Genomic DNA, 72089 nt, shown 5'->3' on the forward strand with positions numbered 1-72089 from the left:
GAGATTCTTTGACTATCACTTCCTTACAGTGTTCATAGATGAGAAGGAAGCTGAATTTTATGCTTTTTAGCAGGGAGACTTGGATGAAAAGTTATTTATGAGAAAATTCAACCAGCTTTCCAATTTTGTGACTTACTTACATAAGAAAGATGATAGCAAATGGAGAGCTAAGCGATTGACGGAGAAGATGTAACCTAAGTACAGAAGGCATATTGCCTTGTTAGGAGAGGCTATATATGAGGAAACTTGTAATCAACTTTGAATAGCTACGAGGCAAGGTCCATAGGTAGATGTTAAGAAGAGAAGAGAAAGCTATGGGTAATTTTCCACTCCATTAGGCCCAAGGATATCAAAGAGAGGTAGTTTTGGTGCCAGTGGTTCTGGATCCTCAGGTAGGGGGATGTTGGTAGAGGATCACAGTCTCAAGGAGTGATTGGCTAGGGAAGAAAGTTTAGTAGGGCTAGAGATTCTAGAACTCTATAGCAGTTGAGTCAGACCGATACTACCCTTATGTTTTGTATGAGTACTACACTCTCACTTATGTGCCTGATTTATGGGCAAAGTCATCCTGGAAGGTGTTAGGCATGCTACATTTATGGTGGCATGGACCATTTTATGAAGGATTTCCCTAGGAATCAAGGGGAAGCTTCTAAGCAGTGGCTGGCAATGCCAGGTTGAGTCTATACTATTTCCTAAGAGAAGGCTCAAATAATACTGAATCTGATCATAGCTACAATTTCTATCTACTACTAAAGAGTTGAGGCTCTAATTGTCTCGAGATCTACTCATTCATTTGTGTCACATGATTGTGTATAAAAGCTAACTTTACCTGTACATGTGCTACCTTATGTTGTGAAAGTGTCTACACCTTCTAGATTACTAGATAAGACTAATAAGGTATGTAGAAAGGTTGAGTTGTGCTTTGAGGGTCAAACTTTTGTGATAGATTTGATACTGATTTTGATGTAAGGATTAGATGTGGTCATTAGGATGGACTGGTTGGTAGGGAATAATGCTACCTTGAATTGTGCCAAAAAGATGGTGTTACTACCGATTCATATGATGCCAACTGTTATTTCTATAGTGATTGTCAATCAACCAAGATTGTTATCAGTAGTGTAAGTTGAAAGGTTGGTTTTTGAAGGTTATTATGCCTATGTAGTTTTCTTTGTGGTAGAAGGTGGTAGTAGTAGTAGTAGTAATGTTGATAAGATTCAAGTTATGAATGAGCTTCCAAAAGTATTTACGGATGAAGTATCAGGTTTGCCACTAGAATGAGAAGTAGAATTTTCTATTGATTTAGTACCTGGTACTGAGCCTATTTTAAAAGCTCCATATAAAATAGCTCCTTCATAATTGGTAGAGCTTAAGAGACAGCTTGAGGAGTTACTGGAGAAGGGTGTTTGGGTTCACAAATGCACTTACAGTTTTCATGAACTACATGAACTATATATTTTGTCCCTTCTTGGATTAGTTTATTATCATGTTCCTAAATGACATACTAATATACTCTAAGAACGAGAAAGAGCATGTGAGGCATTTGAGCACCATGCTAAGAATTTTGAGAGATAACTACTTGTATGCCAAGTTGAGTAAATGTAAGTTTTGGCTACAGGAGGTGAGATTTCTCAAACATGTGGTGTCAACTGAGGGTATTTCGGTGGATTCTCACAAGGTGGATGTAGTGTTGTAATGGAAATGATCGAGTTCAATAACTGAGGTGAGGAGGTTTTTAGGCTTGGTTGGCTATTATAGAAGGTTCATTCAAGGATTCTCGCATAGTGTAATTCCTTTAACTCAATTAACGAGGAAGGATCAGCCTTTCTATCGAACAAAAGGGTTAAGGTAACCATATAGTTTATTATGTTTATTAATTATTATAACTATGTAAAAGTAAATATGAAATAGTAAATTTATTATTTTATGAGTTTTATGCATGATTTGATATTGTAAATGGTTTTAGCATAAACAATGGTTTGTGAAATGAAGTTTGAAAGGTTATTGATTTTGATTGATATATATGTTATGTATAAAATTGTATATTATGGAAATATGAGGGAAAGCAGTGAAAATTGTGAAAAGGGCATGATCATAAAGAGTAGGAGTTCACTTAGGATATGTGGGGATATGTATGTGTGGGGATATGTGAGTGGAAAATCCATATGGTCAAGCTGGCACTATGGGACACCCGATGCAGCATTATACACACTGTTACCATGGGTAATCCGATACATCATATTATGGGACTGTTACCATAGGACATTCGATTAGTATGGAAACTCCTTAATGCCCGTTAGGATACGGTTAGGAGTCAATGATGCCTTTATCACAACTGTGTGAAGAGGAAAACTACGGTCCGTATGTAGGTTAGATTATCTTTGTCCAGGTGTTTCTACCACCGAAAGTGTGCTTAAGTCAATAAGTGATTGATCTAATAGAGCTTATGATTTAATGTCGAGGAGCTTTGGAGAAACGGTCGATAGATGATCATGCTAAAGTGTAAAAGTGTGTGAAAATGATTTTATGTGAAAGTAATGATTTAAGCTATAATGTAATACACGTATATGCCATATTATAACTTTTGTTACTTTGGCATGGTTATTTGTGATAATAAGAATTTGATGAGCTGTATTGATTACTAAAATTTTTACCTCACTCGTGGTTATTCATATTTTTATGTTCTAGCATTAATGGGTCAAAGGGGAAGGATATAGGCTGAGTTATCAACATTTCTCACCTAAGCCTTTTGTAAGAATTGGTGTAATGAATCTGTAAATTGTTAGATAAGAATGTCTATAAGTTGCCTTAAGATTCAAACATGCATATAGTGTGTAGAATGTTATGTTTTGTTGGTTTTAAGCTCCCTAGCCCTTTGTATATGTGTGAATGGTGAAATGAATAAATGAACTAGAGACTGAATGTGCATATGTGTGGGTATGGGGTATTTGAAGTGTATATGAAAATTATTGGCCTTATATGAGATTGAGAATGAAAAATGAGATTTTGCTTAAAGTGTGATATGTGCGGTTTACAGGCTAAATGTGTGCATGTCTGTTATATTATACATATGTATGGTCAATCAGGTGTGTATTGTTTGTTTGGACATGGTTAAGGCCTAAAAAGTGGCTAGTGATGTTTGGCTTTGAATTATGATACTAGACTGGAAAATTTTAACTTAAAATGGTTAAAATGTACTAGGATTTCCAACTTTTGATAGAAATATTAGATTGAAATGAAACTAGTACCATTAGTTAGATTTCGAAACAAGCTTTGTATGGGCGCTTGAACCACCCTAATCGGACATCGAATGTGAAAATGGTGCACATTTGAAGTTCGCACCAAAAATTTGCATTGTGATAGCAAAATCAGGTATGTGCACTATGGCGCACAGCATAGAGTGTCATGCTATGATCTATGTGCCACATGCCGTAATGCATGTGGCACAAGTTGTGGTGCACGGTCCTAAATTTAACTTAATTTGATTGTAATACACATGTTCTATTGGTCTTTGATGCACTTAGACTTGTTGCTTCTGCTATGAGTAATATTTTATGATTTGAGTAATTTGTAAAATGACTTTTAGAAATCTTTTCTTAGGATCCTAGCTTTTTTAAAGTTTTCAAAGTAAATGATTTAAAATTGATTAGGATTGATTGTAGTAGAGCGTATGGTAATATCAATAAGGGCATTACACATGTCCTCTAAATTCTGTATCATGTGCTTTGTTTGTCTATTGGTCTGTAGGTGATAAGAGGTATTAAACCTCAATTCAGTACCTATTGCCTTCTACAAGGCTCCTTAAAAACTCGAAATAAATCAAGGATCTCTATCTAACACTTTGTCCTTGGGTACATTATGCAGTCTTACCACCTCTCTTACTTATACTTTTTTATGCTTTTTCACATTATAAATAGTCTTAACTGATAAGAAGCACATTGACTTTGTCAATTGATCTATAATAACCTACACAAACTTATATCCTACTTAAGTCCTCGGTAGACCAAACACGAACTCTATCAATATGCTGTCCCATTTCCATTGGAGAATCTCTAGAGGTTATAGCCTACCAATCGATCTCTTGTGTTCAATTTTCACTTTCTAACACGTGAGACATCAGCACACAAACTCAGTAACATCCCTATTTATACCTTGCCACCACTAATGCCTCTTCATGTCTTGGTGCATTTTAGTTACATCGTATATCTACTTCGGTGAGCTTCTTCCAATAACCTCTTTCTAATCCCTTCTTCTATAGGAACATAGATTCAGTTTTTGTACAAGACGAACCCGTCATCACTGAACTAAAATAACGTAGTGCGATCTTCATCTATGTCCTCTCGAATGCTTGACAAAAACTTGTCTTTTAATTGAGCTTCTTGTATTTCTTTCTAAAATTCATTGGAAATCACCATAGAGTAAACTACATTCAAAGTATAATTTAATGCCTTAAGCTGCACTTCTAGCAAGGACAACAACAATTGGTGTCTTTAAACCATTAATCCAACCACATGTAGCAATTTTTGACTTAAAGCATCTACTACCAAATTAGCCTTTCTTGGGTAGTACTTAAACTCCAAGCTAATATCTTTCAGGAATTCCAACTATTACCTTTATCTCCTATTAAGCTCTTTTTGATCCACAAGATATTTTAGGCTCTTGTGATCACTACACACATTAAACTCTACTCTATAGATAATGTTGCCAAATCTTGAGAGCAAATACTATATCTACTAACTTTAGGTCATTTGTCGGATAGCTCTCCTTGTGAGGTCATAACTGTCTAGATGTATATGCCATCACTCATTCTTCTTGCATTATCATGCACCCCAGACCTTTTAAAGAAGCATCTGCATAAACCTTATAGGGCAACTGTGGATCAAAAATAATTAATACTAGTGTCGAGGTTAGTTTTCTTTTAGCTTTACAAAAGCAGCTTCTATAACATCCTGAATTTCTTAATCATGTGATTAGTGGTTAATTGAGGGTAAAGTTTTAATTAGTGTGGGATTAGAGATTTAAATGATTACTTGATGATTTGACTTATTGGGATGTTGTATGAACATATACAGATGGAAGGAGTACATTTTGGGTCCAAGCAAGTGCGCTTGCTGAGAATAAATCTCATTGTGCCACGAGTTGCAGCTTGTGCTACATATGCCATGGTGCATAGACAAGAAAATGACTTCTTAAGTCGTGAACTTTCAAAAATTTTAAAGGAGAAAAATTTAAAACACACAAGAAGAGAGAAGAAAAAGTGAAGGGTCTACCAAGGCAAGCTATTTCAGAGCCATGAAAGGTGCTTCTAATTGATAACTTATCAAGTAAGCTACATATAACTCTTACCTTCCATTCTATACAAATTTTTTCTAAAAATAAGTTATAAGAAAATTGAATCGGTAGAATTTGAGGGGTTTGATTCTTATCCAATAGTAATAAAAAAGTTCTTGGGAATTAAATTAGAGCTTTACAACTAATTTAAAGCTGAATGGTAGAGCTTTGAGCCCATGGTGATACATTATGGTGTATGAACCTCTTCTCTAGCAACTCTTCGAGTTGCTTCTTAAGCTCTCCTCCCAATTCTAAAAAGGCCATCCTATATGGAGCTTTTGATATAGGTTCAGTATCAAGCACCAAATCAATGGAGAACTCTACATCTCACTCCAGTGGCAAACCTAATATCTCATTTGCAAATACTTTTGAAAACTTATTCACAACTTGAATTTCATTAACACTACTACTTCTGTTGCCTTTTACTGCAAAGAAAATTGCATAGGCCTGACTGCCCTTAGACACCAACCTTTCAGCTTGCACTACCAACAACAATCTTGGTTAATTAGTAGTTAGTGTGGTAATCACAATAAACATCATATGAACTGGTAGTAACACCAGCTTTCTAACGCAATCTAAGGTAGCATTATTCCCTACTAACCAGTCCATCCTAATGATCGCATCTAGTCCTTACATAGGAATCAGGATCAAATCTATCATAAAAGTTCTGCCCTTAAAACACAACTCAACTCCCTTACATACCTTACAGGTCTTATCCAGTAATCTAGAGGGCATAGAAACCCTAACAATATAAGGTGACTCATGCACAAGAAAATGTAGCTTTTCCATACAATCAAGTGACACAAACGAATGAGTAGCTCCTGAGTCAAATAGAGCCTTAACTATTTACTCGTGGATGGAGATTGTACCTGTAATTAGATTAGGTTCTATTTTAGTCTTCTCTTAAGAAATAGTGTACACTCGACTTGGCACTATCGGTCGTTGCTCAAAAACTCCCCCTCAGTTCTTAAGACAATCCTTCACAAAATAGCCTATGCCATAACAAATGTGGCATGTCCAACACCTTTTAAGATAGTTCTATTCATAAATCATGCATACTGGGTGAGCATGCAATGCTCACATGAGATATAAGGGTAGTAACAATCTAACTTGAATGCTGTGGAGCTCTAAAGTCTCTAGCCCTACTAAACCTCTTGCCCTGACCAATCACTCCTCGAGACTATGATCCCTTATTGAAAATGCTCTTGCCTGAAGATCTAGAACTATTGGAACCAAAACTGCCTTTCTTGAATACTCATCTAGTTAAGACTAATGGAGTAGAAAACCTTCTATAATTGTCTCTTCTCTTCTCAACATTTGCCTCTCGACCCCATGTCATAATTATCATCCTTTTTGTAAGTCACAAACTTGGAAAGCTAGTTGAACTTCCTCATAAATGACTTCTTATCTATGTCTCCTTGCTAGAAAGCATATAATATAGCTTCTTTTTCATCTCAAAATGCTACAGTGAAGTGGTAGTCAACTAATCTCTCTCTAAATTGCTCCCAACTGAGCCGACTACTACCAAAAAGTCTAACCAAATGCCACCAATGCTTAGCATTTTCAATCAACTATGTCATGGCTAACACTACTTTTTGCTCAAAAGAACATGGAGTAACCTCGAAGATTGTCTCCATTCTCTCAGACCAATTCTCCACATCTTCCTCTCATACTGCCATTAAAGGACAATGGATTCATCCACAACAAAGTCCTCCAAACCTGATCTATAGGAATCTCTTGATCTTCCTTATCAGTCATTGGCTTACCCTGAAGCATGGGAGGTCACTAACCTGCTCATTTATATCTCAAGCTTTCCCTCTCTCTTTAGCCTCAGGCCTTACCTCTTGCTCTAGCCTCAACTCCTCGTGATCCCTATTACAGTTCAGGACATCACGACTAGCTTGACTTCATTGAATGTCCAACATTACTTTTAGTATGTGTGCCATTATAGGGTCATTACCCTGAGGTTAGTCCGATGGCACCTCCAGATCTTGCACATCTTGGGCATTTTAAGCTTATATGTGCTGTAGAACTCTACCATGTCCTCTCATAGTTGCTGTAGAATAACTATAGTTTCATATACCTTTTTCCCCTCCTTTAGAGCAAAGGTAGAAAAAGTTAGTAAACAGTGGTCAGAGGCCGAAAAAGAGTAATGAACGTATAAAAGTTTCCAACTAATAAGATGCAATGTACAAATAGATCCAAACCAAAGAAGACTGATATCAAACTGTAAGGTCCTTACTCAATCCAGACTTTACCATCCCTAATCACACAATTAACAATGCAAGAACAATAATATATATTAGAGTAATAGGCCTTTACTTGTTTTTAAATCGCAGGATCCTAACTTTTTAAAACACATATTCAAATAAAAGGACTAACAGCACTAGTATAAAAATGACTTTTCACAATAGTTAAAGAGGTGATGTTGTTCCAGGAGATATAGAAAATCCTATCTTTCTACATCAATTATACACCTAATGTAAAAACTAAAATTTTTACATCAGTTATAAAGCCAATGTTGAAAATTATATATAAAAAATTTAAAAAAATTTACCTAGAACTTTTTTCATCGGTTGGTAGTCCAACTGATGTTAAAACTCGAGATTTTATATTAGTTATTACCATAACCAATGTAAACAATATTATATTCTACAATGGTTGTTGTAATAACCGATGTAAAAAGTATTTAATTTTTATACTATATTTATTTTATTTATTTTACCCATTCCTGTGCATAAAAAATTGTCAAAGCCAAATCAAACAGCTTCAATTCATTTACAATTGTCTATCAAGTATTTATCAACTATGCTAAAAAACTAACAATTGTCTCAATTGTCAACTATCAAAATTAAAAGTTGTCTAAAACTAACAAAAAACCTTACAAATTCTCCACAAAATAGGTTGCCTAATGTATGCGGATGTCTTCAATTTTAGCTTCAAGAAATGCATCTAAATTGTCAAACATCTAAATTTTGATTCACAAAATAGGCGTATTAATCAATATCAAATAACATAATAAAATAAAACTTTTAAAAATATATTTACCTCTTTTGTAAATTCAGTCTTGCCCAATGTGATGATGTTGAGCATGTGTCTCATGATATATAGACCGCACAAGTTCATCCTCACCGATTGTATATGATTTTGTATAAGAACAAATTATAAGAAATTAGTAAGAAATCTTAATAATTGAACATATTAATAAAGTATAGCATTACCTTTGGCTCGATCCACGTGAGATCCTTAAGCTCATGTCTATGCTTTTGTAAGATTACATTTTGATATAATCTCATTACCTTATGATGAAGATCACCAAGTTAGTAAATAATATATTTAGAAAAAATTAAATTAAATAGTTTAGCAAAAGTATTCTTACAAGTCTGTCGTTTCTTCATTTCTTTCCCAAGTTTGTAATGGAGGGAGCATAAAAAGACGATAGTGTTGCTCTTCATTGAAAGAACAAATAACTACTATTCCTTACTAAATATGATATGAGTTAAAGTAAATCCATATTGAAGAAAAAACTATTAATTATAAATTGATCCTTATGAGTGCACATATGGAGCCATAAAAACGTCCTTTTTGACTTCACATATTCTCTGTTGGAGGTTCTTGGCCCTTAACTTTAGAGTATTACCTTTCTTTGTCATGTAATGAGGGCAAAGGAATCCAAACTTATCACCTTTGCCTAATGTAATGTACAAATGATGAAGGCACCTATAACAATGCAATTATATTAGTTTACTAAACTTGATGACTAAGTTTACTTATAATAATGCAATTATATTAAGGAATGTGTGGTGTGGTAAGCTGATTATTTGACAGAAATCAAACCAAATCTTCCCGTTAAGTAAAAAGTCTAGAGTGCACCATTTTATCATCCGAAAATCAAACTAAAAAGCTATCATGACAGTACCTTCAGACTAAATTCTAGAGTGCACCATTTTATCATTCGACTTCCAATCAAAAAGATTCCAAAGCCTACATGTCACTTTTAAAGAGTACTATTAGCATACCAAAATTTGAAAAGATCCAACGAACAGATTGAATTTTGTTCATGTTGCAACATCATCACTGTTCTGTCATGACAGCAAAAGTGCTGTCATGACAGCTCCTTCGGACCAAATTTTAGAGTGCACCGTTTTTCCATCCGATATTTGATTGATGTGATTTTAAAGCCCACATGAAGCTTACAAAAGGTTTTACTTGTGACCTAAATTTTAGAGAAATCCAACGGTCGGATTAAGATTTGGACACCCGAATGCAAAAGTGCAGTTTTTAGTAAAAACCATTTTCAAAATTATCCAAATCTCATCCTAATGGTCACAAACCTGTGAGTACACTTTTGACATGTCAAATAGGACTAAAAATACTTTATAGAATATTTAAATGATAGAAAAAACCTTTTATACCAAAATTTGACCACCTAGGTGCCATTTCCTAAAATGGACCCTAAATCTTCAAAATGCACAAATCACACAAGAGTGGCTAAAAACTATTCCAAATATTATATACACATATGAATAGACATGCTAAACATTTTCACTTGGCTTAGAGATCTCTGTGGGGCCCACATACCCACTCTCTCTATCCAAGGTGTATGTTTGCCCATAGCATACCATTTGCAATGCAACCACTTTGCATTTGCTTGTGGAATCACATATATACCAAAATAAATATTTTCTTGTAGTGAAAACTTGGTCTACTAAATAAATCTATCAAAACCACACACTATAACCAAGTTTCCTAATCACAAGTCCACAAGTAGATAAAAATTCATATAAAGCCATACAATCTACACATATTCACATGCACATATATAATCACATCCTATTAGCACCCTAATTCTAAATACATTACAATGTACTTGCTTAAAAGAAAGGGGTCGCAGTTTTTTACAAATCACAAGAAAACCCCTAGCTTAGCTCCTTTCCCCATCCACCAATGGATCCTTCGCTTAGACTTGTAAATATTATAAAGAAAGGGATGAGACAACCACAGTCTCACAGTAACAGAGAAATCAATATTCCTTATTACACGGAAAGCCATGGTCAAGTAAATAAGTAATAGATTTAAAATAATATATAATTAACTAATTAAAATGCTTGAATGCATGAGATAGGCCGATATAGCCTTTCCTGACCAATAGAATGCCCCTTGAAACTCTTTAACTTGTAGGTAAACCTTATACCCACTATACCTCCACAGGCACAACATATAAACAAAGGCATGATTTGATCCACCAAATTGCCTGTGCCCCTTCAACATGAATCCTGAGCAATCAAAGCTAACTCCCTCCTAGAGCTAGCCCAACTTACTCTCCATGTGAGGGCTACCTTGGCTTAGGCACTCAAACTCACACTTCATATGTTAGATTCCCTCTCCCACTGAGAGATGTTGAACAATTAATCCACTAACCACTTTAGTGTATTGAGCCCACAATACGAAAGGAAACACTGAGTACTAACAGTGAGCCATAGAATATCACAAGACCACATCTCCCCAATGGTAAACTCCCACCAAGATCATGCCTCCTATCCTTTTTCTACCTTTCCTGAGTATTGATCACTTCAACAATCAAGGTAGTATAAAACTCATAATTCATCCCTTAAGCGGTTCCTTAGCCTATTTAAGGTACCAAATCTAGTTGCACTTCCCTAAGTGCAACTCCTTATTTTTTATGATCACAATGCATGCTAATAATCTTATTTTCATAACTAAAATCATTATTAAATAGATAGTAAACATAGTTGAAATATCCCATAAACCCTTTTAAAACACATTTTATTTGCATTCAATTATTTAAAACATGTAATGCATGCTAGATAATATTATCTACTCAAAAATAGCTAAACAAAGCAATAAGAAATATAAATTCCCTTACTACCTCAACCCTTTAGTACCAAAAGGGTTCCTCTTGTATAAAATAGGACTTGACTTGTTCCTTAACTTCCTAACAAATTCCACCAACAATTTCTTACAACATATTAGTGATCTACATCACTTATCATGACAAATAGCATTAATGAAAAATATAACTCATACCACATAACTTGGGTCAATGAGTCATAATCCATCTTAATAGTCTATATATTAAACCAACCATTGACATAGTATCACTTAACCACTAAAACCATTTATTAGCCATCACTAGGCTAATTTCAAATTCATATAATTTTTAATCAATCGAAAACCTTCACTTAGTGTCACCAACTTTTACCATTAGCCTTTGTAATGAAAACCAAACCTTAATTTAAATCTTATTCGGCTCAAATAGCAAAATCATAACTAAATCAATAGATTTAAATTATTGAGGAGCAAAACCCAACCTCTCAGGGTTCAATTTATGGCCAAAACACTTATTTTTATCTAACTATCCACTCAAAACATTAGATTACTATATAAAAAAACAAAACATCCTCCCTAGGATCCAAAGAAATCAAAGTTTACAAGAATAAAGCCTTTAGGATCAAAATTCAGAAATTCACTCTTCCAAAAATTGAAGAAAATCAAGAGGAAAGGAAGAGGATTGAAGTAGGGAGTTTACCTATTGTGTAGCCGAGCTCGCAACAGTCATAAAGCCTCCTAGATCTAAGCCTAACTCCCTCTCTTTCTCCTCTCTTCTTCCTCTCTCTCTCTCTCTCTCTCTCGTGCGTTTGTTTCTTTCCTTGTTCTATTTTCTATTTCGTTTCTGCGTTCATTTTCCTCTTTAAAATGCTGATCTAACACTTTTGGAAAAATTATAAGAAAGGGCCCAACAATTTTTTATTATAGCACAAAAGCTCGGGTCAACTTTGGTAAATTTTTCCATAGTTAAAAATCAAATAAAACTAAACTTTTGCTAAGAAAAATTCAAACTCGGGACTTCTATCAAATTATTCTAAATTTTAATTTAATTATAGATATTTTATTTTATTTTTAAAATAAATTCAAGTCTTGAAATTTCAGGATGTTACAGAGAGGGATGGGGTAGGCAGGCGGTGGGAGGGAGGAGGGGGAGGAAATGAGAGAAAGGGAGGGGGTCGAACCAGAGCAAATGAAGGGGAAGCAGACTACACAAGTTTGTGTAGGAGGAAAAAGGAGGGTAATTTAAAAAATTTTCTACATCAGGTAAAGGTCATTTGGTCTAAAAAATGAACTTTTTATACCGGGTGTGTCCACTTGGTGTAAAAAATTTACTTTTTACAATGGGTGGACCTCTACCTGGTGTAGAAAATCAACTTTCAACATTGGGTGAGTCCACCCAATGTAAAAAGTTTGTTTTTTACACTAGGTGAACCTCCATCCAGTATAAAAACTATCAAATACTTCAACACAATTACAAGAATGCCATCGCCTTAACTTTTTACACCATTTTCCTTCCAACTGATGTAAAAAGTACCCCTTAAATTTCATATTTTGTACTAGTAATAGCCAAATAAAGGAAGTTATCTAATTACCTCAAGCCTTCTACAACCAGAAAGGCTACCACAATAGCTCATTATAAGCTTCCTTTCTCAATTCATACGCTCGATATGCCAACCTAAACACAAAAAAACATGATTTAGTCAGTTGGTCCAATTTCACCAAAAATATAAAATTACTACTTATGGCTATATTTAGCTATCTATTCTTTTTTCATTTATCTATTATAAGTCTATCACTACTCGATTACTAGTTTACATCACCTCAACAAGTCTCATTTTACTTAAACACAATTTTCACCTTAAAATCTCAATAAATTAGGGCCAAATTGAGCCTACAGGTTTAAAGCTCTATTGTTTAACTCTAAACCAGTCGCAAAGCTCTAATTTAACTCTCGATAACTTTTGTATTATTATTAGGCAAGAATCAAACCCCTAAAATTTCACTACTTTAATTTTTTTATAACTCATATTTAGAGAAATTTAGGTAGAATGGAAGGTACGAGTTATATGTAGCTTACACTCTAAGTTACTAATCAAAAGCACCTTTTACAACTCAAAAATAGCATACCCTAGCAGATCTCAACTTCCCCTCCTCTCTTTTCATATGTTTTTAGATTTCTCTCTCTGAAATTCACAACTTGTGGGTCATTTTCTGGTCCATGCACTACGACATATATAGCATAAGTTGTATGGGACAGTGAGAATAATTCTCACCAAGCATACTTGGTTCAACATGAAACACAATCCTTCCACCTGTATCTATTCAGTTAACATCCCAATGAGTTAAATCATCACATAATCGTTAAAATCTTTAATCCCACACTAATTACCACTTTACCCTTAATTGATAGCTAAACACTGGATTAAGAAATTCAAAATGTTATAAAATTTTACCATTAAAACATGAAAAATAAAGTACATATGCTTTTCTTTAATTATCAAATTTTAGTTTTTATACTTTAATGCATATTTGTAGCAATATTTAGGCCCATTATGACCGAGCCAAGTTGCTAAAATTTAAGGGCCTTTAAGTTCTTGAAAGAAGAGAGAGTTAGGGGAAATAAGGTGTCACTAAAAGAGTTAGTGGTGGTAATGACATGATAATGTGACAGTGTAAGAGAGTTAGTAGATGATAAGTGTCATCTCATGGAATGCTTAGGTAATGATGAGGATGAATTAAGTTCCTTTATTTAAAGGCTTAACTTCAGCAATTGAAGCTCATTTTGAGCTCTTTAAAATCAAAAGAAAGAAAGAACAAAAGAGAAAGATAAGAAAGAAAAAAAGGAGGGAGCCTTGTCTTAAATGAAGAGTAAGAGCTTGTGCTAGCTTAGATCAATGTAGGGACTTATACTTTACTTATTATATGATTATTTACTTAAGTACATTAGCATGTTTTTGTGAATATTCCCTACTTATATGCTGGACAAAACTAACCAAAACTCTTCTCCATATTTATGGTTGCATGTAGCTATAAAGTGAAGGTTTGAAGTTTGCTACTTGCTAGTTTGCTTGTTAAATGGTTGTTTTCATGATTGCATGTTGATTTTCTTTGGTAAATTTTCTATATAATCTATAAACTTATCATAATATCACTCCCTAAATCTCTACTAACATGCTAGCTCTAAGTTCAAGCAAAGGTAAAGACAAGGTAGCTAAAGCTTGAGCATGTGTAGGAAGATTTTTATGATATTCTTGTTGGTTAGACTTGCATATTAATTTTGAAATGATTTTAGAATGTTGTATATGCATATCTTATCTAGCGTTTGATGTGTCTGTATAAAATCCCCCATTTTGTTTGGACTTTAACAATCCATACTCATATTACAATACAATATCAAAGATAATATTAGAGATACAACCCTTAATTTTTATTTTTTAAATACAAGATTCCAAAGTCATAGAAAATACGTTCAAATAAAAGGACTAACAAAAGCATAGACTTAAATTCACTTTCAAGAAAAATGAACAAACAATTTATCTGAAAAAGAAGCCATATACTACAACTCACACCACATGTGCTATAGCATGTGGCACAGAGCAATGTGCCTTGGTTTTGCATCATCTGCTATGGTTTGCATGCCATGCACTGTGGCACATGGCGTAGTCAAAATTTTAAAAGAAAATAGTTAAAATGCACTTGGGTATCCAATTTTTAATAAAAATATTAGATTGAAATGAAACTAATGTCATTAGTTAGATTTCAAAACAAGCTTCGTATGGGCGCTTGAACCATTCCAATCAGACATCAGATGTGGAAATTGCGTGATGTATACACCTGCATGTTATGGCACACAACACAGAGTGAATGACTGGGGCCTTTGTGCCACATGCCACGGCACATATAAGATGAGTCATGGCACACGGTGCCAAATTTTACTTTGTTTTTTTAGGTTTGTATATGTTTTCTTAGCCTTTAGTGTGTGTATGTATATATGCTTCTGCTGTGTGTGGGGTTTTATAACCCAATTGATTTATAAAATGATTTTTTGAAATCTTTTATTAGGATCCCAAGATTTCCAAAGTTTTCAAAGTAAATGGTTAGAAATTTTATAGTAGAGGACATGGTAATGTCGATGATGGCATTACAAGGGGTAAGGGAAAGGAAGGAACAACTGAAGAGTGAATAGTATAATATCTTAAATTTCTAATCCTGTGTTAATGACTAATTAATAGATAAATTAGTGATATAATATGGGATTAGGGTTCTTAATAGTGAAATATTATATTGACTCATTGGGATATTATGTAAATAGATATGAGTAGAAGAGTAAAATCCTGAAGTAGAGCATGTGAGCATAGTGAGGATTTTTTTCACTGTACCACGTGTCATGGCGGGGGATAGATTCACCACGGCACATGGTGCAGAACTTTGACTAATACGAACGTGTCTAGCTTATGAAGAACACAAGAAAAATAAGGAGAAGAAGGTCTGGCGTGGAGGAGAACCTAGGCTGTGTTAAGGTAAGCAAAATCAAGAATAAGGATGGTGTTTCCAAATTGTTACTTATCAGGTAAGTCTCATACTACCTTAACCTCCAATTCTACCCTATTTTTTCTCAATTTTAACTTGTGAGAAATTGAGTTCAAAAGTTTTAAGGAGTTGAATTGTTACCCTATAGTAATAGAAAAATTCTTTACAACTAAACTAGTACATTGTGACTGGTTTGAGTTGGAACAAGAAAGCTTTAAAGTTATAGCAAGATTTTCCCCAGTTTATAGAGAGAGTGGCGAGAGAAATTTGGCTAGAAAAGGTTAAAGTTTGAAATAAGAGGTAGTCAATGGTAATACATGTAATTGAGTGTAAATTATGGAATTGATAGCAATTACATCCTTAATTACAATAATTGGCACTTTTTGTCAATAGTAAAATTGACTTTGAATCTCAATTTTATGTATATTCTAGTCTGTGAGGAGTAGATAAGTGAAAAGAGTTTTAAGTAAGGAAGTTACACAGGTAAACCTTTCTATCGAACAGAAAGGTTAAAGTAACCATATAGTTTATAGTATTTATTAACTATTATAACTATGTAGAAGTAAATACAAAATGGTGAATTTATTGTTTTAAGAGTTTTGTGCATGATTTGATATTGAGAATGATTTTAACATAAACATTAGTTTGTGAAATGAAATTTAAAAAGTCATTGATTTCAATGAATACATATATATGTATGTATGATATGAAAGTATATGTTATGAAAATGTGGAAAGAGTATGATCATACGGGCTAGGAGTTCACCCAGGATATGTAGGGATATGTATGTGTGGAGATATGAGTGAAAAATTCATATGGTTAGGATGGTACCATGGGACATCTGATGCAATATTATAAGAGTAATTACCATAGGTAATCCAGTATAGCATACTATTAGACTATTACCATGGGATATTCAGGAAGTCTGGCAACTCCTTAGTGTTGTTAAGGTGCGGTTAGGAGTTAACGATTCCTCTATCACAAGTGTGTAAAGAGGGAAAATCATAGTTTATAAGTGGGTTAGATTACCTTTGGCCAGGTGTTTTAACCATAGAAAGTGTGCTTGGGTCAACAAGCAGTTGATCCAAGAGAGCCTATCGTTTTATGACGGGGAGCATTGAAAGTTTGATAGATAGATGATCATGTTAGAGTGTATTTGTACGGCATTACTTTAAAAAGATAAATTTATTTCATATTTTGATATATATATATATATATATACATATCTGATATTACCTTAGTTTTGATACTTTACTATGGTTATTCGTGGCAATAGTTATTAAGTGAACTATATTGGTTATTGAGATTTTTATCTCACTTATGGTTATTTACATTTTTGAGGTACAAGCATTAATGGGTCAAAGGGAAAGGACATAGGCTGAGTTGGCATCTCTCACCTAAGTCTTTGTAAGAATTGATGTAATGATTTTGTAGATTGTTAGCTAAAAATGTGTATAAGTTGTTATAGGATTCAGTATATGTGCATAAAGTTGTATTTGTGGTATGTTTGATGATTTTGAATTTTTTAACCCTTCTATATATGTGAATGGTGAAATGAATGAATGGGCTAGTGGATGAATATATATGTGTGTGAATATGAGATGTTTGAAGAGTATGTGTGATGAATGGCCATGTATGAGATTAAGAAATAAAATTGTGGTTTTGGCCCAAAGTAGGATACATGTGATTTATATGCTAAATATGTGTATATATGTTATATTGTGCATATGTATGGTCAATCAGGTGTGTGTTGTCTATTTGGATGTGGTCAGGCCCAAAAAGTGGCTAATGACGTTTAGTTTTTAATTAAGACACTTGAGTGGCAAGATTTTGGCAAAAAATGATCAAAATGAACTTGGATGTCCAATTTTTTATAAAAATATTGGATTAAAATGAAACCAGTGTCATTAGTTAGATTTCAAAACAAGTTTCATGTAGGTGCTTGAATAAACCTAATTAGACATCAAATCTGAAAATGATGCACGTCTGAATTTCACCTTGAAAATCTGCAAAATGATAACAAATTCAAGTGTGTGTGCCGTAGTGCATGTACCCACATGCCACGACACAGCATAGAGCAAACTGTTTGTGGTCTCTATGCCACATGTCGTGGTACATATGGCATGAGCTGCAACGTACGGTGCCAAATTTAACTTTGTTTGTTTGTATTCTATATGTTTTTTTGTCTTTGATGTACATGGAATTGTTGCTTTTATTGTGCATAACATTTTATGATTTAAGTAATTTATAAATGTTTTTCTGGAAATCTTTCATTGGGATCCTAAGGTTTTCAAAGTTTAAAAGTAAATGATTCTAAATTGATTAGGATTGATTGTAGTGGAGCACATGGTAATGTCGGTGAGGACATTACAAATAGCTTTGTTTGTATAGCTCTTCCGCTTTCCTATTTTAGGTTTGTAATAAATATGATATGTTGTTATGCCAACTTAGGATCATTACATTATTTTTCTATCACTTGTATGAAACTCTGTGTAATGTGTCATATCTTGACCTAAAATTATGATACTTGTGGTTAACTAAGTGTCAATGGCCAAGATATTGGTATAAATATTTATTGTGTTAACTAAGAGCTGGAATGATCAAAATGAGATGTATGTTGAATTTTATCCACCCTTTTGTATTGTTGAGAATTGGGGATTTGGTGGTTATTTTGGGTATGAATGGTTATTTGTGTGATATGATTAACCATGTATGTTGTATATCATCTATTTGAGTTGGCCAAAGTGGTTCCGAAACTAATGGCACTAAGTTGTGGATTTTGGACACCACTGAGTGTGTTTTAAAATGAAAATAAATCATTTTGGATTCAAGTGTCTATCTTTTTAATGGTTGAGAATTTGGGTGTGAGATTGGTGTGATTAGTTAGAGGGCTTGAAGAGCTTCGTGTAGACACTTGAACCATTCAAATGAAACGTCGAATGGCAAGACAGCATGCTTCAGAAATTTGAAGTGCTATCATGATGGCAGTTTGCTATCATGACAATAGGCTCATGCTATAGTGCATAGCAGTCGTGCTGCAATGCAATGCATGCTGAGGGATTCGTCTTACTAAGCCATCCACTGCAACAGGTATGGCCAGCAGCACAGCAAACGTGCTAGATTCTGGAGAAATTCCAGTTTTCCTCTACCTATTTTCAAGTGTTGTTTCCTTCTCATGCTTCTGTTATTCTATTTGATTTAATTTAAAACATAATTTGAGCTCAAACAGCTTTTTGAAAAAGGGTTTTTTAGGATCTCAAAGTTTTAAACTAATTACTTTTAAATTCTTAGGTTGTGATATCTTTTACGTATGATTTTAATTAATCTTAGTTATCACAACGATGTGTTAAAGTGTTGCCCTAGTAATGTTAAGGCAGATATTACAATGTACACCTAATTAGCACATTAGATCACATATTTCACATCATATACATAATTTAACCTTCAATACCACATTATACACTTGTTGTCTTATATGAGGCTCAACGCATAATACAACATCTTGAATTTTTTAATCTTATAATTAGTTGTTAATCGAGGGTAAAGTAGTAATTAGTATGAGATTAGAGATTTGGATGTTTACTTGATGATTTGACTCGTTGGGATTGTTGGATAAGGTGGCACAGTTGAAAATTAAAATTTTGAAATCCCTATCCTCCTATGGACCAAATGAACACATTTAAATTAATGTGGATAGAAGAGTTACCTTTAATTCTTCAAACTTGACGCGTGTTCTCTTCAAGAGTTTTGATCTCAAGAGCTGACAATGTAGATCTGCTCCCTCTACCGGTATCCACATGAACAATTCTCTAACTTGAACAATGTGCTAGAGCTTCCAACATTCGTTCTTTGAACATTAGTTTTCCTTTCTCTAGGATGTTTCGTGGCTCTCTAAGTGTTTGGCCATCAGAAGTTTTCTAATTCTCTCTCTTTGCACATCCCCTTATATCTATTATATATAGATTAGGGTTTTTTGCCATCCTCTTGAAGAGCCAACCGAAATTTAGATTAAATTTATCTCATAAAGAAAATCTATAATATCATATCTAATTTGAATTTATCGTACAATTTCAAAATATAAAACTAATATGATATTCTTTCATATCATGTTAGCTATTAAATTTAATCTCTCATATAAAATTAAATTTAAAACTAATAGATTATAATATAATATATATATATATATCACATATACATATTATATTATATATATAAGAATATATATATTATATTTAATTTTATATATCATATACATATACATACATACATATACATAGTAGATATATACACACACACATATATGAATATATATATATATATATATTTCAAATATATATACATAAAATTCTATTTTGAATTTTATGTTTCATATAAATATATATAAATATTTATCATAAATATTTAAATATATATATATATATATATAAATACATTCACCCTATATTACATTCATTGAATCTAGACATACTCCAGATTCAATGAACTTGGATATTATAGCTCGAGTTGGGCTGTTCTTGTACGCACCCTATAGGCCCATATGAAGTTGGCAGTAGGCTAATTATACTAATAGCCCGCAAGTCACAAGTGGCTTTTAACAAGACATTACAACTACTCAATTCATATAGGGATCGATAATCCGATGTAACTTATCATGCAACCGTATCACATCTCTTTTATCACACAATATTTCAATTAAATATGAGATATGGAATTGTCATTCTACTTTACCTAACCATTACTTTCTCGATCTCTAAGTAGACTGGCTATAACAATAAAAAAACCATTTTCCATTATAGTATGGCCATACATTTTCTCAGTCTTACTCATCGAAGGGCCCAGTAATATCTCTCACTTAATGTGAGGGACAAATTCCATCTAGACCACTCATATTCCTCTGCATGAATATCACTAAACTCAATCATAACCTTTATGATCACCCAGTCAAGATGGCTTTTGACTAGGTCAAATTTTAGTAATCATCATGTAGGAATCCATGATGATCTCATGCCAAAAGACTTAGTGATATGGTTATATATGAGATAAGCTTATGATTTATTTCATGTAGCTTTCTCATAGTGGGTCGGTTTATTACTTTATGCTCTTTCAAGTGCCTATGACTTTGATTTGTATCTCTACAATTAATCAAAGTCATACTAGTCTTGTTTCATCTATGATCCCTTATAGATGACCGATCAAGGACATTTAAGGCAATCACTATAGTTTGTCCAAGGATATAGTTATCATTGTGGACATGCAATTGATATGATAACAAAACAAAAATTTATTAAATAACAATGTGCATAATATAATGATTGCCCATAAGTGATAGGGATTGTCACTTACCCTCAAAATTAAACTAAAGCTAACCCTAATGCAATATAGGGCCAACTCTAGGTGATCTCCCAAGGAATGGTTTTAAGCTTAATTTAAAGTTATCTAGTGAAATAAATCACCCAAAGCTTGAAGTTGATTAACTAATTGCCAACCTAATTATCTAGTGAATTAAACTAGAAAAATAATCCTAATTGTGAATGAAGTAGCTTCTCTATTCAAGTAGGAACCTTAGGGTATTGCTAATGGAAGATTCCTAGCCCTTTAATTAATTGTGACAACTCACTTAACTCTCCTTCCTTAGTTGAAAAATGCAATTACTTAAGACAACTATCTCAAGCATCCTAGCTTCAATAATTCAATTCCCTAAGTGCTATTACAAACCCCTTAGGTAACCTTACTAGCTTAGTTCTAAAATTAACTAAGTGTTTAGTTAAAATTTATTCCTAAATACCACTGCCCAAAGTTGTACTTAAGCTCAAAACTATGAAAACTCAAGCAACTCATTAAGTATTCACCACACAATTACATGCTAGGCTAATACAAGACATTCTCCAAGTGAAGTCACATATTACCATGTAAAAACACTAAGAGACTGAAATTCCAGCAGCATTATGAACTTGAAATTCAACTAAACAATCTTGTTTCAACATTACAAATTCCAAACAACCATGAAACTAAAGTCAAATTGAACCACAACCAACAATAGTCATGGCATTCTAATGAAATTGAAACAAGATAAAGAAATAGTTAAGCTTAGCCAAGTGAAGACTTCAAGACTCCTTATCCATCAACTCTCCCCTAGGATTCCATGAAGAATCTAGGTAGAAAATATAAAGAAAATCTTGCTTCCTCTATGAACACTGTGTGGTCGAGAGGTATGCTCTATAATCTTGATGAATTGAGCTTTAATCCTTCCTCTAGATGCTTAGGGAGAGTTTGGCCATGATAGGAGAAGATAATGGTGGAATATTTGAGTGGAGTTTGTGAAGAAATGGTAGAATAATAGGGGCTGGACATGCTGGAGTGTAATGAGAAGGAGAAAATGAAGAACACCAAGAACAAGAGAGAGAAAATGTGGAAGATGAGTGAATGGGTGAATGAATCTCATAATTAGGTGAATGGACATGCTCCTCAGTATTTCCCATTAGATGAAGTCTAAATTAAAAAAAATAACAAAAGAAAATAAATGAAAAATGGGAGCCTTGTCACACTTATAAAGTGGCACCCCCTTATTGGCTTGTAGATGATTCTAATGTGTGTACAATTAATCCCATGTGTGATCTACAATTTTAGCTGTTCTAAACCACCAAATAGGAGCCCTTACACTTCCAAACCATCAACCTTTGACCCTATAGACTTTTGACGCCATTTGTCCAATTGATGCACAAGTCATATGCCACCTATGTCATATAAATCATATAATTTAATTAAATAACATTTGACATTATAAAATATAATTAAAGTCTAGAATTGAATTCATAATTAAAAGGGAGAATTTATTAAATTAACCAAGTTCTAGGTTGCACAAAATTATATAAAAATTTTTACACAAAGACAAACCAAAAACTAGGTCAAACTATGACACTTAAGAAAGTGTTGACTTTTTATCTAATTACTCCCAAACTACAATAAATTTTAAAAATATAATTTAACCACTCATCAACTAGACATAAAATGAACTTTTTTAATTTTTCTTATGCATTTTCTCAAAAGTTCATTTTTTGGAACAAAATGCCCTTAGTGTACTAAACCTAAAAACTTAGGCAAAATTCCAAATATAATATAATGTGTGCACTTGAAGGTGATAAATCATTAATAAAAGGGTCCTAATTGACAAATAAAAGTGGGTAACAAATGTGTTCTATCACTAGGGCACAATTTCCAATATCCTCCCATTTGTACTAGGTAGAATCATTAATTTGTCAAATTCCCATTATCCTGACACGATGCTGATGCTTTGCTTGTGCAAGAGGCTTTCTAAGAGGATCAAAAACATTTTATTCTCCCACTACTTTTTATATTTTTATATCACCTCTATCATTGATCTTTTTGATAAGGTGAAAATGCTTGAGTATATGCTTGATATTTTGGTGTGACCTTAGCTCCTTACTCGATGCAATTGCACTACTATTATTAGAACAAGTTTATTAGATTAGATATGCTAGGCACCTTACCTAGTTCAGCAATGAACTTCCTGATCGAAACATCTTTCTTAGCTGCATCTAATGTTGTGGTAAACTCAGCTTCTATTGCAGAATCAGCTGTTGTGATATGCTTAGAGCTCTTCTAGCTTACTGCCCTACCATTTAAGGTGAACACATATCTTGATTGTGATTTAAGGTCATCTGGTAAATTTGGAAGCTTGCATCTATGTAACCTGTTACAACTAGCTCGTCATCTAATCCAGCATATATGAAAAATAAATCCTTAGTTTTTCTTAAGTACTTTAGGATATTCTTGATAGCAGTCTAATGACCCTCTCTGAATTTGCTTGGTATCTGATGGTCATACTTAAGGCAAATGAAACATCCGGTCGAGTACACAGTATGGCATATATGATATATCCAATTGCCAAGGCATATGGAACCTTACTCATGTGATCTGGCTAATTTGGTGTATTAGGATACTAGTCTTTATTAAGATGAATGCCATGAGACATGAGGATGAGACCTCTCTTTAAATATTGTATATTGAATCTATGTAGTATCTTGTCTATATATGTGCTCTAACTTAAGCTTATAAGCCTTTTGGATCTATCTCTATAGATCTCAATCCTGAGGATATAATTAGCTTTACCTAAGTCCTTTATTGAGAAAGATTTTCCTAACCAAGACTTGATATTTTGTAAGGTAGGAATGTCATTCTTAATGAGCAAGATGTTATCTATATATGCCACTAGAAATATAACTGTGCTACCATTAACCCTTTGGTAAACACAACATTCATCTATGTTTTGAATGAATCCAAACTCTTTGAATGAATCCTTAGATACTTGCTTCAATCCCTAAATGGATTTTTAAAGTTTGCACACCTTACCAGAGTCCGACGCATAGAGCCTTCAGGTTGTGTCATATACAATTCCTCAAGTAGACGTCCATTAAAGAATGTTATTTAACATCCATCTGCTATATTTCATAGTCATAATATGCTATAATGGCAAGGAGGATTCTAATTGATTTGGCCATTGCAACTAATGAAAAGGTTTCATTATAGTTTACACTATGAGTTTGGGTGAATCCTTTTGCAACCAATCACACCTTGAAGACATTTACTTTGCCATCCATGTCAGTTTTTTCCTTAAAAATCCATTTGCACCTGATTGTTTGTATACCTTTAAGTAGATCAACTAAGGTCTATACCTTATTATCATACATGGATTACATTTTAGACTTCATGGCATTTAGCCATTTTCTTAAAATTTGGTCCTATTCTTGGTAAGTAGTTAGCTCATTGTGTTCAATGAGCAACACATTACGACATCCAGTAATCAGAAATCTATATCTCTGAGGATGATACCGCATCCTACCAAACCTTTATGGGCCTTATGTTACTTGAGTAGGCTCATTTACTTCTTATGAGTCTTCTCGAGTTTCCATATGTGACTCTATGCTATTTTGTAGTTCTTGAATTTCTTTAAGATATATCTTGCTCCCACTAGTTCTTTTAGAGATAAATTCCCTTTCTAGAAAGATACCATTTCAAATTACAAACACTTTATTATTGGTGGGATTGTAGAAATAGTATCCTATTGTTTCTTTATGATGTCCCATAAAAAAGGCACTTTATAGATTTAGGTGCTAACTTGTCTAAGGCCTGTTTCTTAAGATAAACCTCACTTCCCTAAATCTTAAGAAAAAACAAACTAGGTTTCTTCCCAGTCTATATCTCATATGGTGTCTTCTCAATTGCCTTAGATGGAACACGGTTCAGTGTGAACATAGCTGTTTCTAGTGCATGGCCCTAAAAGGATGGTAGAAGATCTACTTGATTTATCATGGATCAAACCATATCCAATAGTGTCTAATTTCTCTGCTCAGAAACAACATTCCATTATGGTGTTACTAAAGGAGTTACAACTCCCGATATGGTTAATGAATTATTGGCTTAAATATTCAACTCCTTGATCAAATCGAAGAGTTTTAACAGTCTTACCAATTTAGTTTTGTACTTCATTTTGAAATATTTTGAACATTTCAAAAGATTTAGATTTATGTTTTATTAGGTAGATATATCCATATCTACTATAGTCATCAATAAAAGTAGTAAAGTATGGATAACCTTTCTAGTAGTTGTACTCATTGGTCCACTTACATTTATATGTATGAGTCCCAATAAGTCATTAGCGCTCTCAATATGTCCAGTAAAGGGTGCTTTCATCATCTTTCTTAATAAACAAGATTCACAAGTGTCATAAGATTCAAAATCAAATGAGTGGAGAAGTCTATCTTGATAGAGCTTAGAAATGCCTTTCTCATTTATGTGGTCGAGATGAAAATGCCATAGGTAGGTTGGATTCAAGTCATTTGATTTGATCCTTTTGGTAGTTATGTTATAGACATTTCTATTACTAGGATGTTCCATGTTTAAAAGATAATAACTAAAATGCAAATCGCCATTAGCATAGAAATGTCATTTCGATAAATAGAACATTTACCATTCCCAGTAACGGAAGTAAAACCTTCCTTATCCAAATAAGAAAGAGAAACAATGTTGCCACTTAAAATAGAAACATAATAGCAATTGTTCAAAACTAACAAAAGCCCATTAGGCAAAAGTAATTCATAAGTGTCCACGGTTAAAGTAGCAACTCTTGCTCTATTTCTAACTCATAAGTTAACTTCGTCCTTCATCAACTTTCTACTATCTCTGAGACCCTGTACATTTGTACAAATGTGAGAACCACATGTAGTATCTAATACCCATGTAGAAGAAATAGAAAGGTGAATGTCTATAACATAAATACCTGAAGGAGTAGCCCTACTATCCTTCTTCTTTTTCAAATCTTCTAGGTAGAGCTTGTAATTCCTCTTCTAATACCCAGTTTATTACAAAAGAAGTAAACTCCTTCCTTTAGAGGCTTTGCCTTCTTGTCTGGAGGTTTGGTTTTGGGCTTGTTCGACTCTTTAGTCATACCATCTGAGCCTTTACCCTTTCCCTTACCCTTGCCTTTGCCTTTGCCTCTTTTTTTCATACCCTTTCCTTTTTGAACTATCAAAATAGTTCTAGGCTTTTTCTTAATGTTTTGCTTAGCAGTTTTAAGCATCTCATACAGTTTAGAAATGGATTTCTCCATGTCATTCATGTTATAGTTCATAACAAATTGGTTATAACTTTCCAGGAGTGAGTTCAAGATCAAATCTATAGCTAACTCCTAGCTTAAGGGAAATCCTTGCCTCTCAAGGTGATCAATATAGCTCTTTATCTTTAAAACATGAGTGCCAACTGATGCATCCTCAGCCATCTTTGTGGTCTAATACCTCTCTTGCCATGCCTGTTGCTAGGATATTTCCTTGAGATGTTCAATCATCTCATAAGCCTTCATGTGTTCTAAATCTCTTTGAAGTTTTAAAACTATGGTAGCTAGCATTCGGCATCCTACATCTATCAAGTTATTCATGTGCTTTGTGTAAGCATCCCTTTGAGCTCTTGGAGCATTGATCGCAGGCTTCTCATCAAGAATGGGTTCATCTAGGATATAAGCCTTTCTTTACTTCTTGAGAACAATTCTCAAGTTCCTAAACCAATTAAGAAAATTCATCCCATTGAGTTTGTCCTTCTCAAGGACTGATCGTAATGATAGTGTAATAGTATTACTAGTTGACATAATTTTACAATAAAATACACAAAGTTAATTTTATATCTCTCACTAAAACTAAAAACCCTCAATTTGATTAGTGGGCTAAGACTAATATTTCACCTAAATTTAAGTCTGCTTTAGTAGGATGCTTAAAAATTAAGTTATGTAGGTAGGTAACTTATTTACCAATTACATCAAATGTAACTCTTACATCTTTATGGGATTTGATCATCATATGATCTAGCATGTTCAATACCATCTAATGCCATTATGACATATGAAATTGTCATTCTCCTTTACCTGACCATTACTTTCTCAATCTTTGAGTGGACTAACTATAGCAATTGGAAAAATCCTTTTCATTGTAGTATGGCCATACATTTTCTCAATCTTACTTATCGAAGGGCCCAATAATATCTCTCACTTAGTGTGATGGGCAAATTCCATCTTGACCACTCATATTCCTTTCCATGAATATCACTAAACTCAATTATAGCCTTTATGATCACCTAGTCAAATGTGACTTTTGACTAGGTCAAAGTTTAGTGGTCATCATGTAGGAATTCATGAGGATCTTAGGTTAAAGGGCTTAGTGATATGGTTACATATGAGATAAGTTTATGATATGTGCCATGTAGCTTTCTCATAATGGGTCGGCACCTTGTGCTCTTTCAAATGCCTATGACTTTGATTTGTATCTTTATGATTAATCAAAGTCATACTAGTCTTGTTTTATCTATGATCCTTTATAGATGACTGACCAGGGACATTTAGGATAATTACTATAATTTGTCTAAGGATAAAGTTATTACAGTGAACACGCAATTGATATGATAACAAAAGAGAAATTCATTAAATAATAATGTGCATAGTACAATAATTGATCCTAGGGCACAATTTCCAACAGGGATGTTAAATGAGCAAGTATGGATGAGAAGATTGTGTTTTTAGTTGAAACAAGTACACATAGTAAGAATTATTCTCATTGTGTTATATGTCAAGGCTTGTGCTTTATGTGCCACGGCACATGAAATAAAAACTAACTCTTAACTCATGGACTTTGGGTGATTTTCAAAAGGAAAAATCTAAAAACACATGAAAGGAGAGGAGAGAGAGATGAAGTGTAATGACCTTAAAATTTAAAAATAAAAAAATTAAAATTTTTATTATTATTTCCCAATTTATATTTTATTTAAATTTATTTTATGGCAAATGAAAAAGGGTGAATTAGTGAAAATTATATTAATAGCTTACTTAAAGGTCTAAAGTTTAAATTTTTTTTTTAGATATTAATTTTATTTAGTTTAAAATTTTAGAAAATTTACCAAAGTGCCCATGTCTTTTATGTTATTAGAGACAATGTTAGGCTCTCTTTTGTAATTTTTGCAATTTCTTAAAATTCAAATTTATATTTCTCTTTCGGTCAAATACGCAGGCACTACCTCTTTCATTTTTCTTTATCCTTCTTCGAAAATTCCAGAAACCAGAGAGATCGCCTCTTCTCTCCCTCTGTTCTTTCAGCCTTCGTCCTTCCTGTCGCCGGTGTGAGTGTGGGCTAGATAGAAAGTCGAGAGTTTTAGTCCTTTGTTCTTCTCTATCCATTCCCTTTCTGTGTTTCTGAAGTGTGTGAGTAAGGAGCTTGGCTGCTCAGTCCATCGCTGATGTTGGTGTTCGCTATAAATCCGCTACTGTCAAGACCTGAAGTTGTAAGTTCATCCTTCATGTAATGGTGATTCCTAAATCTCTCCCCTATTTTCTCGTTACTGAATCCTCCTTTCCCGTTTTTTCTTTGATCTATTACCGGTGCTCGAGTGAGAGTGGAATCAGAATTCTTGATTTCTTTCGCCTTCTCCTTTCCTTCCTCGATTGCCTTCAACATTGCAAATGAGGTTGTGAGCTAGAACACCATGCGCCGCTGCTAGAGATCTAATACATGATTTCTCCTACTCTTTTATTTTGCAATGCTCTCTGAGCTCTATTCAGCTGGCTGTTCTGTGTGCATGAGGATCTCTTTCTTCCTCTTCCTTGTTCGAACAGCAATGTACCCTTTTACTTTTTGATATTATTGATCAAAGGTATGGATTTTCAAATCTCTTTCTTCCTCCTCGGTTTTGTATGTGTGTATGTGTTAGAGAAACCATTAGCTTTAAACTCTCTTTCTTGATGGTCTTGTGTGATTAAGTGCGTGAGTTTATGATGGAAGCCACAAGAATTTCCTTTCCCTCTATTACTGCTGCATGTAACCATTTATGTTGGACATGAGTTTTTAAGAGAAGACTTGTTAGGGTCTATATGTGGCTTGGATAAAGAATTAAGGAAAGCAAGAAGCTTGTCACACTAATTTTCTCTTGCACATACAGTGTTTGATAGAATGATTGAGTAAAAATTATTATATAAATGAGTGCTTAAAATTTACCAAATTAATCCTAATTAAATTTTAATGTTTAGTTCACTTGGTTTTTTTTATATATACGAATATGTTAATATGTGTTATATGGCTAGGATTGTAGATTCTCCTTTATTGCTTGTTCTGATCCTGCACATGCCTGAGCTATGAGAGGATTTGAATAAAAATGAAGATGGCTTGACCTGATGGTGTATAAGTTAGAGTTTGAACATGTTAGGTGAAATTTTGAAACTGTTAAAGTAGTTTGGGTCTTGAAGCACAGAGGAATAAGGAAGAAATTTGTTATGCTTGATGATATTTATGATATTGAATTAAAGGTGTCATAAGATCGGTTGTGGTTGTGTAAGGTAAGGAATTGTACTGTTTTGAATAATGTGTACTTTATGAAGAATTATCGAAAAGCCTTAAGGATAAATCATTTATTAGTTACTAAAGGAAGGAGGCATGGTTGAGATGAATATGTCATTATAGGTGGGAGAAAGGAATAGCAAGAATATAATTCTAAATATGGATAGTGGATTGAGGACAAATAAGGATTGAGGACTTTAAAATTATTCTAGATTACATATCAGGTTCACAAATGTCAGTTAGAAATATATGAATTGGAGTTCTTATTAAAGAAAGTTGTTTATTCTTTTGGTCTAGGTAATAGCTTAGCTAAAGGGAAATGGAGAGGCATTTAAAAAGAATATATTATTATTTTAAGAATTATCAGGTAAGTGGATAGCGTCCCAACTGATATTTCATTAAAATCTCTTTTATTCAAATATTACATTTTTATGCAAATTCTTTTTACGAGAACAATGTGATTATGAAATATTTTGTTGACTAAATTACTTTATTTATGAAATTATTTTACCAAAATTGATCATTTTAGTTAATCAATAAATACAAGTTTGAATTTTAATTGTTGGATTTCAATTTGAAAATTATTGAATTGTTACGGAAAAACAATTCATGCGAGTTCAACATTGAAAAGGAAAATTTGTTTGAATGGTGATCAATTTCTCGCATGTTTGAAAATGGTTTGAAAAATAGACTTTATATAGAACACTGGTTGCTAACGGCAGTTCCGTTAGCCCTTGGCGCGCCATGGTACACCTAGCTAGTAGGGTATGTATAGGAGGTGCTAGACCCTTGCGATGGTCAATACATGTGGAACAGAGGGATGGTTATTCGTGAGCATCGTACTCACGTTTATTTTGTGGCTTCAGCCGCATTTGGTTACATACCCTCGTGGACTATATGTCCATATTTGTTTCGTAGCCTAGTTGCGTTTGGTTACTTACCCTCATAGATTATGTATCCACATTTGTTTTCATGGCATAAGCCGCGTTTGGTTATTTACCTTCATAGATTGTGTGTCCACATTGTTCTGATAAGTCCCTATAATTATGAATCCAATTATTTGAGAATTTTATATTCCATTGATGTTACTCAGTAATTTGTTTATAACTATTTATCTCATTTATGTGTTTTCTTGGAAGCAAGTCCTATTAATATTTGCTATGATAGTTCAATGATTTAAGATTTAATTTTAAAAAATTTTATAAATTTATTCTATTTTAAAGTTTATTACATTTTTCTGAAAACTGTTATCTCTTTGACTCACAATTATTTTAAACTTTCCTTTTTATTCAAGTTTTGTTATTTATTGTTGGGATGTTATTCACTAGAAGTTATTTTTTTGATCTTAGACGGTATAGCTAGACTCATGACTCAAGATATCCACTGAGGAGTTTTATTGCTGTATTGAAGCAGAAGAATTATTTTAGTCAAATCCTAATTTGCTAAAAAATTTAAACTTTACACCTATGTTGGTGTCTGGCCTTATGTGCTCTACGTAGATTACAGGTAGGATCCTCACATTTCTTTTAAAATTTAATATCTGATTTAGTATTATAATAATTTTTAATTAGTCTATTAGTGTGTTTGACGTATTAATTTCAGAGTTTCTTCAATCACGGCTTAAGGGATATGAATTTTGTGCCCATATCCCGTGCTAGTCATACCTGATTTTTAGGGTGTGACATGAAGTATGCTAAGGTAAGCTATTTTGGAGTAATGAAAGGTGCTTCTGATTGGTACGTAGTAGTTAAGCTATATATAACCCTTACTTTCCATTCTACCCAAATTTCTCTAAAAATGAGTTATAAAGAAATTGAATCGGTGAAATTTTAGGGGTTTGATTCTTGCCTGCTAGTAATAAGAGCTTTGCAATTGGTTTAAAGCTGAACAATAGAGCTTTGAACTCGCAGGCTTAATTTGGCCTTAAGAAAGAGATTTTAGGGTGGAAATGTGGTTTGAGTGAAATGAGACTAGTTGAGGTGATGTAAGGTAGTAATCAAGTAGTAGTAGACATAAGATGGATAAATGGAAATGAATACATTGATAAATATAGCCATAAGTAGTAAATATGTGTTTTTAGTCAAATTGGACAAAATGACTAAATTGTGTCAAATGTATTCATATTGGCATATTGAGCGTGTGAGTTGAGAAAGGAAGCTTGTGATAAGCTATAACGGTGGTTAAAATCTATCGATAACCTTTCTAGCAACAGAAGAGTTGAGGTGGCCAAATAACTTTCTTTATTTGACTTTTTGTTATAACTGTGTTTGAGTATGCTATGTAATGTATAAAAGTGTTTCACCTAAGCATGTTTTATAGCATTCTGTGAATGTTGCATGAAAATGACTTTTGAGTAAAGAAATGAATAAGGAAAATGTGATTTCATATGGTATGTATATATATATGTTATGTGTGAAAAAGTATATAAAGTGATAATTTGTAACCTATATAGTTTGGAAAGTATGATCATAGGGGTGGGAGTTCACCCAAGTAGAAAGGTGATGATAAGACCATATGGTATATTCTCCTTAATACCCAACGGGTTGTTGTGTTAGAGAATTATACCTCTTTAGTGCCTTTTCAAGTGCGGTGTTAAAGAAGATCTGTTGAGGTGTAGTGTTAGAGGTTGGACTCCTTAGTGTCTGTATGATATAGTATTGGAGTCAACGACATCCTAATGTATGTAATGGGGGAAACCATAGTCTAGAAGTAAGATAGAACATCTTTGGTTGGGTAATTCTACCACTAAAGGTGAGTTTAGGGCCAATGAGTTTGTGCATTGGTTTAAAGTGAGCCTATGGTTTCATGTCAATGTGATTTGGAGGTTTAGTCGATATTGATTATACTATGTGATGCTATATGTTGTATATATGGAAAAGTGGAGAAAAGTAATGAAACAAGTGTAAAAAAGATGAGATGATTGATATAAGTGATATTTGGTATGAAATATGTGATATTTTATATAAAATGGTATATTATGTTTTACTTTCATATATTTACATTTGATAATCAATAGGAGTGAGTTATTCTGTTATTGAAATTTTATCTCACCCTATGGTTATATTTTTATAGGATAGAGCAATGATCAAGGTAAGGAAAGAGAGTCTAGACTAGCATAGTGGTGCTGTGGTTGTGAGACCCTTTTGAATTTGTATAATGAATTGAGAACTTGTGTATATATGTGTATATGAGTTGCTATGGGATTGCATGCATGTTTTGAGTAGTGACTTTATGGAATTGTATATATATGTAGTAAATTGAATCAAGGGCTAAGACTTATGTGTATGTGTTGAAAACATTGTAAATGTCGGTGAATCTTAAGCCCATGTGTAAAATTATGATGAAATGAGTAATTTGGGACTAAAATTGAGTAGTAAATATGTTATGGTTGTAATTCTATATGAATATGTTGAGAAAAATAGCCAAGTTAGCCAAGATGTGTAAAAGAGTGACTTTTACACTTAGGTGTTTAGATTTTGATTAGACCGTTAGATTGTGTCCAAACTTTTAGATGTCATATGTGAAAATGGCACATGTAATGTCCACCTCGACATTACTAAAATTTATCACACAATCACAACAAACAATCTGTCGAACTCGAAAAAATGCGACACGAACAGCACGCGAGCGGAGGTCTTAGCCTTCATGGCAAGAACCGGATTGAACAAGGAGTCGCCACTAAGATTTTGAGGTAAATCTCGAGAAACTGTTTAAAAGGAGAATAAGGATGGTCTACGAAATCAGAGAATAGGTTCGGGAGTTAGTTAAGCATGGGGAAGGTGTTAGGCACCCCACAATACCCGTTCGTCAGAACGGTTACCTGAAGTTTGTTGTGCTCTATTAATATGGTTTTATAATTATTTTAATTATCCCTTTTATATTCATGTGTTTGATATAAAAATGATAGGAATTAGGTAAGAAATATTTATTTATTTATAAGGGAGGACATATCCTGTGATGGGGATCAAAGTCCACATAATTCAGACTTAAAAGTTGTTGCTATAAAAATATTTTTTTGAAGAGAAATTAATTATAAATAATTCACCATTTTGCAAATAAAACAATTTCTAAAATTTTGATATGTGTGTTTTAAATTGCAAAAAGTAATTTAATTTTAATTATTTTCTAAATTTTTGAATTTTTGGAATAAAGAAAGAAAAGAGTTTAAAATTATTTTTCTTTTATATTTTATGATTGAGAATTTAACTGTTATACCTACAGAGCCTTATTGGTTCATACAGTAATGCAGTTATTCTAAATATCTGTGGAGATTTTGAAATCTCACACGATAAAAGAATTTGAAAATTTAATTTATTTTATATTCTTATGTATATTTTAAGTGTTAAAAATATATTTTAAGTGTGTATATACATGTTTTAAAGGTTCTTAATCATCATACCTACAAAGCCTTATTGACTTATGCAGTAATATAATTATCCTAAATATCTGTGGAGATTTTAAAATTTCACACGATGAAGGAATTAAATTTATTTAAATACATCTTTTAATTTAATTAATTTCATATATAATTTGTATATATTTTAAAAACTTAATCATTATATCTGCATAGTCTTATCAACTCATAGGATAATACGATTATCTTAAAAGTCTGTAGAGATTCAAAAATCTCACATGACTAAAAGATATAATCGGTGAATATGATTACAATTTAAATACGTTAATTTGATTAATTAATTTTCTAAATTTTGTTATATGATTATTTGCAAAAATCATTTATTTATTATAAAAATTGAGAATCACTATATCTGTGAGGACTTATTATCCCACATGATGATGTGATTAATTTAAGTCTCTATGAAGATTCTTGAAATCTCACATGAGACCTAAATAAATTATTAATCTGTGTTATAACAAGAGAGTTAAATTTAATGATGGGCCCTTTGAATTCATATTAACATATAAGTTTTACTCTCATATCTGCGAAACCTTATTGATTTACATGATATGAGATTATCTTGAATATCTGCAGAGATACAAGGTCTCATGATAAAAGGCTTAAATAATTTCACTTTGCATATATTTTAATGCGTAATTATACAACGCATATTTTTAAATATAGAAATCTTAATCGTTATACCTGCGAAGCCTTATTGACTCACACAGTAGTATGATTATCCTAAAAGTCTACGGAGTTTTAAAAACCTCACATGACCAAAAGATATGATTGGTAAATATAATTATAATTTAAATTCATTAATTTAATTAATTAAAATTATAAAAATGTCTTTTATTTTATTTACAAAATTTGTTTAATTATTTACCATATAAATTGTGAATCATGATATCTGTGAGGATTTATTATCTTACACGATAATGTGATTAATTTAAGTCTCTACAAAGATTCTTGAAGTCTCACATAAGACTTAAATATTTATTATAAAGAGAGAATTAATTTCAATAATGGGCCTTTGAAACCCATATAAATCCCTGCAAAATTGATTCTCATACCTGTGAAATTTTATTGATTTACACGGTTTGAAACCATTCTCAATGCCTATAGAGATTCTTAAAATCTCACACGACGAATAAGCTATAAATATATGTGTATATATATATATATATATCTCTCTCTCTCTTTTCTTTTTATACTTTAGCCTCTTATAAGGAAATCATGACAAAACATGGAAATAGAAAACACCATGAAGTATTACGCATGAATAAATTTCCATAAATGAACAAAGGTTAATATAAGAATCAACCCATGCCATCACACGTTACATTTTTCTAAAACATAGTAATTAAAAAGATTGAAAGGCAATTTGAGAATCAACCATGCAAAACTAAACGTACCTAGATTAGAAACGTTGGATATCTTATAATACAAACCATCACAAGTTTATTTTGCATACACCAACATCACAAGATGAAGAACTTTTCAAATTTTCAAAATTAGTAGACAGACTTGGTGATTAATTTTCAAGTATCAATAATCTCAAAACTTGAATATAACTATGCCCTTGGACCATTAAGAGATGCAAGATTATACATGATATTTTATAAATAGCTAGTTAAGGACTCATGCAAAATTATGCCTACCATAAAATCTTGGAAGGAAAAGGAGAAAAGAGAATAATATTATTCAAACCATAGTTTTTACCTTTTAACAGTTATCTCCAATTAGCTTTTCTTTTTTTCTCTTCATCTTCTTCTCCCTCTTACGCTTGTAATCCAGCAATATGTCTGGCATTTTCTCTGGGGCTTGGAGAGAGGCCAGAGGTAGAGAATGTGGTGACAATGGAAGCCACTGAGGGCAAGGACCACTACTTACCACAGTCGATGTTAGCCCACTATTTGGTGCAGATCAGCTCCCAAAGCTGCTCATCCAGCATCGTCTTGTGCTACTGTTTGCTTACACAAGCCACCATGACCAGTGTCCTCATGTCCACAAGCTTCAACACCTCAAACAATAGATTATCATTGAAATACACATAAGCACTAGAGTTCCCAACAGCCCGATAGTCAGCCCGCTCATTGACATCCACCATCTTCAGTTTTTCATCTTGTCATCATCATGGGCATATGGACACTTCATCTCTAAGCCTGCTCCCACTGGTTTTTCAAAGATGACCTAATGAGAAACAAATGCACTTTGATTCTTTTCTTCGATTGCAATTTTGTCCTGGCCCTTCCTTTCTCCAGTTTTCTTCTCGTTTGGTTTTTTTTTGCTCTGTTTCTTCTGTCCTCTCTTCTCCTTCTCCTTCAAGCTCTATTTTTCAATTTCTTTCTCATCTCTCCTTCTCTATTTCTCTCTTTCTCTCTAGATGCTCTCTTCTCTTTATTTTTTTCTGCATTTCGTTTCTCTCCTTCATGCTCTATTTTTCTCCATTTTCTTCCATTCCTCCAGTTTTCCTCCTCTCTTCTGTTCCTTGATTTTCCTCTCAGCTCTCTCCTTCCTCCATTTTTTTCTTCTCTTTCTCTCTACCTTTCGTCTCCAGTGTTCCTTCTCTATTTTTTCACCCTAGACTTTATGTGATTGATCCCTTTATTGTTGAAGCTCGGGCTCCTCTTGCCATGCATATCTTCTCTATTTCTTTCTCCTTTTCTCTGTTTCTGAACCCTCATTTCTTCTACTCGCATGCGTGTCCAGCATTTGCTTTTCTTTGCTTCTTCGTACGTGCATGTGTGTTTTTTTTTGCATGCGTCTCTGACTCCTTTTCTTTGCATGTGTGTGCTGTGTTTCTCCACTTTTCTCTACATAACTGAGCATTTTTCACGTCTGATCTTTCTTGCAACTGCCTTTGGTGTTCTTTTGCATTTCCTTTTTAGCTGTATGGTCGTGTCTGTGCGGTTGTCCTTTTTTTCTATGTTGAAAGTGTGTGTACATGAACCGCATAAGGCTTGTGATAAGCCTTTTTTTGCTTTTAGTTTTTTTAAAAATTAAATTCACACACACACACACACACGTGTATGTATTTTGTTTTAAATGAAAAAAAGATTTAATGAGAGAAATTTAACTCTCAAAAGTTAACTTCTAATATTTTTAAATGATTGGGATAATTTAGAGAGAGTTTTAAAATAGTTAAACAAGATTTTTTTTTTGATTTTGTTAAAATTTAATCCTAAAAAGGATTAAATTTCATTTTTGTATTTTAATGAACTAAAAGAAATAAAATCCTAACCAAAAAAAGGTTATCTAAAATAAAATTAAGCCCTATCAATTAAATTAAAAATTTTTGTTTTGAAAATATAATCCTAGAAAGGATTAAATTTAATTTTTGTATTTTTCTATTTTTTGGTTATTTATTATTATTTTTGTTAAATTTAGAACATGCTTGGACAAAATACAATGTTCACACAATCATAATTAGGAGTAAGGATTGCTCCAAAGCTCATATTATATATGTAAAGGTTAAACTAATAATCTTTTAAAAATAATTGTGGAATATTTAGGATCCCTTAAAAACCCTTTAAATTGATAGTTTGAGCTCAAACTTAATGATTTATATAGTTATTGGAAGCATGGAAAAGTTTTGGGAAGCAAAACACTTCAAAATAGAGCCAAAAATATATTTTTGAGTGTTTTGGTCCATGCGCCGCGGCATGTGCCATAAAAAGCCAAGTTTGCTCACTATTGTGTGCCACGACTTGCGCGAAATGTGCCACGGTGCACGTGTCTATGACAACAATGCTGTCATGATAGCTTTTCTGGATGAATTTTAAACATGCGCCATTTTTGCATTCGATGTCCAATTGGAGTGATTCAAGCGCCCACACGAAGCTTATTCAATAAGCTAACTAATGGTATAAGTTTTGTTACGATCCGACACCATATGGGAATTTTAGATGCTCGAACAAAAAAGTCAGTCTTTAAAGAGATTTTCAAGCATCCAAGTACCCAAAACTCATAACTTATACCATTAACCCACTATAAGGCTTGAACCAAGTCTAATGGACTAAAATACACTTGAGTGAACATTAAAACACACAAAAACATACTAAACACAAAATTTGGCCACTCAATGGTCATTTCACCCAATATAGCCAAAACACACAATCAACACTACATACACTATTTGGCTTCTATTGCCACATAATACATTACAAATATATTGTCATCACATAGATAAAACATTCCTTGTACTTGTAATAGCATTTTAGTCCATTACCACAAAAATTGCCACATTTTCACATCATATACAATATTGGGCTGAAATACAAAATAACATAGTATGAAACAAGTGCAACCAGTTAAAATGATATGCATTCCTAATTAGCAACATATAATATCATATAACACGTTTATGTACACCACTCAAACAATCGAGCATTACTATTCGTGATGTAGCAAATCTGCTAGTCCTTGCTCGATTTCTTTCCCTACTTAGTCTCAAAGGTAGAACCTGTAAAATGATAACCATGTGGTGAGATAAAAATCTCAGTAACTCTACATTATTGGTTAACATGCCAAGTTATAGACAAGCCTTAAATCAAGTAAAATAAGCACAACATATAAAATCACCACAAGTTACACGCATGATCCCAAACCATCTGGTCCTCCAATACTCCCAACTAAACCAATAGGCTATTTCACAGAACTAAACCACATGTATGGTCCCCAAGCTCACCATCTATGGTAGGACTACAAGGCCAAGGTGTCCTAAACCACTTATAGACAACTGGTTCCCCCTATTACAAGTAATTGGGGTGTCGTTACTCTAATATTGCATCTTACAGATGCTAAGGAGCATAGTCCTCAATTTCGTACCCTTTTGGGTACTAAGGAGAGTAAGTCTCTAACACCACACCCATTTTCGGGCACTAAGGAAAGTAAGTACTGCACCTGGTGTCCCGAGGTGCCAGCAGTGTCATATAGACTTAATCTTTACTAACTTTACTAGGGTGACATCCCACCCTCTAATATGCCACAATTCACTATATATCTCTACTTGATCATATATAAACAACTTTCTAAACAAAAATAACAAATCTTATGATTTACTTCAAAAATATAAATTTCACAAACCAATACTCCACTCATTTTTCTAAAATAGTTAACCTTTAAAGAATTTATACATATATACTCAACAAATCATAGAAAAAAAACTTGAGAATAACTTATACAAGGTAATAAATAATGCAAATTATCTAGTGACCTCAACCCTTTTATTACTAAAAGGGTTACCCCGTGGTACTAAATTTCTTCTTGTGTCAAGGTAAGTCTTCCCATACCACAATCTACATCAACAAGTACTATATGTTAATTTTCAATTAACACAAGCACTATTAGCTACCAATAACCTCTTAATTCTCCCACTTCTCACTCATATACTTAATAAAGAGGCTTGTTAAGATTACTATACCACAATCTACATCAACAAGTATTATATGTTAATTTTCAATTAACACAAGCACTATTAGCTACTAATAACCTCTCAATTCTCCCACTTCTCACTCATATTCTCAATAAAGAGGCTTGTTAAGATTATAATTTATTCATACAATCCCTTTAAGTCTCCCTCTAACTCTTTCACAATATAAAACTCAATATCTCAACTTATCACACTTCAAAATCCCATGATCAAGTTAGGACTTAGTCCAACTTCCACTAAACAATAAAGTAGCTTCATATTACCACATATCTAAGATCAATAAACCTAAATTAAACCTTTAGAGTCAATAAAAACGTTCAAAATATTGACTTATGGCTTAATCCAATCAGACTAAATTCTCACTCTTTTAAATTCCATGAAAAATGAGATGAAAAGGTAGAGAAGAAGGGTAGAAAACTTACTCAAGAGTTTGAAGGCATAAATTATCTTCAAAATCCTCCCAAAATTATGCCCTAACAGTTCCCAAAGTTGTCCCCTTTGTGTTCTAGGTTTTCCACCCCAAAAATTGAATTTTTCTGATCATTTCTAAAATTTCAAGTTGTCTGCTGTGTCGTGCATTGTGACGTACACCACGCAAGCCACGGCTCATGATGCAGTAAGTAACAAGTTGATTTTACTCCCCCCGATGCCTCTTGACTTGATCTGACTTTAATCCTAACTCAATTTAAAGCTAAATATGACCCAAAAATCTAATTAGCAACCTAAAATATAATTAAATAAATTAATCATATTTTTAACTAATTTATTCCTTAATTAATCAATTTTTCTAGATTTGAAGTTTTCAGATGTTACAGCACATGCTAGAAGTTCATCATTTTGTTGTCAAAATCATAGCTGAAATTTCAAACTGGCATGCCGCGGTGTATGTTACAAAAAGATTAGGCATGTGGCTTTATGAGTAACATCCTAAATTTCTAATCCTACCTTAATGACTGATTAGGAAACAAGTTATTGATTTAATGTAGGATTAGGGTTTTGACTCTTTGGTATGTTATATGAATAGATATGGGTAAAAGAGTGGAATCCCAGAGCAAAGCATGTGAGTATAGTAAGGATTTCCCTCACTATACCATGCGCCGCAACGAAGGGTGGATGGGTTGCGGCCTATGGTGTAAAACTCTAATAAGTAAAGACATGGGACAACTCGTGAAGCAAAAGGGAAAATAAAGCTAGAGAGGTCTGGCATGGAGAAGAGAAGGGGATTCTACTAGGGCAAGCAAAAGCAAGAGTAAGAGCGATATTTCTAACCTATTACTTGTTGGGTAAGTCTTGTATTACCTTAACATCTAATTCTACCCTATTTTCTCTTAGTTTTAACTAGTGAGAAATTGAATTCAGAAGTTTTAAGGAGCTAATTTCTTACGTAATAGAAAAGTTCTCCAAAACAAAGCTAGTACTTTGTTATTAGTTTGTGTCAGAACGATAAAGCTTTAAAGCTATACGCACAATTTGACCTAATCTAGAGAGAGAGTAGTAAGAGAAAGTTGATTGTGAGGAAGATAATGATTGAGGTGAATGATAATTGAGCATAAGACGTGTAACTGAGTGTGAATTGTGAAAATGATATTGATTAGGTGTTTAATTACAATAATTGGCACTTTTGTCAATAAACTTATTGACTTTGGTTTGCCAATTTTGTGTAGAATCTAGTATGTGATGCGTAGATAAGTAGAGAGAGATTTGAGTAAGGAAATTACATAGGTAAACCTTTCTATTAGAAAGAAGGGTTAAGGTATCCATATAGTTTATTATGTTTATTGACTATTATAAATGTATAGAAGTAAATACAAAATGAGTCCCTGTCTTAGAGGGGGTTACTATAGCTATCTTTCTTGTAAGTGGTTTTAGTAGTAGTATGAATATGAGAATAGGACATATTTCTTGAGTTATTACTTGATGGGGTTCTTGATTGAGTACAGGTAGTAGTAGTGGGTCATTATCTCCCAAGTGAAGGCTGTTGTTTTATGAGTTTTATGCATGATTTGACATTATAAATGGTTTTAGCATAAAAATTGATTTGTGAAATGAAATGTGAAAGGTTATTGGTTTTGATTGATGATATATATATATATATATATTATTAGAACTGTATGATGTGGAAATGTGAATGAAAGTAGTAAAAATTGTGAAAAGAGCATGATCATAAGGGTGCGAGTTCACCCAGGATATGTAGGGATATGTGTGTGTGGGAAAAAATGAGTGAAAAATTCATATAGTCAGACTGACACTATAGGACATTTGGTGTAACATTATAAAGGCTATTACCATAGTAATTCAATATAACATATTATGGGACTATTACCATGGGACATTTGGGCAGTCAGGCAACTCCTTAATGCCCATTAAGGCACAGTTAGGAGTCAATGCCGTCTTTATTACAAGTGTGTGAAAAGGGAAACTATAGTCCATAAGTAGGTTAGATTACCTTTAGCTAAGTGTTTCTACCACTGAAAGTGTTCTCAAGTCAATAAGTGGTTCATCCAAGATAGCCTATAGTTTCGCGTCGGGAAGCATTAGAGGTTTGGCAGCTAGATGATCATGCTAGTGTGTATTTATGTGGAAATACTTTGAAAAGATGAAGTTTTCCTCATATGTTGCCATATATTTGACATTATTTTAATTTTGTTACTTTAGTATGGTTATTTATAGTAATAGGTATTGAATGAACTATATTAGTTACTAAAATTTTTATCTCACCTGTGGTTATTTATATTTTTTAGGTTCTAACACTAGTAGATCAAAGGGGAAAGACATTGGCTGAGTTGAGGTTTGTCGTTCAAGCCTTTGTAAGGATTTGGTGTGATGAATTTATTTGTTGTTAGCCATGAGTGTATAAGTCACCATAAGATTCAGTACATGTATATAGTGTGTTGATTGTTGTGGTTTGTTGGTATTGAGCTCCTTAGCCCTTTGTATATATGTGAATGGTGAAATGATTGAATAGGCTAGTAGATAAATATGCATATGTATGGATATAGGATATTTGAACTGTAGGTGGAAATTATTAGCCGTGTATGACATTGGGAATGAGAAATGAGATTTGGCTAAAAAGTGTTATATGGGCAATTTATAAGCCAAATATGTGTGTGTGTGTGTGTGTTATGTTGTGCATGTGTATGGTCAATCAGGTGTGTATTGTCTATTTAGATGCAATTAAGGCTTAAAAAGTGGCTAATGACGTATGGTTTTGAATTGAGATGCTTGAGTGGCAAATTTTGGCATAAAACAGTTAAAATGCACTTAGTTGTCTAATTTTTGAAATAAATATTGAATTAAAATGAAACTAGTGTAATTAAATAGATTTCAAAACAAGCTTCGCATGAAAAATTAAATCATTCCAATTAGACATCAGATGCAAAAATGGCATACATTTGTTAACACTAGAAATATGCATTTTGACAGCAAAATCAAGTGTGTGTGCCATAGCACATGTATTAGCATGCTGTGACATAAGTATCTGTATGTCGTGGCACATGACACAGTGTCACATTATGGTCTTTATGCCACATGTCACGGTGCATGTGGCATGAGCTGCGGAGCACAGTTTTAAAATGTGACTTAATTTTATTGAAATGCACATGGTTTCTTAGTATTTGGTATACATATATATATATATATATATATGTATATGTATATATATTGCTTCCATCGTGAGTAAGGTTTATAACTTGAGTGATTGTAAAGTCATTTCTAGAAACCTTTTCTTAGGATCCCAAGGTTTTCAAAGTTTACAAAGTAAATAATTTTAAATTGATTGGGATTGATTGAAATGGAGTGTATGGTAATGTCAATAAGGGCATTACACTGTGTCACATGCCGCGACACACATATTACACACCGTGGTGCATGGCCCTAATTTCCAACTTGATTTTATGGCTTATAAGGCATGCAATAAATGTTATGAATGCAACTTTTTGTCTTCTATTGTATGATGCTCTAATATGGTATGGTTTTGATGATTATGAAAATAAGTCTTTGGCCAAACTTTTCAAATAAATTCTTTAATTACTTGCTTGAATAGTATCTAGGTTTATCCATGTATTCATACTGTGACACACTTAGTGATATGTAATACAAGATATACAAGCAAGCTTTCAAACATCACCTCATATACATAAATACATGCACATATGCATCTTATGTGGCAACCCAAACAATTAATAACATTATTATACATTCCTTATACTAGAGTAGACATGCCACTATCAAAAAAAAGCTAATCCTTCCTTACAACATCTTGGATTTTAACTTTAAGAATTTTCAATGTTTATAAGGGTATCTTAGTCAAATTAAGTAAATTTTTGATTAATGATGTTTTTGTGAGACTAATAGACTTATGGATCATTGGATAGTTGTAAAAGCGGACTAGATTGGAGTATAAACAGGTCGTGGCATAGAGAGAGGTTTAATTTAAGTGAGAAGATCTCTGTAACATGCACCACAGCGGGCATGCCAATGTGCCACAGTACATGTACAATGATGGAAAACTAGAGAAGAAAGAGAGATATCAAGAGAGTGTTGGAGGAAACTCTTGGGGCTATGAAGGGTCAAATTTTAGACCACTTTGGAAGCATTTAGAGCAAGATTTAGCCTTAGGTAACCTTCTTTCACTTCTCCTTCTCCCTATATTCAGACTTTTTTGATGATTAGAGTATTTTGAGGCTTTGATTTGGTTTTTCTTGAATAATGGCCGAACCCATTGCCTTAGTTAAGGTCTAGGGTAGTTAAATCAAGCCTTTAAACTTATATTTATAGATTACATAAAGATTTGGAGTTGTTGGTTAAGGTTTGGATGAACCTTATGTAGAAATTAGATGATTAAGAGCAATTTTGGTAATGTAATATTGTTGTGTAACATCCTAAATTTCTAATCATGTATTAATGAATGATTAAGAATGAATTAGTGATTTAATATGGAATTAGAATTTTTGGATAGTGGAGTGTTATATTGACTCAGTAGGGTATTATATAAATAGATACGAGTGGAAGAGTGGAATCCCAAAGCAAACATGTGAGCATAATGAGGATTTTTCTCACTATACCACGTGCCATGGTGAAGGATAGATGCACCGTAGCGCATGGTGCAAAAGTTTGATTAATAAGACATGTCTAGCTCGTGGAAAATAGAAGGGAGAACATGAGAGAAAAGATCAAATTTGGAGAAGTACAAGGGATCTACTAGGGCAACCAAAATCAGGAGCAAGTATGGTGTTTCTGACTTGTTACTTATCAAGTAAGTCATGTACTGCCTTAACCTCCAAATCTACCTGGTTTTCACCTAGTTCTAACTGGTGAGAAATTGAATTCAGGAGTTTTAAGGAGTTGATTTCTTACCTTATGGTAATAAAAAGATTCTTCAGAACTAAACTAGTGCTTTGTGACTACTTGGAGTTGAAATGATAAAGCCTTGGAGCTGTAGCCAAGATTTGCCTCAATCTAGAGAGAGTAGTGAGAAAAAATTGCTAGAAAATGTTAAAGCTTGGAATGAAGGGTAATTAGTTGTAATGTGTGTAATCGAGTGTGAAACATGAATTTGATAGCGATTGAGTGCTTAAATGTAATGATTGGCACTTTTTGTCAATTTTGTGTAGATTCTAGTGTGTGATGCACAAGTTATGAGAAAGAAGCTTGAATAGGGTTGTTGGAACATGAGTAAACCTTTCTAGTAAATAGAAGGGTTGAAGTAACCATATAGTTTATTATGCTTGCTAACTATTATAAATGTGTAAAAGTGAATATCAAATGAGAAATTGTGCTTATGAGTTTTGTGCATGATTTGTTATTGAAAATGGTTTTAGCATGAAGATTGGTTAGTGAAATGATATTTGAAAGGCTATCGATTTCAAATGATACATATGTATATGTTATGATACTATCTGTTGTGAAAATGTGGATGAGTAGTGATAATTGTAAAAGAATATGATTATAGGGGGTGAGAGTTCACCTAGGATATGTGGGGATATGTGTATAGAGATATGTGAGTGAAAAATTCATATGGTAAGGCTGACACCATGGGACATCCGGTGTAGCATTATATATGCTGTTACCATGGGTAATCTAGTACAACATATTATAGGACTATTGTCATAGGACATCTGAGCAATCTAATAACTCCCCAATGCTCGATAGGGTGTGGTTAGGAGTCAACAATGCCTCTATCACAAGTGTGTGAAGAGGGAAACCATAGTTCGTAGGTGGATTAGATTACCTTTAGTTGGATGTTTCTACCACTGAAAGTGTGCTCGGATTAACAAGTGGTTGATCCACATGAGCCTATGATTTTGCATCAGAGAGCTTTGGAGGATCAGTGGATAAATGATCATGCAGAGGTGTAAAAGTCTTTAAAATATAATTTATATGTAAAAACAATGTTTTAACTACCATATATTTATATATATATATGTGCTACATTATGGTTTTCATTACTTTATAATGGTTATATATGGTAATAGGTATTAAATGAGTTATATTAGTTACTGAAATTTTTATATTACCCCTGGTTACTTACATTTTTAGGCCATGGTGCTAGTGGATTAAAGGGAAAGGATATGGGCTGAGTTGGCATCTCTTGCCTAAGTCTTTGTAAGAATTGGTGTAATGAATTTGTTACTAGTAGTTGTAAACATGTATAAGTTGCCTTAGGATTTAAAAATGTGCATATTATCATATTTGATGATTTTAAGCTTCCTAGCCCTTATATATGTATGAATGAGGAAAAGATTGGATAGGCTAGTGGAAGAATATGTATGTGTGTGAATATGTGATATGTGAAGTGGATGGATAGCAATTTGGCCATGTATGAAATTACACAAATGAAAATGATATTTTAGCCCAAAGGGTATAATAGGTGGTTTATAGGCCAAATATATGTATGTATGATGGATTGTGCATGTGTGTGGTCAATCAAATGTGTGTTGTTCATTTAGACATGGTCAATGCCCAAAAAGTAGCAAATGACGATTGGTTTCGAATTATGACACTTAAGTGGCAGAATTTTGTTAGAAAATGGTTGAATTGAACTTTAGTGTTTAATTTTTTGATAGACATATCGGCTTAAATTGAAACCAATGCCATTAGTTAGATTTTGAAATAAGCTTCACCTGGGTACTTGAACCATCTTGATCGGACATCGTATGTGAAAATGGCCTGTATCTAAATTTTAGATTAGAAATTGCCATTTGACAGCAAATTCAAGTGTGTGCGCCGTAATGCATGTACTCACGTGCCACGGCGTAGCAACTATGGCCTCTGTGCCATATGCTGCGGCACGTGTGGCACCAGTCATGGCGCACGATGCAAAGTTTTACTTTATTTTTTGGAATGCACATGTTTCTTTTGATATTAAATACCTGAATATTTATTACTTCTACTGTGTATTAGTTTTGTGTTATAAGTTTTCTAACCTAAGTGATTTATAAAATGATTTGAAATCTTTCTTAGGATCTTAAGGCCTTTAGTGTTTTCAAAATAAATGATTTTCATTTGATCAATAAGATTATAATAGAGTGCATGGTAATGTCAGCGAGGGCATTACTTGTTGTTTATGTGTTGGGATGTTAAATAGGGTTAATATAGCGTGTTGGAAGGATTGGTGGGGCTAAATTAAGATTTTAAGCAGAATGGGTACCTCTAATTGTATTACATAATGAGGTGATTGGTGTGGGATTAACAATTAAGGGTTTTATTGTGTAGATTAACCTTTGATCAAGTGTCGTGGTGCTAGTAGATGTGTGTGGAGCTATTAGTTAACCACGGTAACCCTTTTAGTGACAAAAGAGTTGAGGTAACTGGATTGTCTAATCTCCCTTTTTGTGTGTTTAGATAGTAATGTGTTAGGTTTCTAAATTAATGTTTTATTTTGATACTAGCATATTGATAATATGAAATTATGATTTTAAAGTTATGTGAAGTGGAATAAAAAGTTGCTTAAAAATTTTAGTATTTGGAGAGCTAAATGCTATTTGATGTATAATTACTTGTGAAATTCTATGGTTTAAGTGAAAATGAGAAATTGTGATAAATGATATGTTATAGATATGTGTTGGATATATTAAGCATGTTTGGAATAATCATTGTGAGAAACAGGGAGTTCACCCTAATGTGTTATCGGGACATTGTTTGAAAATCTGCATGGTATACTAGCACCGTGGAGGCCCCGATACTCAATATTGTATTGTTTGAAAGTCCTAGCACTATAAATGGTAGATTGGGCATTGACACCCCTATTATTTATGGACAGAAAAAATCTATGGTTCATAATGGGTGAAGGCGCTCTTGGTTAGGGTTGCCTCCTATTAATAGTGAGCTTGGACTAATCTAGTCACATGAACTTGGTTCTATCAAATTGTCAGCCCACAAATTCAATTAGAAGACATAAGGAGGGTATTAGGTGGTGTGATGATCATACATATCATACTATAACCATATGTGTGGATTTATGAGACATATTATATGTTTTACTATGCCACTTTAAATATGCACAAACTGTTCTCACATATGAGTAATTGATCACACTATTTGGTTATTGAGTCATCGACTCACTCTGTGATTACATTTTACCGGTGAAGGCTCTAATAGAGGCAAGAAAAAGAAAGGTGCATTCGAATACCATGAGAACTAGTTAGTGTTTGTATAGTCCTATCTGCTTCCTTTGGTTTGCAACAAATATTGTATGTATATGCCAACTTAGGACATAGCACTTGCATGAATTCTGTTGTTAAGCATGGGCATCTCTTATTAGGTTTGTTAATGTTGTATTTTTGGATATATTTGGGAACATTCAAAATGAATTATAGTTCTTTTTTGTATTATACCTTAAACTAATTATTTGCTTAAATCTTTGCCTAAGGTTTGTACTTCTCCATCAAAAAAGATTATGATTATGTCATTCACATTTATTATTTATTCAATTCGTTGCAAATTAACACAATTAAGCTAAAGTTCACATTAATATTGATTTCAAATATGTAATATGTAACAACAATAATGCTCAACAACATAGTTTATCCTACAAGAAAGTAACTTTAAAGACGCACGAAAACTAACCTAATTAGATAACATAAAATTTTAATGTCATTATTATGGGTATGCTTTATTTTTTAAAACCTAAAATGAAAAATTTAAAAGGTAATTTAAAAATTACGTAAATAAAAAACATTAAAATAATGTTATAAAAATAATATAAAATTTAAATTTATTATATATAAAAAATATTACCATTAAAAATATTGAAAAAATTTAAATATTAAAACAAAATTATTGTAAGCCTGGATACGAAAAATTATAATATAAAAATATGTTTTAATTTATGATAAGAAAATAAAATATTAAAATAAAAATAGAAATAAAAATAATTAAACTTGAGGAAAAAATTAAAAGTGGGGTCATTTGGTTAAAAAAACAAGAAGAAGGAGGCCCACAGAACTGTTCATTTTCTTTTTTTAAACAGTAAAAAATTGTATATTCTACTACTATATGTAAGATAAAATATAAGATTATTGCATTTAATTAATTTCTTAAAATGTATGAGTTGACTATCTTTTATTTATTTAGAAATGAAAGTAGTATATATTAAAAATTAACAAATTAATTAATTAATAATTAACAATCATGATAAGTTTAATCAAAGCGTTTTTATAAAGTAAGTTAAAAGAAAACGCTCCCAGAATTTCAAATTTCAATTAAGATGGCTTAACTCGCAAGCTTCCAACCTGGCGACCCATTACTCGAATTAATGCAAGTATGAACAAACACAATATTCTAACCCTGGAGACTACCTCGTCTCTCCTTGTAGATGCAGCCGCCACCTCAGTTCCCATTGAGATTCCGTTCGTTCTCATTGTCAAGCCTCAGCGAGTCCCTCTGCCAATGAAGAAGCATCGTCACTTAAGCCCCATAGATGCAACCCCAGTTGTCATTCAAGATCCATTGCCTTCACTCAAGCTTGAACACGTCCTTCCGCCGACCTTTGTCAGTTGTCTTCATTGATTCCCTCTGCTGTCATCATCAAAGACCCATATTGTCTATTTTCTCGCAGTTCACTCAAAAGCCTTCTTTCCTCCTCATTTTGATTCTCACTCAGAAACACACCTATCCCAAACCCTATTCCTCCTCTTTTCCATTTGCCACTCACCGTTCGAATATCTGTTCAACCTTACTTAATCTCTACAACTCGTTCACCCTCTCATTTCCTCCACAAGTCCATGAATGGCCTTCGCCTCTTCTTCTCAGTGAGACTGCTGCCCTCGACTGCTTTTCGCATGAATCGCCTTCATTATCTAGGTTTGTTGATTTGCTCGAACTCTATTATGGGCTGAGACTTGACGAGAGTAAAAAAGCTATGTTTCAATTCCTGAATTTGTTTGTAGCATCAAAAGTTCTTTATTTGTTTATATATGTTACTTTTTTTTCCATGTTTTCTAGTAGCTGTTACATCAAATCTTATATGTTTGAACTTTGAACATATACATTGATCGGAGAAAACTTGTTGCTGGTTTTTCTAAGTAGTTACATTAATCTGACGCTATGTGAGAATGGTCGATGAAATTCAATTCTTTGAGTTGAATAAGGGGGCCAAAATACCTTTTGTTGGTTTGGGTATGTGGCGTGCTGAGCTGGGCATCGTTGCTTATGCCATAGCCGCTACCATCAAGGTTCTTTGCTATTTTCCTTATCTTTATTTTGGTTTCTTTATTTTCTTTTGCCCCTAAAATATATTCCTATGATGAGTTTTTAGGAGCTATTTAAGAAAATTTTTACAGCTGAAAAGACCATTGTTTCAACTGCTTTATTGTTTCTTAGTTGTAAAACAAGGAGGGGATTGTATATAATATTATATTGATGTTATTTGTAATTAATCATAATATTTCAAAATTTTATTTGAAAACTTGTTTGATGTTTTGATTTGTCCTTTCTCTGTTACCACACGAATTTGAGAGCAACCAATGATAAAATTGTAAGGCAGGTTGGATATCGCCATACAGACTGTGTTCAAGCTTATGACAATGAACAGGAGGTGGGAATCATTTAGATTCTTCTTCATTGAAAAAAAAAACAAAGAAAGAAAAAAATGCATGCTTTTTCTTGTGTTATTGTTTTTAGGTCTATTAGAAGCTATTTCCTCTTTGCCTCCCTCCCTTTCCTTCAACATTCTTTAGTTTAATGCAAGCTGACAACACCTAAAATTGATTAACAACATATGGTTTATTTTATATAGATTGGACCGCCTTGAAGAAACTTTTTGATGATGGTGTAGTTATGTGAGAAGATGTGTGGATCACCTCGAAACTCTGGTTAGCCATTACATCAAATCTTGAACATACACATTGATATAATTAGACGACTAATGTTCAGCATTTAGAAATATCAATTTCTGCTCTTATCGAAATTTTGTGTGGCTTGCTCTTGGTCAACATTGATCTTTATCTTTAAAGCTGACATTTTTATGGCATATTTAATAGAAAACTGAGAAAAAAAAAAGCATCTCTTTTTACCTTACGGTCATCTTTGCAAAACTCTTCTCACTAAGGTTGATATAATGATAGTGCTATAGCTAAAATGACGTTAAAAGAACATATTGGATAAATAAACCTTTTGCTTTTGAAATTTGATTGAAATGTTTTTGATGTGTTAAAATCAACTTTTATTTGTTAAACTAAGCTAAATTAACATAAGTCATTCCATCACAGGCAAAGGAAAAAAAATGCATACAAACATACGTATAAAAGATATATTTTACACCAAGCTATTGGTTAACTTTGTATGGAAGTTGTTGTATAACATAGGGCATTGCTGTTGTTTCAACGCTCGAATTGAATTGGATTGGATAGCATAGTCTATGTTGGAAGGATACTTTGAACCTATACAATTCCTTTATAATGTGCAATTGTCCACTTATTCTAACTCATCCTCTAGAACTTGTCTCTATTCTTTTTCAAGACTACATTTGCTTTTGCATTGTGAAGACGATAAAGGCATTCATATAAAATAGCTATTTTAGCCAAAAGGCCAACCTTAAGATGATTGAGTCCCTTGCTAACCCTTTTGAGCCTACTAGTTTATATTCTTTCTTTCATCATACATGATACCCTTACTCTAAGAATGCATGATATATCATATTGTACTGCTTGGGATCCATTGGCATATCTAGAACTCAAGTTGTGAAATTCTTGTTACTTGTTTATCAATGTTGCAAAGGTGCAGGTGTGAAGGCAAATAATTGTATGCAACAACAATGCAAAAGAAAACCAAAAAAAAAAAACAAAGCAAGAAAGTACAAAAGAAAAGAAAAGAAATCCGAATTGAGGAAAAGAAAAGAGAAAAGAAAAAAAATGTAATGTGAAAAAGAAAGGAAAAAAAGGAAGAAAGAATGTTAGAGTCAAAAAGAAAAAATTGAATGAAACAAGTTATTGCTTGAGTATTAAAATCACCTTGCTAACTTGTGTTTTTGTATTGCATGCATTCACTTCTTGAGACTTGCTTGTGCCTTTGGAATCCATTTGTCTTGACTAGTATGCATATATTTCCCATTCCTTTCTACATGCATTCTTACTCCCTCTTTCATGCCTACATTACAACCTTGGAAAAGACCATTTGATTCACATGTGCATTTGCTACTAGTTAGTGGAGATTTAGAACATTGACAAGCCTATGATAGAGTGATTAGATAAGTGGAGTTGAGTGAAATGACCCTGTACACTTGTGAGATGAGTATAAATACTATACCTTGTGTGGCTATTTTGTTTGATTCATTATTGCCAAGTGCTTGCGTCATGGACTTAACCTCTTTGCTTCTGGTAATCAAATGGATGGTTGATTGATGAAAGGTCAATGCCATTTGAGCTTGCAACTTCTACCACTTCATTTTCTAACTGTCATTATTTCCTTTTTCTCTTGGTTCTACTTTTGAAATGATTTTGACCGAAGTGCAAAAGAGTAAGTGTGGGTGAATTGATTAGAGTCATATTTTTTATATATATTTTGTCTATTATTTCTTATATCTTTTTGTGCAAATATTTTAAACGAGGAGAGAATGAAAAGGGTAGAGTGGTTAATGATGTTGAAACCAAGCAAATAGTCTTTGAATGCATGTTCTTTTGGATTCATTCTCACTCTTATTGCTTTGTAAAACCTTGAGCTTGATAATGTAGATTGAAACATGAAATACCTCAGTAAGTTACTTGCATAAGTTCATCCAACATAATCGAAGAAAACAAAAATAATCGATAGGTCCTATAACATTGTTATTTCTTTTTATTTATGTAATTATTGATTATCGATTATTCACTAATTTCATGTGCTATTTCATATGCAATGTCTCATTCACTAATTTTCATGTTAGTTATTTAAACAATTTTGTATTGAATGTTTAATTCAATTTGTTATTTATTCTTCTTAGTGATAATACCATTTCTTCTATCTTTGTCTTCGTTAAGTCTGATAGTTTCTCTCTGTGATTGTTTTATTTCTCACTTCTTCTTTACCCTTTTATTAAATATAGTTTTTTAAAAAAAACTAATTATTTTATTCTTGATTGACCCACCCTATGCATGTAAAAGCTTGAATATTTATTTTGCTAATATCTTTTTACTTATGTAATTATTGATTATCAAAAGTCTTGTTTATTTATTTGCTTGTTAATTATTTAAAAAATTGGGTACTGGTTGTTTATTTCAATTTTTGTTTTATTTCCCTGTCCTGCTTTGTCATTTTAATAAATTTATTATTTACATAATTAATTATTATGTTTTTGGTTGTTTCATCTTTATGCATGAGAAAGTTTCAATATTTATTTTGCTAACATAATTTTAATATCAATGCTTGCTTTTATGGAAATTGTGTGGTTTGCTCCTGGTTAACATTGATCATCTTTTTCTTTAAAGCTAAAATTTTTATGGCATATTTAACAGAACTAAAAAGAAAGAAGGCATCCCTTTTTACCTTCTGGTCGTCTTTGCAAAACTCTTCTTACTAGAGTTGATACAAGATGCACTTCCTATATAAATGTTTATAGCTCTGTACCTAAAACGACACTAAAAGATTTACCCAAAAAAATGATGTTAAAAGTACTGATTGAATAAATGAACCTGAATATTTGATTTAATTTGATTGAAATATTTTTAAATAAATGTTTATAGTTCTATGGCTACAATGACATTAAAAGATTTACCAAAAAAAAAAATGACGTTGAAAGTACCAATTGGATAACTGAACCTGAATATTTGATTTAGCTTCATTGAAATATTTTTAATGTCTTAAAATCATCTTTTTATTGTTAAATTAAGCTAAATAAACATAGGTATTCTATCACAGGCAAAGGAAAAAAAAATTGCATACAGACGCATCTAAAAGATGTATTTTATTAGAAGGATATATATTATGATTTAAAAGTTAGCTTAATTATATGTTTTTTACTTTTAAATAAATTTTGGTTGATTATATGAATTCAATTGATGAAATAGTTGGATGAAAATTAATGTCAGCAGTATACATGAGTCTTTCCAATATTATTTCTTATATCATTTCCTAATTTATATCATGCAAATCAAGATAACTTTTTTCCTCTTAGGATAATGCACACCGGAGATTTTATGAAATTTCAGTACATTACTACTATTTTTTGCTTGAAAATGAGATTTCGGTTAAGAAGGTGCTCACAAGTTTTGAGGGTTGGTGTTTGAATATTTTGCAGTCAAGATGTCAATTTTATTTTGCTAAAAAAAAAAAAAAAGATGTCAATTTTAACCATGCGTTGCCAAATCCAAGCCTAGTGATTGAAACGGTGCATAGTGAAGCATGGAATGCCTTGGCCATTGAACAATCTAAATTCCCTTCTCCTATTGACACTTGTGAGTATACTTATCATTAGAAATTCTATTAAGGCTGTTGTTGGTATTGTTTGTCGGGATCACTGGGCTCCTTTGTTTGGGGATTTGTGTATATGGGTGGGTTTTAGTTGCCATTCACTCGTTGGGTATCATCTTGCAACTAATGCTTGCAAGGTAGTGCGCCCTTTGGGGTGCATTTTGGAACCATTACTCTCTTTGCTTTATCTCATACACTTCTAGTTCATGTTGTAAGATGGGCATTGGTTAATTTTTCTGCTGCTTGTTTGTCACGTTTGCTGGTTTTTTTCATTGGGTATGTTTGCCACTTTGCTGCTGTTTCTAGCATACTAGTTGCTTTGTTTTTAGTTAATAGAATTATGAAAAAATTAGCTCAATAGCCTCAAAAAAATACAACTCCCATAAATTATGGAAGATGTTTTTGAATATTTTGGAATATAGCCTATTCATAAAATAAATTAGATGTGTTTTTACTTCTTTATCGTCAAAATAAATTTATTATTAAAAGAGAATATACCTGATTTCATTTTTATGTATTATTAAAACAAAATATATCTTATTTCATTTTTATCTCTCTGATTTATTATCTCTGAATATTTTTTTCATTATATTTTTTGATTTGATTTTCCTTGATTTGATTTGTCCATCTGTACAATTCTTTTCTTCACCATCTTCATCACAAATCATAGAATCTTTCTTCTCATACAATGCTTTCCTCTATCTGTTTATCATCTTTGTTTTTCCCAAACATTATCATGACATTGAAGAGAAAACTACATTATCGAATAGAAGTTGTCTTGTATTCTTTTTTTGAAGGGTGAAGAGTATCATCTATAATCAGATTTTCATCTTCATATATCCAAGTAATATCTTCACTGAATCAGTAAATCATTTGTTCCTAATCTATTATTTGTTGTCATTGATCATGCAATTTGTTTGAATTTCTAATAGAAAACATATTATTTTCTCATTGTTCATAATTTTTTATTTTTTTATTTTGGGTGTTTGATTTTATATGATAAGCTAAGGCATTTGTAATTTTTTTTTTTGAACCAAGTTTGATTTGTTTTAGGCAAATGAGTATGGTATTTTTGTGTTTCTCATTAACATGAGTATATCAGTGATATACTATTGTATATCATTGATGAAGCATATCAGTGATAACTTACCAACACCATGTAATCTTGTAGATATGAGGATGCTTAATCTCATCATTTCTTCTGATGAAAAATGGGATTCGAACAACCGTTGCGTGGATGGTTCATACCTAGAAGTGCTTATGGAAGATACAACTTCATATCTTGATGTCATGGAAATTGTGTATGAGAAATTCTGATTGGATGCAAGTCATAAGGTCAAATTGATGGTCTTTCTTAATATTGAAACTTCAACATATAGTATTTTAGAAGTCAAGAATGAATGACAATAATTTGATATGGTATTTTAATTCGTTGAAAAATTCTAATCTCTTTAACTTTCCATTTATTGTCTCTATTTTAAATGAACCTTTTTGTCCATACAATAAGTGTTTGAACCTTTCCATGAAGGAGGGAGTTCCATAACTTCATGTTCTATTACATTTATCAATAATAAGCATTGTAGTGGACCTTATGAGCTTTAGCAAATGGACGATATTAAGAAGGGAGATGCATTTTTTAGCAAATCAGAAGTTCAAAAAGTTTTGCAACTCTTAACTATGAAGAGGACTTTTGAATATAAAACTCTCAAATCAAAGAACATGAAGGCTTGTTGTTGTACTCTCAAATTAAATGGTGGAAGGCTTGTTGTTGCTTGTAGTGTTTATAGTTGTAAGTGGTATGTATGGGCCTCAATGATTTCTTGTACTTAGGTTTGGGTCATTAGACAGTATGTTAAGGACCATACCTGTGCTGTTAACATCGTGTATTGTGATCATAGACAAGCAACAAGCCTTATCATTAGTGAATGTGTGAAGCAAAAAGTCACGATGGAGAATGTAATGATCTAAAATCAATAATTAAGCATATGCATAAGGAATTTGGAGTTGGTATTAGTTATTACAAGTCATGGAGAGCAAAATAACTTGTTTTGGAAGTAATTCAAGGTTGTCCAGTGGACTCTTATGTCCAACTATCTTCCTTGTGTTATGCTTTGGCTTACACAAATCTTGGTACATATTTATTATTGATATATATATGTTTATTAATGATATATTCAGACAGTAATTGAAATAGAAATATTATTTTATTTAGATAGTAATTATGTTATGTATCCTACTTTATTGTCTCATTTATTAATAATATGATACAGGTACTGTTACTACTATTGAAGATGGCGGTAATGGTCATTTTAAGTATTTCTTTGCATCGTTTATTGCTTCTATTGAGGGATGGAGTTATTGTTGGCTAATTATATTGATTAATGGAACATTTTTTAGGAACAAATATGTGGGGACTCTTCTAATTGCATGTACTATAAATGCGAACAATTCAATCTTTTCATTAGCATATGTAGTTTTTGACTCGGAGATTGATGCTTCTTGGGAATGGCTTTTGTATATGTTGAATAGTGCATTATGTTATCATCAAGACCTAGTATTTGTTTTAGACAGAAAAAGTAATATCGTAAAGGCTATGTCTAACGTATTTTTTGATGCTACCCATTGTGCTTGTGTACAACATTTGTTGGCTAATATAAGAACAAAGTTCAAACACCCTTTAGTTGCCGATATCTTCAATCATTATGCTAAGGTATATAAGTTTTTTGATTTTGAACTTGAAATGAAGAAATTAGATCAAGTGGCACGTAGCATTCATGATTACCTTTTAGACGTGGGTTATGAGAAGTAGTCACGTTATTCTATGAGAAGGTATAATATTATGATTTCTAATATATCTAAAAGCATTTGTTCTAGATGATGCAAGAGACTTACCAATTATACCATTGATTGAGTTTATTAGGAAAAAGCTCTAAGATTGTTTTTATACACAGAGGATGCATGCTAATTTTATATCTTCTCATCTAACATCATAGGCTGAAAATAGTTGTCTGAGCAAATAAATCTTGGTAGACACACAAAGGTAATGTTTTACAATTGAACATATCTTCATTGATATACTATTGAATATCATTGATATATTGACTTTGAAACTTATTATTGTTATATTGTGTTATATTTTTATTGTAGGTTCAACCAAAAGATGTAAATGAACTCACTGCAGTGCATGACAAATCTAGTTTTATTGTTTACTTAGAGACCAGAAGGTGTAATTGTAACAAGTGGCATTTTAAAGAGATTCCTTGTTCTCATGCTTGCATAGTGATTAGTAAACAACGCTTTGCGCATATGCTTTTGTTTCTAGGTATTACACAGAAGAGTATTCATATAGTTGCACATATAGGGGAACAATTCATTTATTGAGCAATCAATGTGATTGAGAAATTTCTAGTGAAGTGCTTGAAAATAATTTGATGCCACCAGAGATAAGAAGAGATGCCAATAGACCTAAAAAGACATGAATTCCATCAATCGCTGAGTTTAAGAGAATTGTTAGGTGCAGTCCTTGTGGAAAATTTGGACACAACAGACCTACTTGCAAGAACCATATACCTATTGTATTTAGCATCCCAAAGAAGCAAAAGTCCATGGTTGGATCTACTAGTTAAATTTAATTTTTTTTAACATTTTAAATTTATTTCATTTTTTCCATAAGTGAAACTTACTAGATTTAGATTTGTTTTGGTTATTCATATGTTTTGTGTCATAGTACATTGCTAATGAACGTTATTTTTTTTTAAATATATAGTCATAATTTTATACCCAGTATATGAATTTCTCAATTTTAGATCAAGTATATGAATTGCAATTATGACAATTTTAAGCAAGTATTTTGAAATATATATCTTTCATACTCCAAGAATGATTATGCAATCCAACTATGTAGGCAAGAGATTTAAGTGTCTCAACAATATCCATTTGCCTTGCCTTGTGACCTTATATATATCACAATCATCCAAGAGAAGTAATGCTCCTAATTCATAAGTAAATCTTGACCTGAATTTGAAAAAAATTGTGCTTTTTATGCAATATCCAACCTAAAACACTCAATGGAGGAAACAAAAAAAAAATCATCAATATGGAATTGACCATAAAGGATTCATATTTCATCACCTCTAAATTAAAAGTCTATTTCCTTTGGTCATTTCATCAGATATATATTTATATCAACAATAAACAAAAGTATATCAGCGATATAAGAATATAATTCATATTGATCATCTACTTATAAATCTATTAAAGGAAACAAAAGACTAAAATTAACTGAAATACAAAAGGCTAAAGTTGCATCAAATTTATTAGTCCTTCAACTTTTCTGTAGTTGATTGAGTTAGCAATTCATAACTAGGACTGTCATATTGATCATCCTCTTTTTGGTCCTTTTTTTTTATCTTTAACCTCATTTTTTTATCCATAATTCGCAATGAAAGGAGACTAAAGTGCAGCAGGTGCCTTTGTTGACCTTTTAAGCCTTTCAACTTTCGTCCTATTAGCAATTTTCTTGATTCTTATCCTTTTTTGTTAGTCTTTTAGCGGTTCAACTATTTTGTCATCCTAGAAAAACAAAGAGTTAATAGCAAACATATGTTATAAAAGTATATTGAAATAATTGTTTGTAAGGTATGTTGTTTATGCAGCACCATGAACTATAACAATTAATATATGACTAAGTATATCATTGATATCTAACAATACGATACTGATATATATATATATATATATATTACTATGATGTACTTATTCTATAAAAACTTCAACGATGAACATGAATTACATTGTCAACGAATGATAATTTGATATAGTTTATATATGAAGTGTAACTTGTACCTGCTCCTTTTCCTCCATTTTCTTGTTGGTATTTCTTGATTCATTGGGATGGCAATCTTCTTGTTCATTAACCCTTTGTTGGATATAATGAGTTGTGACATTATGTGTTAACTAAAGTTTTGATGATAATAAATATAGATGAGTTAACAACTTATGCTTAATTGCTTTCATATATAAAGTGTTAACTATGACTATAGAACAAATGCTTTAAAGTGTTTTTATTTATGATGTTTCATATTACATGAAATTTAGAAAAATGATTTGTGTGCATCAAAGTTATTTTATACTATCATATTTTCCTTATCTTGAATTGATTTTATATCCAAGAGTGATTCAAAGTATCGTCTTTCATAACTTGAATAAATGCATAGTGACAATTGGACTAACATTGCATTCATACTATATCATTTAAGGTTATCCAAAGTGAAGATAAGAGTGAGCATGAAGAGGAACTAAGTTGAAATCATCATTTGTATGATGTACTCATGATTGAAGAACATAAACATAAAGAGAAAGATGATTTAAGAAGAGCTTAAGAAGATTGAAGTCATCCATACAAGCTTAGATGCACCTTAGAAGCCTTGGACTTGATAGGTATAATATCATTAGGCTAGAAGTCTTTATGTTAAACTCATTGATTTAAATATGAGATGTTGGCTCAAGATATCTTAAATCAAAACATGCACTTTAGTTTTTAAGAGAAAAGGTGAGATATAGTTTTCTATAATCATAGTTTTTATCTTTGATCATATTGTCTCATAAGTTTCTAAATGTTTTGATTATTAACTCCATAAAGTTTTTAAATTTTTTCTCTTTACTCAAAATGGAGTTAATTTTAAAAAGTTATGAAAACTTCAAGTCTATGCCTTGAAAGGGAAATTGTGCAAAAAGTCATTTTTTACCTTTAGTCATGTTTTGCATCATATCTCTCACTAAAAAGATCATTTTAACATGAAACATATCTCATTTGAAAATAGACTCTAATATATTTTCAATGATAGTTTATTTGCTTAAATTGGAGTTTTAATGGGAAAGATATAAACTTTAAAAATTTAGTGTTGAGATATTAATTCTGCACAGATTTCAATCTTGACCTTTGTACACTCTTTTGATCATATCTCAAAATATATGCTAAATTTGAGTGTGAAACTTTTTCATTAAAACCTAGACTTCAAGAGCTTTCTAAAAATATAGAAGTTGTCAAATATTTAGAGTTGTATTGAGTGAGTTAGGACATTATGAAGTTTTGCATAGTGCAGCTGCATAGTCATATGTGAGAGTAGCTGAGACACACGCGTGATTTTGCGCCAGTGCTTAAACTTGCATGTGAGCACTTCCAAATCACACGTGAAATGACCTCTAAAAGCCCATTTTCATACTGAATATGTTCTACTACTAAACCATGCATAATTCTGCCTGTCATATGTGTAGAAGCATTAAACAAGCTATATAAGCCAAATCACGTGTGAGACACTTTCAAAACTCACATGATATGTCATTTTTGCTTAAAAAACCTCCAAAACATGCATGATTAAACACTGGACACTCACAAGAAAATGCACCAATGCCTATATTCACTGTGTAACATCTTTAAAAGGTCATTTAATGTCTCTAACACATTTCACTTCATAAGCTATAAATTCAACACTTTAAACTACTCTTGATATGAGATTAACCTTAAAAATTATCAAGCTATGAAATTCATAATCATATTACTCTTTTTATATAAAAATCATCATTCTTGAGCTAAGATCATTTATATCTTCAACAATTGAGTATTAGAACTTCATTCTACTCATCATTACTCTTAGAGAGAGTCTCAATTGAGTGATATAGAAACTTTAAACCTTTATAAAGGTGAGGGAGAGATTTTCCTTGTAATCAAAAAAAGTTATTCTCTTGGGAAAAAGAAGATCACTAGTAAAGTGAGGTGTTGTAAAGGCTTATAAGTGCCTCAACTGAACTTGTAGATATCTTGAGGTGGCAAGCACACACTCAAGCTTGTGTTATAGTAAAGAAATCTCAAGTAGTTATTAGGAGACTGGATGTCGGCTTAAGAGGAGGAGCTAAAATAGGATAAATCATTGTTTGTAATCTCTCTTCCCTTAACTCTTTACATTTCTAGCAACCTCAGCTCATACTATGTTTTAGTGTTTAAAATATAATTTGATATATTTACTTTCTCTTACTCGAACTTGCACTTAGAAATTTTTTCTAAACATTCACACACATATTAAGCTTGTGAAAACAACTTTGACATTCTCACACATATAGTTTAAAACTCAATTTTGTGAAAACCTTCCTTTGAACATAGTTTTGTTGAAAAGTTTTAAAAGAACTAAAATTTTCTCAAACACCCAATTCACCCCCTTTGGTGTTTTGCCATATCTAACATTTAGTATCAGATCTAGGCTCTTAGATAAAGAACTTAATAGTCTTAAAAGTTTCAAATGGCAAGTTTTCTAATTTTTTTAGTTTTTGAGGGAATTGACATTGAAAAACCTCCAGCTCTTGAAAATACTGATTATTGATTTTAGAAAGCAAGAATGCAACTTTACATTCAATCCATTGACTTAGATATGTGGGATGTCTTTATAAATGACTTTGATTTCAAACCTATAAGAGATTGGATTGAGAAAGAAAGGAAATTGTTTTCTTTGAACATTAAAGCTATGAAAATTTTATATAGAGCTTTAACTAAAATTGATTTCTTGAAAATTAAATATTGCTCTAATAATGCTAAGATTATTTAAGATATTCTTGAATTCATCTATGCTACTAATGATCTTATAGAGATTAAAAGTGCTAGCAATTCTTTAAACCTTGAATAACAAGAGGACCAATGTCTACTAATATTTGGAGAACATATGGAAGATAAGATTAAAGAAGGAGAAATCATCAAACACTTATATGATTTAGTCAATACACTTAGAAGAGGAAGATGATCCCTAAGAAGAGCTTCACATGACATATTCAACTATGTCACAATTTGAAGCTCATGAAAAATTTGAGATATATCATTCTAATCATTCTTGTGTATGCAAGTCACGTGATTATAAAAATTTTCATAGAGCAAATTTCAAACCTTTAGCTGATTTGGTTGTGAAAAATACATGAAATTTCAACTCTAATTTTGCTAGAAGTACTAGAAATACTTTTGAAAAGAGAGTATTTAGAAAAAGAGATTATTTTAGAAATGCTTCAAATACCAAACACATAAATTGCAAAAGTTTCCAAAATGCATATCTTTCAATCACTTGCGATTATTGTGGTAAATCTAGATAAGTTTCTCACATATACAACATTAGGAGAAATTCTAATTGAGAAACAAGTTTGTTTGGGTTCCTAAAAGACAAGGAAAATTGTTAGAAAAGGTTCTTTGGAGCTAAATTAGTGTTTTATGACTGGTTTAAGTCAAAATGATAAAGTTTTGAAGCTGTAGGCAAGAATTTGCCTTAATCTAGAGAGAGTAGTGAGAGAAAATTGTTAGAAAATGTTAAAGCTTAGAATGAAGGATAATCAGTGGTAATGCATGTAATCAAGTATGAAATGTGGATTTGATAATGATTGAGTGCTTAAACGCGATAATTGGCACTTTTGGTCAATAAAGGAATTGACTCTGAATGCCAATTTTGTGTAAATTCTAGTATGTGATGCACGAATTGTGAAAGAAGAGCTTAAATAGGGTTAAAGTTACATAGGTAACCCTTTCTATCGAACAAAATAGAAAGGTTTGAGGTAACTATATAGTTTATTATGTTTATTAACTATTATAACTATGTAGAAGTGAATATCAAATGATAAATTATGAATTGATGCATGATTGTTATTGAAATGGTTTTTAGCATGAAATTTACATTGTGAAATGAATTTGAAAAGTTATTGATTTCAATGTATATATGATATGGAAGTATATATGTTGTGCAAAATATATTTAAGTAGTGGAAATTGTGAAAGAGCATGATCATAAGGGGTGGGGAGTTCACCCAAAATATATGAGGATGTGTGTGTGTGAAGATATGTGAGTAAAAAATCTATATGGTTGAGCTGGCACTATAGGACATCAGGTGCAGCATTATACGGGCTGTTAGCATAGGTAATCCGATACAGCATATTATAGGACCGTTACCATAGAACATCTAGGTAGTCTTGCAACTCCCTAGTGCTCATTAAGGTGCGTTAGATTACCGTTAGATTACCTCTTGCAACTCAACAACACCTCTATTACAAGTGTGTGAAGAAGGAAACTATAGTCTGTAGGTGGGTTAGATTACCTTTAGCCGAGTGTTTCTACCATCGAAAGTGAGCTCAGGTCAATAAGTGGTTGATCTGAAAGAGCTTATGGTTTCGTGTCATGGAGCTTTGGAGGATTGGTGGATAGTTGATCATGCTAAGGTGTAAAAGTATTTGAAATGTGATTTATATGCAAAAGTGATGATTTAGTTATGATATACTATATATATATATATGCTATAAGATGATTTCAGTTACTTTGGTATGGTTATTTGTGGCAATAGACTTTTAAGAAACTATGTAATGATATTTTTATCTCACTCGTGGTTATTTACATTTTTTAGGTTCCAATACTAGCGGGTTAAAGGGAAAGGATATAGGCTAAGTTGACATCTCTCGCTAAAATCTTTATAAGATATGGTGTAATGATTTGTAAATTACTAGTCAATAGTATGTATAAGTTGCCTTAGGACTTGAGCATGTGCATATTATAGTAAATGTTGTGTTTTGTGATTTTGAGCTCCCTAGCCCTAGTACATGTGTGAAAGATGAAATGACTGGATGGCCAGTGGATGGATGAAATTATGTGATAGGTAGAGATTATATGTAGTCAATTGGCCATATATGAGATTAAAGAAATGAAGATGCAAATTTGGCCTAAAGAGTGAAACGGGCAATTTATAGGCCAAATTTGTGTATATATGTTATATTGTGCATTTATATAGTCAATTAGGTACGTATTGTCTATTTAGACGTGGTCAAGGCCCAAAAAGTGGCTAATGACATTTGGTTTCGAATTAAGACACTTAAGTAGCAAAATTTTGGCAAAAACTAGTCAAAATGCACTTGGGTGTCCAATTTTTGATAGAGATATTGGATTGAAATAAAACTAATGTCATTAGTTAGATTTCAAATCAAGCTTCGTGTGGGTGCTTGAACCATCCCAATCAGACCTCGTATGTAGAAATGGCGCACATCTAAATTTTGCATTAGAAAATGCCATTTGACAACAAATCCAAGTATGTATGTTGCAGCATATGTACTCACAAGCCACAGCACATGTCATAGGGTGAGACATTATGGCCTATGTGCTACATGCCACAGTGCATGTAGCATGAGCCGCGGTGCACGATGCAAAATTGCACTTTGTTTTTCTTGTATGCATATGTTTTCTTAATTGTTAATACACCAAGTCTAAATACTTCTGTTGTATATGTATTTGTGTAAGGGGTTGTATAACTCAACTGATTATAAAATGATTTCTAAAAATCTTTTATTGGGATCTCAATATTTTCATTATGTTCAATTTAAATGTTTTTAAAGTAATTAGCAATTTTGTAGTGGAGCGTATGGTAATGTCAGTGAGGGCATTACATAAAACTTGTGATCAATGGCATTATGATCTTGTTTTGACAAGAGCATGTTCTCCAAACAATTAAGTTTTGCTAACTTGACAAAATCAGCATGATCGTTTTGGATGTTGCCTATAAAGATAGAGAAGATGTCCTTTCTTTTAGGCAATGTGTTCTTAACTTGAAAGAATTTGTCTATGAAGGTTGGGATGGGTTTTTCAATGAAGTTTATAATAGGTAAAGGATTACAATTTAGTCTAATAACAATTGCAAACTCCTTTAATCCTAAAGTTAGTATTTTTCTTCCAATTAAAAAGTATAACTTGTCATCCCTTTCCCCAAGGCATTGGCTTCGAACTAACCAATGCTCTAATCATCCTAGAAAAGCATGCGTTTTTATATCTAGTATGTGTCTTAGAGATCTTTCTCTAAATGTTTCAAGCTACTCCTCTTTTAGTTTTTGCTTTATTATTTCAACAACTTTAATCTTACTACCATGTAAAATTCTTTAGTGAGGATTGTAGAGCTCCCTATGGACTATATATTCTCCTATGCTTCTTTGGTCTTGACTAAGATATAGAATTATCCACGAGGTTACCCTAGACTAGAGTAGAGGGTCATGGTCCTACTCTATATAAGGCAAGGAACTCTTGATGATCTAGAGTATAAAGTTTAACTCCACCATGATAGACTTAAGAGACCACCCATATGCAAAGAGAATTACCTAGTCTGAGCAGTGGTATGGTGGGCCATGTTCTATATGACTAGAAGTCTTGGTCCGAACATAAAGATTACTTTACTAGGTGGAACTAGAAATACATTAACATGAGCATAATGAGATTGATGAAAATGAATTTCTATATATGCATATGATATTGCTTTTATTGAAACCCATGTTACTTTATCTTTTGTTTATGATTTTGCTTGCTAACTGGTAATTGGAGTTATCTCTGAGTTATTGGGACGCATATCTTACTCCGTTACTTTTGAATATAGATGAATAGTATTGGATAGGGAGGCACAGCGAAAGATTAAAATTTTAAAGTCCCTATCCTGATATGAACCGAACAAACTTATTTAAGTTAAAGTGGATAGAAGAGTTACCTTTTAATTCTTTGAAGTTGGCGTACGTTCTCTTCAAGAATTTAAATCTCAGGAGTTGACAATGTAGATCTGCTTCCTTTATCGATATCCACACGAACAACTCTCTAACTTAAACAACATGCTAGCATTCTCAGCATCCGTTCTTCTTTGAATGTTAATTTTCCTTTCTATAGGATGTTTCTTGGCTCTCAGAGCATTTTTGCCATCAAAACTATTCTAACTCTCTCCTCCTTCATAAAAGACGTCCCTATCTATATATAGTATATAGATAAGGGTTTTCATCTTTCACTTAAAAGCTCACAAAAATCTAATTAAATTTATCTCATAAATTTAATCCATAATATCATATCTAATGTAAATTTATCTCATAAATTCAAATGATAAAACTGACATAATATAATATAATATAATATAATATAATATAATATATATCACATATACATATTATATTATATATATACGAATATATATATATATTATTATCTATATTTAATTTTATATATCATATACATATATCATATATATATATATATTCAAAAATATATATATATATATATAATTATATTTTGAATTTTATATTTCATACAAATATTTATCAAATAAATATTCAAATATATATAATTCATTCACCCTATATTACATTCATTGAATCTAGATATATTTCAGGTTCAATGAACTTGAACATTATAGCTCAAGTTGGGCTGTTCTTGTGTACGACCCTGTAAGCCCATATGAAATTAGTAGTGTGCTAATTATGCTATTAGCCCACAAGTTACAAGTGGTCCCTAACAAGACATTGCAACTATCCAATTCACATAGGAATTGATGATCCATTGTAACCTATCATGCAACCATATCAAATACCTTTTGTCACGCGATATTTCAGTCAAGTATGAGATATGGAATTGTCATTCTCCTTTACCTGACCGTTACTTTCTCAATCTCTGAGTAGACAAACAGTAGCAATGGAAAAACCCTTTCCATTGTAGTATGGCCATACATTTTCTCAGTCTTACTCATCAAGAGGCCTAGTAATATCTCTCATATAATGTGAGGGACAAATTCCATCTTGACCACTCATATTCATCTTCATGAATATCACTAAGCTCAATCATAGCCTTTATGATCGCCCAATCAAAAGTGACTTTTGACTAGGTCAAAGTTCAGTGATCATCATATAGGAATCCATGATGATCTCAGGTCAAAGGGCTTAATAATATAGTTACATATGGATAAGCTTATGACTTATACCATGCAGCTTTCTCATAGCGGGTCGGTCCAGCACCTTGCACTCTTTCAAGTGCTTATGACTTTAATTTGTATCTCTATAATTAATTAAAGTCATACTAGTCTTGTTTCATCTATGATCCCTCAAAGATGACCGACCAGGGACATTTAGGACAATCACTATAGTTTGTCCAAGGATATAGTTATTATATTAAACATGCAATTGTTATGATAATAAAAGAGAAATTTATTAAATAACAATGTGCATAGTACAATAATTGGCCCTAAGGCATAATTTCCAACAAAGAGAGCACAAGAAGGTCGAGAAAGGAAGCTAGTAAAGAGTAGCTTCATTTGGTAATGGTATGACTACTATTGAATGAAATGAATATATAATGTTATTAAAGTTTGAGTTGCCAACTAGATGTATAAATGATTGTGTATATGAATTGTGTTGTGAAACCTTGCTTGCTTGTATATATGATATTACATCTCACTGAGGGTGCCTTAGTGATGGGTATGTAGGTAGGCCTAGATGCTATTCAAGTAAGTGTATGTCATTATATAACTTCTTCTACTTGTATGTGTGTATTAAATGTGAATTGATTGTGAATTGTCTAAATATGTAAAAACTTAACACAAATAGTGAAGCAAAGTCCCATTTGGAATAGTCAAGCCATATGGTAAGGTAGAGCCCCATATATAAGAGCCAGAGGGTTGAAAGTAGAACAAGTCTATTTGTATATGTGATTGTTTGTGTATTCCTCATGTAAACCCATAAGTGTGTAATGTGGCATTGAGAGGTCAATTGGGGTAAATGATGTGATATATGTGATTAGTAGTGTCAATCAAGTTTATGTGGTTTTTTTAGTCTTAGTTCAAGGCCCGAAGTGGTCTAATAGAACAAAGAATGAGAATTGAGTGCTTAAGGTGCAAGTTTTTAAAAGAAAAATAATTTTTCACACCCAAGTGTCCAATTTTTTATTGGACCAGCAAATCAAGTCTAAACTTGTTCCATTAGCTAGTATATGTTGTAAACTTTATGTGGGCACTTGAATCACTCCAATTGAATGTTGAATGTGGAAATGGCGCATAGTGTGCTATGTTGCATTGCATGACACAAATAAAAATAGAGCACGTTGCCCTGTACCACATGCTACGATACATGTTGTATAAGCTACGACATATAGCCCTTTTTTAGGTAGAGATGTGTTTTGTTGGGTCATTTGACTATATTTGTGCTTCCGCTAGCCTTTTCATTTGAATAGATGTTTTAAGAAGTCGAGATCCTATATTTTGAAAACAAATAAAAGGCTATTACTTTGATATTGATTTGTGATTGTATTGTTGATTGTGTGATTGGGAATGGTAAAGTCCAGGTTGAGTTGGGACTTTATAAATCTGTTCCAAATTCCATCCAAAATATTTGGGACACAAATATTCTGTCACTAATTCCATCCTAAATTTTCAAGACACAATATTTTGTCCTAAATTCTGTCGCAAATATTTTGTCCCAAATTCTATTGCAAATATTTATGACACAATATTCTATCCCAAATTCTGTTGTAAATATATTTGCAATAAATTTTGTGATAAATTTGTGACTCCTTTGTGATGCGATTTATTCCATCGCAAATCTCTTATTTTCTAGTAGTGTTTATAGACACTTTGTTCTCTATTTATTGGTGATTGAATTGCTTTGGTGTATTTGTTTGTTTTGGATTCAAGTTTATGCTTTGTTTCCAAAACAAGTTATCTTTTTTATGTTTAAAAGTGTGTGGTGTAATTTTTGTTTGCATTTAAAGACTTTTACCAAACATCTTTGAAACATGCCTTTACTTCTTAAATTTTTCTCATGAAGAAACAAAAAAAAATTCTAACTAACTGATAAAACTATTTTATTCTCCAAGGCTATCCCCAAGATTAAACTTTTTCATGTTAGGCTTTTTAAGATTTATATGATGTAATTCTTTTCCTTTTCATGTTGAGTTATTGGTGTCAATTCAACTTTTCAAGTTACTTAACTAGGATCAATTTTTAAAGTAAGTTTAAAGAGAAAAAGGAGAAGCAAGGTAAAACTAATTGGTGTAGGATTTACATGATCAATTTGGATTTCTTTATGTTAGTTCAAGTGAAGTGAAAGAGTGATATACGAAAAAAGTAAGCCCCACTTTTGTAAAACCTACATATCAAAAGTGGAAATTGCTATCACAAGTCTATCTCTTCTCTTACGTTGTATAAAGTAATTTTAAGAGATCTAGATTATTCTTGGGATAGAGGTTAGCCATGTCTTCTCTTTCTCTCTCTCTCTCATTCTAAACTAACATAGAGTAACTTGAAACAATCCATCATATTAATTACATCTCTAAAGTATGTTTGTCTCATTTTATTTAATCCTAGATTTGGGAAAATCTAACTAATTATTAGAGGAACAATCTAATAGAGCCCGTTCTTCTAAGATGAAGAACATGATGAGGAAGAAGCAAAGAGCTATCAAAGCTACCAAATATTTCAAACCAAAAAATCCATCTTTTACTACACTAGTAACAATGTCTAATATGACTTGTTGTTACATGGTGAGAAATTTTCACGATCTTTGAATGTGATTCTTCCTCACTATTTTGATAATTCATTAGATTTGTCACTCACATAAACTTAATTTCTCTTCATTGTTATAGGATGCATCATAAACTTAAGTTCTCTTCACTGTTATAGGATATGTTTACTTCATTTTTTATGACATGTGTAACATCCTGATTTTCTAATGCTGTGATTAGCTATTAATTAAGGGTAAAGTGGTAATTAGTAAATGATTGGAAGTTTCGATGGTTGCTTGATAATTTGACTCACTAGGACATTGAATGGATAGGTATAAGTCAAAGAATCGTGTTTCGAGGCAAAGTGTGTGCGCGAGGTAAGGATTCTCCTCACTGTACCATAGGGCATGGGATCGCGGCATATAGACCAAAAAGTGACTTAATAACTCATGAAATTTCATGAGAGTTTAGAAGGGAAGGAAAGAGAAACATGAAAAAGAGAGGAGAGGAAGGCCTTGGCTACTAGGGCAAGTATTTCTGGGGCATTGGAAGGCACTTTCAATTAGTAACGTATTAGGTTAGCTTCATTCAACCCTTACATCTGATTCTACTATAATTTCTCTTAGTATAAGTTATAGAGATGTTTCTTACACCATAGAAATGAAAAGGTTATCAGAAGTTAAATTAGAGCTTGTAACTAGTTTGGAGTTGAACAACAGAACTTTGAACCCATAAGCTCAAGTTTACCCTAAACCTAAAGAGAATTTGAGGTGAAAATGGTAAAAAATCACAATGATATCATTTAAAGCAATATAAAATGGTAATTGAGTGGAAACTAACTTAAAATGGATAAGTAAAAGTGAATGAATGACTAATTGTAGCATTGAGTTGTAAATAAGTTTCTTTGGTCAATTGAATCAATTGACTAATAGTGTTAATTTTGTGTAGATTGGTGCATTTCACATATAAATTGTAGAAGGAAGTTTGTAGAGAGCCTTTGTGGTGATTGAAAGTCCACAGGTAGCCTTTCCAGTGATAGAAGGGTTGAGGTAACCAAATGACTTTTTTTTAACTATTTATTATAACTGTATAAACGTATGAATAGTAATGCATGTAAATGTTTTATAATGAGCATGTTTATTAAATAAGTGTACATGCATGAAATGGTTTTCTAAAGAAAGTGATTTTATGGTTTTAATGTTTGAGAATATAAATGTTATATTGATATGTATATGGTTATATATATGGAGAGATGTGATTGGTGTGGAAAGTATGATTATAGGGGTGGGAGTTCACCTTTATGGAATGTAGTAAAAAACCTCATGGCATCATTCTTCTTAGTACCTGATAGGGTGGTGTTGGATAATTATATCTCCTTAGTTCCTTTCAAGGTGTGGTGTTGGAGATTATCTCCTTAGCACCTATTGAGGTGCTGTGTTAGAGATTCAGACTCCTTGGTATCAATATGATGTAGTGTTAGAGTCAATGACACTCCATTGTGTGTATTAGGGGAAACCATAGTCCAAACATAAGATAGAACGCTTTTGGCTGGGTGATTCTATCACTAAAGGTGAGCTCAAGGCTAATAAGAGTATATATTGGCCTAAGGCAAGTCTATAGTTTCAAGTTAGGGTGATTTAGAAGTTCAGTTAGTAATGATCATGTTATATGTGAAAAGTGGTGAAAAGTGGTGAATATAGTGGTGAAAATAGCGAAATGAATTACATAAATGAAATTTAAAGTGAACATATGTTATATGCTATTTTAAATTATATATTACATTGTACTTGCTTATAGTTGCATTTGATAGTCTATAGTAGAAATTTATTTTGTTACTGAGATTATTATCTCACCCTGTGGTTACATTTTTACAAGTCAAAATAGTGATCAAGGTAAGGGGAAAGAGTCAAGACTGGCATAGTAGTGCCTTGGCTGTGAAACTTTTAAGTTTGTGCAATGAGATAAGCTTTAATGTGAATAATATGTACATAAGTTGTCATAGAAATTGCATGCTTGATATGAGTAGTAAATTAGTGGAATTATAGAGATTTGCAGTGATTTTATAAATCTTAGTCCATATATATATAAATATGTGGTGAAATGATTAACAAGGACTAAGGTTTGGTTATAAATATGTTGTGAATGTATAAAGTGGTGATTTATGGTGATGTTGTAGTGAAAATGGCTAAAGAAAAGTTTTTGAGCTAAGTTGTGAAAAATTTATGTTTGGTAGAAATGGGCTGTTAGACGGCCGAATTTTGATATATGTATATATGTGATGAAATATGGTCAATATATCAAGTGTGATAGGACCTTTTGGACTTGACTCAAGGCTTACAATGGTTTAATGAGATTGAAGGATTGATTTAAGTGCTATGGTGTGTTAATTTCTTTGAAAAAATGACTTTTACATTCGAATGTTTAAATTTTGATCAGACCATTATATCGTGTCCAAACCTATTTCATTAGTTAGCTTATGAGTTA

General features: G+C 32.4%; 1 long non-coding RNA gene across 3 annotated transcripts; it reads left to right on the forward strand.

Moving 5' to 3' along the window:
* The first annotated feature begins 49169 nt into the window (after positions 1-49169).
* On the forward strand, positions 49170-57328 carry LOC129302294 (uncharacterized). Of its 3 annotated transcripts, none has more exons than XR_008591239.1 (4): positions 49170-49726; positions 50661-50736; positions 55479-55642; positions 56578-57328. It is a non-coding gene; the product is annotated as an uncharacterized LOC129302294 (long non-coding RNA). The 3 variants fall into 3 exon arrangements; XR_008591240.1 differs by lacking the exon at positions 56578-57328 and adding an exon at positions 53326-54291 and having other exon boundaries at positions 55479-56423; XR_008591238.1 differs by lacking the exon at positions 56578-57328 and having other exon boundaries at positions 55479-56423.
* Positions 57329-72089: the final 14761 nt, after the last annotated feature.

This window comes from Prosopis cineraria, unplaced genomic scaffold (genome assembly GCF_029017545.1).
Source record: "Prosopis cineraria cultivar Desert tree isolate PC_DT_omini unplaced genomic scaffold, ASM2901754v1 PC2, whole genome shotgun sequence".
Lineage (NCBI taxonomy): Eukaryota > Viridiplantae > Streptophyta > Magnoliopsida > Fabales > Fabaceae > Prosopis > Prosopis cineraria.